Source organism: Equus quagga, chromosome 5 (assembly GCF_021613505.1).
Source record: "Equus quagga isolate Etosha38 chromosome 5, UCLA_HA_Equagga_1.0, whole genome shotgun sequence".
NCBI lineage: Eukaryota > Metazoa > Chordata > Mammalia > Perissodactyla > Equidae > Equus > Equus quagga.
The window spans coordinates 57,111,650-57,183,738 of NC_060271.1; the positions used below are offsets into that span (position 1 = coordinate 57,111,650).

Below are 72,089 nucleotides of genomic sequence, written 5' to 3' on the forward strand. Positions count from 1 at the left end.
AATTCATAGATACCCTTTATCCCAACATAAATGTATACATGTAAATCCCAACCACTTTCTGACTCACTTTATGTTAAACACACAGCCAGAACACTACAGAAAGCTGCTAAATTTCATAGCCGCTAATGTAATTAACATGTCTGAAAACATTCCAACATAATATTTCTTACAATCCTCAATTTTATTTCTAGCTCAACCTGAGATAACACTCTTTTATTAGATGCATTGGATTGATATTTCAGTCTTATTGGCCCACGTGAAATCACAAACCAAGACATCATTTTTTCATTTACAGTAATGAAGTCATTACCCCCTATAAAAATGACTGTCATACACGAGGACATTATCTGAATGCTGTCAAAGGTGAATGGGTTACTTTTGTAGATAATCATAGGGTCAGCTCAAGACACCCATATAATGAAAGCACTTGTGAAAATATTTTCATAGGAGGTACATTTCAGGCCAAAAGTTGAATGGAGGAAGGTCAGAGTCCAGGAGCATTCCAACAACGGGTTACCACACCCCTCTCCTACAAATGGGGCTGCAAAGGGCCGAGTCCGGGAAGATAAGGCAGTGGGGCACAGGGTGGGGATTAAGAGCAGAGAACACTGGAACCAGCCTGCCTGGAGTCACATCTCTGCACTGGCCTTTCCTGGGCCAAGACTCTCTCTGCCTCAGTTTCCTCATTTTCATTTTTCCCATAAAATAAGAGGAGTGAGGGGCAAGTTGGGGTGTTACTGACTTTGATTAGTGGGGAGCAGCAGGCATGTGCTCTTGATCTTTTCCTTCCACTAGGATGTGAAGCAGCGGAGACCCAGTCCATGTGCAGGCCTGCGCCTAACCATTCCCCGTTTGGGATAAGAGCTTTGGGATTGGTCAGGAAGCCAACACAGAGGCTGCCGTACCCCATCTGCTCAGTGCAGCATCTGGACATTCCTCTCTGCGGTCCCAGCTGCGGGGCTGGCTCGCCCTGGCCTTTGGTGCACAGTCGCTTGTAGAGCTGGTGTGCTGATGTGCTGGCCACACAGCCTGCTGGGATCACCAACCTGAGCTGGCATGTAGACTCTTGAGTCTGGCTCCCCAGGCATCTAGTACCCCTCTTGACAACTGTCAAGGGAAGGAGAACCATGTTTCTTGGTTGGTGTGATGGAAGAGGCTTCCATCTCCTCCAGCTCCCTTGGTGCATGAGCATGGTGGAGGTGAGGCTCCAGATGGTTTGTTTATGATGTTAAACACACCAGATAATTGAAAGCTGTTGTCTGGATCGCTAAACGTAATGCACCTGGATAACACATCAATTTCCTTGCTGCCCTACAAGTTTTCGAAGTCAAATGCACAGCACATTACGGTGTGTGTGTGTGCGCATGCGTGTGTGAGTAAGGAGTGTCAGGGGACAGGTTGATAAAGAAAACTCCGAGTGTGGCCACTCTTCACGGGCGGGCATCGGAGTCACAGCCACTGGCTCCAGTGTTCTACCAAGTGGAATCCGCCACAGGGCTCCAGGGTCACACAAGCTTTGTGGGTTTAAAAGAGGTGAGACGTTCATTCTACAGAGGTTTCCTGGGCACAAACTAAGGGCAGCCCCCATGCCGGGAGCTGTTGGGGAGATACGTCACCGCCTTATACAAGCTCACAGTTTTGTGAAGGAGTCAGACACACGTGGCCCACGGAGAGGGATAATGATGTGATCTGAGCTGTCCTCCGACTCATCTGTACCTGCGCAGATGGCTCCTGGTTCATCTCGTTTAGGTTTCTGAACTATTTAAGCAGTTTGAGGATATTGTTCAAAATTCATCCCCTTTCGGGAAGCTGGGGCAGGCTTCCACGTGTGGGCTGTTCAGCCTCTACCGCATAGACTGATTCTAGGATTAAACTGCAGAACTTGTGTTGTGTCAGTTGAGCTTTGCTTGTAAATGTGAGGATGAGGCAGGACTGGGTGTGAGTGGTGGCTCCAAAGTTTGTGTATATTACTCTCTGGTGAAATAAGTAAACAGGGTGGGCTGTAGAAACATGGTGACAAATGAGTTTCTAAATACTGGAGCTGCATGCATTCATTTGGGTTAACTAGTTTTATTTTAAAATATGAATAAGATCCTAGAGGATTACGCCTTATTTATAAGCTGAAGTCGTTGCAAGTAAGTAATTATCTAGCACCTCTCGGAGAGTGGATATAAATACTTTAAAATTTGGAGATTTGAAGAAGAGGCATTTGGAGAGGAGGTGGCCAGCAGTTCAGCAGTGAAATATTTTGAACAAACAGAGGAAGTCATAAAAGCAGGGAGTAAAGATTTGCCAAATAATTCACCCAAAGTGCTGGCTCTGTTCTTTCTTCTCTCACAGAGGCCAAATTCAGGGGCTTAACCAATCCTATCCCTCCCTTGACACTCCCTAAAATCACATCAATTAGAGATTCAGTGAATGAGCAATCAAATATCCCAGGGAGAGCTGGAAAGGAAAGGGAGGGGGTGAGCATCAATCTTTTCAATCCGATTAATCTGCATAAAGAGAATGGAAGTTTTGATTGGGCGATAAAAGGTAAGAATTTCCACAAGGAAGTGTTTCTCAAGCTATTTTTAATTTCCAATCCATTGCAGATACTTTTGTAAAATACAATAAAACAAATTACTAGGAAAATGAAGGGAATTATTGAAGATACACACAATACAAGCCTAGGTTTTTAAGACTCAACTTATTAATAAATTCAACATAAAATCATTTCAATAAAAGTAATCAGTACAAACATAACATTGGAAAAAAGGAAAAAATTACAAAAACTGTACACATTCATTGAAAGTATACATTTGTGTAGGTAATTAACCTATACACTTTTAACTTTTGGTGGTTCTACAATTGCAACTAAATAAAAGTTGAAACTAAATAAAATAATTCTTGAGTGAAATGATGATTCCCCATGAAATGTGTATATGAACCCTTTGAATAAATACTATGAATATTAACATATACTTTTTTTTTCTTTGGTGAGGAAGATGTGCCCTGAGCTAACATCTGTGCCAGTCTTCCTCTGTTTTGTATGTGGGATGCCTCCACAGCATGGCTGATGAGTGGAATACGTCTGTGCCTGGGATCCGAACCCACGAACCCAGGCCGCCAAAGCAGAGCACACAGAACTTTCAATCAATCAGGCACAGGGCCAGCCCATAATATACAAAGTTTTTAGGGTGACAAATGAGCTTGCTTCTTGCTTGTTAGTTAATCTAATCTAAATTAAATTGCCAACCATGCCGTTTGCAGGAGACAGTGTTTCTGTCTTGCTCTTTATTTTGTTTTAATAACACTAAGAGTAGAGAAAACATCTCACGGAGGAACGTTGACAATAACTTGAAGGCTTTTGCCCTCAGTCTTACTTGAAATTGAGAAACATTGCATTTCTTCCTTGAACGGAAGTTAAGATCATTAAAGATACAAAGATGTCAAACAAAAAAGCATGTCTGATTATCCAATTTACATATTTTAAAATTGGGATCAACCTGGTTTCTGATATAGCAGAAGCTCTAAGCATTCATTCTGTAGCTCAGACATTCCCAGAAGAACTTTCCCCCTTGGCAACAGACAATAACTCAACAGCCAATAAGAGTTCTTTGTGGGGCTGGCCCCGTGGCGCAGTGGTTAAGTTCGCACATTCGCTTCAGCGGCCAAGGGTTCGCCAGTCCGGATCCCAGGTGTGGACATGGCACCGCTTGGCAAGCCACGCTGTGGTAGGCGTCCCATGTATAAAGTAGAGGAAGATGGGCATGGATATTAGCTCAGGGCCAGTCTGCCTTAGCAAAAAGAGGAGGATTGGCAGCAGATGTTAGCTCAGGGCTAATCTTCCTCAAAAAAAAAAAGAGTTCTTTGTGATTCGTGGTTTACAGTTTCATATAATAAAGAGAATAATCTTGAATTCCGCTTTACACATTTCGCAATTTTTATGATGTCACTAAGGACACTTTGGTTTAACTGACTTTGTTTTCATAGGAAGAGTTTCTTGATGAAAGGTGCTGCGCATTATTTTACGTCCTGGTACACGCTCCTTAATCTGGGTGACAACCCCAGGACCTTTTCCTGTCGTGGTAGCTTCTCCTTCAGATCAGACTTTTCTTTGCAGTCTTTCCTAAGTAGTCCTTCCGAATGTCACACTGCAGAGCTAGCTGTGTCTGTTGGCAATGATGCTGTAACGAGATTCTTCATAGCACCATCATGTTCAAATTACACTAAAGGAATTGCCTCATTAGTAATATCTGTGCATGCATCAGGTTGCAATAAACAATGCTTTGCTAGTTTTATTTGTTCTCTGACTTGGTTTGTTACCAGCTCTTGGTTAATATCACCCTTGAAATGGGTTCCCCTGCAGTGAACCTGGCTGTGTGGGGTCAAAGCTAAACCCTGCATTCCTAGTTCCCGGGGTCTGTAGTTACAGTCAGATGTAAATGTTTGTTTCTTCAGCCTCTGACTCCTTGAGCTTTACAAGGAAATAGAAGTTACAAGTTACAAATCGTTAAAGCCCAGATGGCCACAAATTGGGCTCCCGCTAGAGTTGTAGCTAATCCCAGGACCTTGAAGCTCTTTTACAGAGAAACTAATGTCCAGAGAATATCAAGAAACCGAAGCTTCCCAGGCCCAACTCCTCAGCTTCCTGACGCGAGAGTCCTCCTCCACCATGGAGATGAACAGCCAAGCACACTCATCTGAAAATCCTTAGTCTCCTCCAGTGGAAGCAGCCCCAGACACAGGGCGATGGGAAAACGCTGACCAAGAAATCCACGGTCCCCTCCCCTACCTAAAACCCCAAATAAAAACACCTACCCATTTCTTAACCGGGAGCAAGCAACTTTTGGGGCACTGGCCCTTGCTTTGCTCCCTCTGCCTGGCAAAGTAAAGCTTTCCTTTTTCTCCCACGACTCTGTTCCCATTATTTGGTTTGGCATGGGGATCAGAGACCGAACTTTTGGGAACAGGTTTTCTATATCATTATCTAGGGGAGGGGACAACTGGGAAATAAGATAGGCCATAAATTGTTGAAGATGGAAGATGGATACATGGGGTTTCATTATTATTATCCTCTCTACTTTTTGCATATGCTTGAAATCTTCTATAATAAAGGACTTTATAAAAACAAAAAAATTATTTAAAAAAGTAAAATTTCACTCTCTCTCTCATCACCTCTCGTCTACTTAAGTAGCTCCATCAGTTTTTTCTTTATGTATTTTGAGGCTCTTTTATTAGTTGCACACCTGCTTACGTGACCAGGGAAGCGGGCAAAGAAAGGGTTACTGAGGATTTACTTAACAACCAACTTGGTCTGTCAAGTGTTTTTCAAGACAAAGAGAAACTATGTGTTCTGTTTTGCAGAAACTGACGTCTTGGTTTTGCAGATGTTGCTGTTTTGCAGAGAAATCACACCTCTGCAGAAAGATTCCCGCCCCCCAAAATGTTCCCGCACCAGACATCCTAAAGTTACCTTAACTCATTAGCATCTTAAATTCTCCTCTGGGAAGGTCAAAACAGCCATTTTTAGATTATGTGATGTATGTAATAACATGTTTACCTGCTAAGTTTGTGCCTTAAAAGAACACAGTTGTTACAGTTGTTATGCAAATAAACCCTGATCTTCTGCCCTCTTTTGTATAAAGTCTCTACTGGCCCTGAAGTCGGGGAGACACTGCTTTGGGAGTTGTGCCCAGTGTTCTCCATTGCTTGTGAAAGTGATGAACCTCTCTTCATCTACTTCCAGCTTGGTTGTGTTTTCCATCTCTGCACTCACCAAGAGACGAACCCATTACCCATTGTGTTCGGTTACATTTAGAATTCAACATCTTCATGGTGAGTGAGCCTTTTTATCACTGTGTGCAACTCTATTAGTAATGATGCTTTTGCCTTAAAATCTATTTTATCTGCTATTAATATGGCCACCCAGCTTTCATTTTACTAGTATTTACCTTAATATCTTTTTATTTTTAACTTATATTTGACTTTATAATTTAGGTGTGTCTCTATGAAATAACATATAGTTGGGATGAATTTTGGCTCAATCTGACATATTTAATCATTAATTGGTGAATGTAGTCCTTTTATGTTTATTATAATTATTGATATATTTAGAGATTTCTGTCATCTTAATCATAGTGTTTCATTTTATTGTCCCATTTCTCATTTTTTTTCCTTAACTTTTGAGTTGATATCTTTTTCTTAACAAAATAAGAACCATTCACTAGTTTCTTCTCTGGTTTCTTACTACTTTTTGGGTTTATTCTGTTGCTTTTCTTTCTCAACTTTTTGAGTTGGATGTTAGCATATTGCTTTTTAGTTTTTATTCTTTTTTAATGTAAGCATTTAAGGCTATAATTTCTTGCAAAATATAGCTTTAGATACATCACATATTTTTTAAAATTTAATGTTTAAATCTCTCTTTTTAAATCTATACAGATTTAAAACAGCTCTGTTGAAGTGTAATTGAAATTATAATAACATGCATATATTTAAAATGTATAATTTGATGTTTTGACACGTCAGTACACCCCTGAGGGCATCAACACAATCGAGATGATGAACATTTGCATCATTCTGAAAGTTTCCTCATTCACCTTTGTAATCCCTTCTCCCATCCCCACATGACCATTGATCTACTTTCTATTACTGTAGGTTTGTTTGCATTTTCAAGATTTTTATATAAGTAGAATCATTTATATGTATATACTCTCTCTTGTCTGGATTCTTTCACTCAGCCTACTTCCTCTGGATTTCATCCATGTTGGTCCCTGTATCAATAGTTCATTCTTTTTTACTTCTGAGTAGTATTTCATTGTGCAGACCACAATATGTTTATCCATTCACCTGTTGATGGGCATTTGGATTATTTTCAATTTTTAACTATTACAGATAAAGTCAATATGAACATTCACATACAAGTCTTTGAATGGACACATGCTTTCATTTTTCTTGGATAAATACCTGGGAGTGGAAAGGCTGGTACTATGGTAAGTATACATTTAACGTTTCAAGAAGTTGCCAAACTGTTTTCCAATGTGGCTGCACCATTTTACTTCTCACCACCAGTATCTGAGAGTTCTAGTTGCTCCATGTACTTGCCAACACTTGGTATGGTCATTCTTTTAAATTGTAGACATTCTAGTAGGTGTGTGGTGGTAGCTCATTTGGGTTTGATTTGGATTTTCCTAATGAGTAATGATGCTAAGCATCTTTTCATATACCCGTTTGCCATCAATATAGCTTCTGTAGTCAAGTGTCTGTTCAAATCTTTGGCCCACTTTTTAATTCAGTTATGTGCTTTCTTGAGTTCCCAAAGTTCTTTGTATATATTTGATACAAGTTCTTGACCAGATACATGATTTACAAATATTTTTTCAAGTGTGCAGCATATCTTAGTGTCTTTTGAAGAGCAGAAGTTCTCAATTTTGATACATCCAATTTATCAATTTGTCAATGCCCTAGTGCCCCAAATCACCAGGAACACTGTATTTTCTATTTTGGTTTATTACTCATTGTGGCGCAGGAGAACACTCACCATGGGGAGTCTTGGTAAGAGGGTGTTAGAAAGAACCTATTATGGGGTTTGGGGTTTGGGCTTTGGTTGGATAATTTTGGGAAAGATCTAAGGAAGAAGGATCTGATTGGGTGCTGTGAGAAAGCAGGTACAGTTCCACGATTGGCTATCTCACTAAATCTTATTTATTAGGAGGACAAACCAGAACGAGAATGAAGCTGTAACTGGTAAAGAAGTAGTAGTCATTCATTTTAGCTGAGAAGAGGGGATGGTTGGCATTTTGTGGGTTGCACAGTGCCCTTGTTTTTGTCTCACTTGATCATGGTCTCAGGGTAACTTTGTCTGATGTTCATGTTCTGAGATTGTTTATGTCCAATAGGAGAGCAAAATTAACTAGCTGTCAGCATCAGGCCAGCTATGTAATAATACTGGGGCCACACTGTGTGTCAGCCCAGATCCCTGATGTAAGGGGCTCCTTTTTTCTTTTTTTCTCTTTTGGATCATGATTTTCGTGTTATATCTCAGACCCAGACACAAAAATTCTCTCCTATGTGTTTTTCCCCCCAGAAGTTCTATGGGTTTACTTTTAGGTCAATAATCCTTTTTGAATTAATTTTTGTGTATGATGCTAGGTATAGATAAAAGTTCTCCTTCCTTTTCTTCTCCTCCTCCACCTCCTCTTACTTCTTTTTGCATATGGATATCCAATTATTCCCACATCGTTTGTTGAAAAGACTATTTTCTTCTCCACTCGATAGCCTTTGTTGAGAATCAACTGCCCATATCTATGTGTGGGTCTACTTTTGGAATCTCTATTCTATTCCATTGATCGGTTTGTTTATTTTGACACCAAAACCACACTCTCTTGATTATTGTAGCTTTATAATGAGTCTGGAAGACTTTGTTCTTCTTCTTCAAAGTTGTCTTGGATATTTCAGGTACTGTGCATTTTCATATGACTTTTAGAATTAGCCTGTCAATTTCTACAAGGAGTCATGCTGAGATTTTGATTGAGATCAAGTTGAATCCACAGATCAATTTAGAGAGAACTGACATCTTAAACAACACGGAGTCTTGTGATCCTTCACTACGTTATGTCTCTCCATTTGTTCAGGTCTCCTTTAATTCCTCTCAGTGACCTTTTGTATTTTTTAGTGTACAGATCTTAGACATGGTTTTTCATTTTTATGCTTAAGTTTTTCACAGTTTGTATGATATTGTGAATGGTATTGTTTTTAAATTTCAATTTCCACTCAGTGCTAGTATATAAAAATCCAATTATTCATTCCATGGGCTATTTAGAGGTGTGTTACTTAGTTTCCAAATATTTGAGGATTTTCTAGATATTTTTCTATTATTGACTCCTATTTTCAGTTCACTGTGGTGAGGAACGTACTTTGTATGACTTGACTGCTTGAATTCTTTTAAATTTATTGAGACTTGTTTTATGGCTCAAATATGTACTATGTTGGTAAATGTCCCATGTGCACTTGAAAAGAGTATGTATTCTGTTGTTGTGGGTGGAAAGTTCTATAAATGTCAATCAAGTAAAGCTAGTTGGTAGTACTATTCAGGTCTTCTGTATCCTTACTGACTTTCAGTATACATGTTCTATTGATTGTTGGGACAGGGGTACTGAAATCTCTAACAATAATTCTGAATTTATCTGTTTCACCTTACAGTTCTATCAGTTTTTGCTTCACATATTTTGAAGTTCTATTATTAGGTGCATACTTGTTTAGGATTATTACGTCCTCTTGACCAATTGACCCCCTTATCATTATGAAATGGCCATCTTTTCTCCTAGTAATATTCTTGGCTATGAAATCTACTTTGTCAGATAGCAATATAGTCACTCTAGCTTTATTTTGATAAGGGTTAAAATGGAACATCTTTTTCCATTCTTTTACCTTTAACTTATTTGTATTTGCTTATTTAAAATGGTAGGCAGTCTATATTTGGGTCTTCCTTTGAATACAATTTGACAATCTTTGCCTTTTAATTAGACATTTAGACCACTGATATTTAATTAACTTTGATTGATATGGTCAAGTTCAAATCTACCATCTTATTGTTTTCTTTGTCCCATCTGTTTTCTGTTGCCTTTCTCCTTTTTATCTTCTTTCTTTTGGATTAATAGAATTTTTAAAAAAATGATTTCATTTTGTGTCCTTGTTGGCTTTTTACCTATAGCTAATTGTGTGATTTAGGTGGATGTTTTAGGCTTTAGAGTCTACGTCTTTAGCTTATTATAATTTTCCTTCAAGTAAAATTATATCATTTAACATATAGTATTAGAATCTTACAACACTGTTTTTCCATTTCTCCTCTCCTGACCTTTGTGCTATTTTTAGCATAATTTTATTTCTATATATGTTATAAACCTCACAGTACATTAATATTTTTGTTTTAAACACTTCTTGCTCTCAGCAGGCATACCTCCAACAAGCTTCTGCTTTATGTTCTCTTGCTAGAAATTTGTCTAAAATAAGAGCAGATCGGATCTGAGATGATAAGGTTTCATAATCCTTAGTGTGTAGTCTTTGAGGCACCAATTTAAATACTCAGAAGCTTTTTCCTCCTAGCTTCCTGGTTGTTGGCTGTGAATTTGTTGGATAAACAACCTTCATATATAAGTGAATTTCTACTGTATAAAGAAAGTAGATAAAAACAAAAAGTGATTAAAAAGAGAGTTTGGAATAATTCGCTAAGGAGAAACAGATCAAAATCTCGTTTGACTACAACTGTTACAGTCAAAATGGACGGCTAGGGGGAAAATCTTTCATGGAAAGAGCGGGGGTTGGGGTGCGTGGAGCGATGCGCTCTGTATTTGTATATTACAGGACTAGAGGGCTGCCGAACGTTGTCTCCTTTTCCCTTTTACGAACTGCTCTAAAATTTTCTCTCCTCATTTAATAAGGCATTTCCCTTTTCCCAAAGCTAGATTTGATCAAGGTATTTTATATTTTTTTAGTCAGCTGTTTTAGATGTAAAAAAACCCTCACAAACTTAGAATAAAATTTCGACTTGAAAACATGAACAGTATGGATTCTGGAATATTCTAATGCATTGTATTGCATTCAAATACATAGAATAAAATAGATGGTGGAACAATACAGAGAGAAGAGCAGGCTATGTATAATGAGAATTCTGAAACCTGATTAATGAACACAGAAAGAACAATTTTAGTCCTTGCATAAACACCAGCGTAGCTTTTAACTCCCTTCTTCCAGCAACTTCTGTATGCAGTACTCCATTAAGACACATTTTTAAAAATTCTATTTCTGCTTCCTAATCAAGGGCACAATTGTCCATTTCTCAACTCCCTGCTCCTCCCAGCACCTAGTTTGGTATTTCTTCACATTTTGTATTAAAATTATTCTAAATTAGAGTTATCAAGTGTTTCTGTCTAAAACTTAGAATTCCCTTAAGAGAAGCTTGCTGATGAGACCCGTTCCGCGCCCACTTCAGGCTTCCCAGCCATTTAAGACAATTTCCCAAATCAAAGCTAGGGATACGTGATGTGCTTGGGAACTTTTCCTAGGTTCTCACTGTAGCCACAGCCACAGGTTGTCTGGCGGCCAGGCCCCTGGGAAAGGCTGCGGCCGCGGTGCGCCGACAGCTGGGCGACCCCGGCCCCGGACACCCGTTGCCGGCGCGGCCGCGGAGGCTCGGCGGAGAAGTGGCTGGGGCCGCGGGGAGACAAGGCGCGGGGAAGGGCGTGTGGAGACGAAGGCGCACGCACACGGGCGGGGACGCCCGGGATCAGCGGCCGCAGAGCTGGCAGGAGACGCGTCCCTACGGAGGGGGTCGCCCCGTCCCTAGAGCTGACCCGAGATACAAAAGCCAGAGTAGCGAGCGGGGTGCCGCGCGTGGGCAGGGCCTGACCCCGCCCCCTGCACCTGCCCCGCCCCTCCGGGGGGTGCGGCCCCGGGGGGCCCGCCCACCCACGCGGCGCGGGGACGCGGTCCAGCTTTGCGCCCGCCCGCCCAGGCGCTGGTGGCCGCGGCTTAGAGCGCGCCGCCCCAGACGCGCGTGGCACTCGCGAAGGCGGCGGCCGAGCGCCTTCCCTTCTCCGCGTCTTCGCTCCGGGCCTCCGCCGCCGCCTCCCCGCGGTATGAGCCCCGAGCCGGCGCCGCCGCCGCCCCAGTGTCCCGGCTGTGACCGCGGGGAGCCCTTCGCCTAGCGGCTGGAGAAGGGCGACGAGGCTTTCCGCGCGGGCGAGTACGAGGTGGCAGCCGACCTCTTCCGCTCCACGCTGGCCGGGCTGGCGCAGCCCGACCGCGGCCTGTGCTTGCGGCTGGGGGACGCGCTGGCCTGCGCGGGCCGGCTCCCCGAGGAGCTGGGGGAGCTGGCGGGCGGCCTGGCGCGCGCTCTGGGCCGGCGCGACGGGCGGCTGCCGGCCGAGGCGCCGAGCGGGGGGCCGTCGGTCAGGGCGCCCGCCGCCGCCCGGGAGCTGCTTGGCTGCCCGCGCTGCCAGCGGCTGCTGCACAGGCGGGTGACGCTGCCGTGCGGGCGCACGGTGTGCAGGCGCTGCGTGGAGTCGGGGCCCGCGCGGCCGACCGCGCGCCGTGTCAACGTGGTGCTGAGCGGCCTGCTGGAGAAGTGCTTCCCGGCCGAGTGCCGGCTCTGCAGGCTGGCCGGCCAGGCGCGGAGTCTGCAGCGCCAGCAGCAGCCCGAGGCCGCGCTACTCCGGTGCGACCAGGCCCTGGAGCTGGGTAAGTGGCCGCGGGCGCTGGGCCGCCGCCCGCACACCTGTCAGGCTGCAGCGGGCTTGGGGGTGGAGAGCTTTGTTCTCCACGGGCCCCGGGGTTATTTTGCTTTCTGAAGGTGGTGAGGTGAGGATGAAAGGTGGTGACGGCCACACCCTCCAGCCGGGGTGGCTGGTGTCAGAGGCCGGGTGCGCCTCCATGGTTGTGCCTTTTCCAGGACCTCCGCAGCCCTCCTGAGCAGCCCCGTAAGGCCGACACTGCCTTTCTAGCTCCTCTCAGCTGTTCAGCAGTGGGAGGATGACCAAGGGTTTATTTGTCCTGCAGGAAAATGTAGAAGACTAACAGTCTCGAGGCGAAACAGAGTGCTTTGTGCTGGGGCCGGATTTGCTTTAGGGGTTTCAGCCAGTGAATCCAGTAAAGAGCCCCTTCCACTCTGCTTTTATTACTTCGTAGTGTCTGCTTCTGGCCTTCCTCTCTCAAAAGCCGTTGGATGTTGTTATGGTGTAATTAGCTTATAGATAGTTATACTAACAAGTGCTTTTTTTTTTTTTTAACGAAAGTCTGTGACCAGCACCACCCGCTCTGTTCGCTTCCCCCCCACCCCCGCCCCCCACCCCGTTAAGAATAAAGAATTTGAAGGCAGGTCAAACTTCGGTCGTTGTGTTTGACTCTGAATGAGAATGCTCTATCGACCGTCATTTTGGGTGGAGAAGTGCGTGTGTGGAGGGTGATTTCTCAATTCACTGGTTTTGAAGCAGGGTGTATATGATTTAAATCACTAGTCAAGAAGACTTGGTCTAACCTTTTGTTACTAAAGGAATCTTGTGTGCTGTGGTCAGTATGCATTTTATGTTTTAAACTTAGGGTTAGGGTTTTCCGTTTTAGAAGGCACACCTATATCTAAATTGGAGGAATCTCTGCTAGGATAGATCAGTTAAATTGCTTTATTTAACAAATATTCTGCACCGTTTTTCTAACCAACATATTCATACTTTAACAGGTTGTATATTTTGTTTTCACCTATCTTGTGTGTGCATATGGTGCAGAGCAACGCTGTCCAGTAGAAATATTGCTTAAGCCACATAGGTTACTTAAGATTTTCTGGTAGCCACGTTAAAAAAAGTGAAGAGAGGCAGGTGAAATTTACTTTAACAATAGTTTTAATCCTATAGGGGTTAAAATATTATTTCAACATATCTTCAATGTAGAAAAAAAATCCAGATTTTACTTTTTTAAAAAATTGTCTTTGAAATCTCATTATGTGTTTTACATTTACTGCCCATGCCAATTAGGACACTTAATTTTCCTCAGAAATGCTTCCGCTATATTTAGATTTTGTAAAATTTAGAGTTGAAAAAGTAGATTCATGTATTGAAGTTGTTCCAAATTAACTTAAAAGTTTTTCACCAAGTGAATAGAGTATCAGTTTTTAAACTTAAATCTCAGTTAGTTAAAATGAAATAAAGTTAACAACTCAGTTCCTCTGTTGCGCTAGCCCCATTTCAAGCGCGCATAGCCACATGTGGCTAGTGGCTGCTGTCTTAGACAGTACAAGAATAGAAATTAAAAAAAAAATTACTGCAAAAAACCAGAAAATTTTGTAACTGTGTATAGTGATAGACGTTACTAGACTGATTGTAGTGATCATTTTGTAATATATACAAATACTGAATCATTGTGTTATACGTCTGAAACTAATAAAATCTATGTCAGTTATATCTCAATTAAAAAAATAATTGCTGGAAATGTAAAAGGTCAAATGCCAACTATTGGAGAGGAAGTAGACAATGAGAACTATGTATGCTGCTGATGGGTCTGCAAAGTTTAACCCTGGAAAATTGGTCGGTAGTATCGGAAAATGTTAAATGTGACCTTTGGCCAAGCGTTTTTGAATAGGTACATGCGTATGTGCACCAGAAGAATGTATAGCGATGTATATCGTCATTAGCGATAACTCCAAATGTAAAGAACTCCAATGTGCAATAAGAACAGAATTAACGGGTAAATATAGTACGATGTCTTTATGGAATACTATACAGAAAGAAAATAAAGCAGCTATAGTCAGACACTGCAATGTGGATGAATCACAAACATAATGTTAACTGAAAGAAGTCAGACTCAAAAGCATCTTTACTATATGATTCTATCTGTCTGTAAGTGTAAGCATGCCAAATTACTGTAGCGTGTTAGAAGGAACGGCAGTGGTGACTTTTGGGGGAGTAAAAGAGGACAGTTCCTGTGGGTATGAGGGGGCCCTGTGGGGTAGTGGTGATGTTGTGTTTCTTGGCCTGGAGGATGGATACACAGTTGTGTACAGTTTGTGATAGTTTATTAAACTGTGTACTCATGATTTGTAGCTTTTCCATGTATGTATTAGACCTCAATTTAAAAGTGTTAAAAACGAGGACTGTTGCAGTTAATTCATCATGAGAATTTTTATTCAGTATTTTCCATTCAAAATTAGGTAAGAAAGCCAAGTTTCCCTAGTTTAAAAATTTATAGACAAATTTTAATTTTATGATAGATTATCCCCTAAAAGGTTTTAATATAGTAGAAAGGTCACAAGTGATTGGAATCAGAAATGCCTGTGTTTAGACCTAGGCTGACACTTGCTTATGTGACCCTAGCCAAGTGTAGTAATCATTAATGCTGTTCCCCAAACGTTTCTCTCTCTATACCTGCCCTCAACAAGGTAGGATTGCATTCCTGGCCTGCTTGTGGGGCCTGTCACTAATTTTGGCCAAAATAGGTTGTGAGTGGAATTCAAAATACCTAATAAATATGTTAAAACAGAAATAAATTTATGAAAAGATAAAGCATTCAATAGGTAAGGGTCTCTAAAAAATATCTGAAGTTGAGAATTAGATGGATTTAAAACCAGATTGGAAACACCAGAAGTTGAGATGAGAACACTCAGGAACAAGTCAACAGAAAATATCCACGTGGAATCACAGAGAAAAAAAGAATAAACAAAACAGAGTGTGAGACATATGTGTGACACAGACAAAAGTCCTAAACTCTATGAAGTTTGAATTCCAGAAGAGGAGAGAGAAAGAGAAATACTTGAAGCAAAAATGGCTGAGAATTTTGCAAATCTGATGAGGAACTTTAACTCACTGAGTCAGGAAGCTCAGTAAGCCGGACAGAATAAACACGAACACACAACAGACGAAACGTATCTGAGTATGTTCTAGTCAGGTTACTTATAATCAGAGATAAAGAGAAATTTAAAAGCCGTTAGAGAAGACAGGACATTTTCCTTCAGAGAAGCCATAAAAAGACTTCTAGCTGACTTTACAGCAAAATTATTTAAACTAGAAGATAATGGAATAACATCTTTAAAGTGCTTAAATGGGGGGAAAAAGCCTACCTGGAATTTTTTACCCAGCTGAAAATACCTTTGATAAATGAAGAGAAAGTCAAGATTCTTTAATCCAAATAAATAAATAAGATCAAAGAATTTGTGTTGCTATCAGAGATGCACTTCATGAAATACTAAGGGAAATTCTTTAGGCTAAAGGAAAATGATCCAGATGGAAGCATGGATCTAAAGAAAGGAATGAAGACCACCAGAAAGAGTAAATCTGTGAGTAAATTTGAGAGAATATTGATTATTTCAAAAGAAAACAGCAACGGCTTCTGGTGTTTATAACATATGTAGACGTTAAATGTGGCAGTAGCACAAAGCTAGGAGGAGTAAATAAAGTTAAATTGTTGTGTGGGCTGTGCGTTGCTTTGGGTGTGGTAAAAGTAATTAAAATACACTAATAAATCAAGTTTGCATATCTCTTGGGTAGCCACCGAAAGGATAATAAAAGAAGATAAAATTAAAAGGCTGTGATGGAATAATAAATACTTGACTAATTCAAAAGAAAGTGAAAAGGAAGAAGGTATCAGAGAGTAAATGGACAACTAGAAAAGAAATAGAAAAATGGGGTTTAATTTGCATTAAATGTAAGTGATTTAAATATTCCACTTAAAAGACAAATGTTGACAGACTAGATTAAACAAAACACAGCTACATGAGATAGATATGAGATAAACTTTAGATATTAAGACACAAAAGGGTTGAAATTAATAGGATGGGAAAAGATACTGCACAAAGACTGACCAGAGGAAACCTGATAGGGCAAATTTACTGTCGGATAAGGTGGTGTTTAAGGCAAGGAGCATCGTGAGAGATGGATATGTTTGTGATAAATAAGCCAAGTAAACAGAAAATATGTAACATTCCTAAATTTATATGCCCCTAAAATCAGATGTACACATACACGGCAAAAGCTAGCAAAACTAAAAAGAGAGATAATTGGAGATTTTGAACAAAACTCTTAGGAGCTGGTAAAATAAGGATAGAAAAATAAGGATATAGATTGGAACAACATAGGTCAGCACTTTGATTTAATATACAGTGCTAGATACAACTAGTGCAGAATATACCATCTGTTGAGGTTCACGTGATGTTAAACAGTAGGCTGGACTTGGTCTGTGGTTGGGCCATAGAACAAGTTTCCACAAATATTGAAATATTGAAATCAGGCAATATATGTTCTTTGAACACTGTAGACTTAAACTAAAATTGAGTAGTAAATAACTAGAGTATCTTCAAATATTTAGAAGTTAAGCAATACATTTTTATATATCTTATAGGTCAAATAAGAAATCACAGTGAAAATTAGAAAATATTTTAGCTGAATGATAATGAAAATATGAATATCAGAAGCTACGAGCTGCCACTGCAACAGTGCTTAGAGGGAAATTTATTGCTTTAAATGTCTGTGCTCCAAAAGAACAGTTGAACGTTGGTGGTCTCCAGGTGTCCATTTCAGGATGCTAGAAGAAAAACAAACTGCATCCAAAGGAAGTAGAAAGAAAGACAATAAAGGTCAGAGCAAAAATCAGTGACAAGAAAGGAAAAATATATAGTCCGGTATTTCTTTGAACATAGATGCAAAAACCCTAAACGAAATATTAGCGGACTGAATCCAGTGATACACTTAAAGAGCAATACATCGTGATTAAGTGGAATTTAATTACTGAAAATCAACCAATGTGGTTTACCACGTCTGCAGAATAAAGGAGAAAAATCATGTGACCTGTGTTAAAATTTCTCAGGGAACCAGAAATAAAAGAGAACTTTCTTAATGTGTTAAAAGAGTATCTACAAAAATCTGTAGCAACCATCATAATTAAATGTTGACTGTTTTCCCAGTGAAGGAAAAGGTGATGGGTGCTCACTGTAGTACTGCTGTTCAACATTGTACTGGAGGTTCTAGCTAGTGCAATAAGGAGCAGGTGAGAGGGTAGTAAGATTGGAGGAAAAAAGAAAACTTATTATTTGTAGATGACATGTTGGAGTACATACAAACTCCAGAAGAATATTCGAAATTATAAGTGAATTAGTGAATTATAAGTGAATTATCAAGATTGCTGAATATAAGGTAAAAATAGATCAATGATAATCATATACACTTGGCAAAAAAACAAATAGAAAACAAAATTTTTAAATAACCCATTCGTGCAACAAAAATGTTCCTAGGGATAAATCCTGAAATCTGGAAGATGTTCAAAACCTCCACACTGAAATTACAAAACATTTCTGGGAGAAATTAAAGTAGACTTAAATAAACGGAAAGCTATATTATTTTCACTGATTATAAAACTCAGTATTGATGAGATGTCAGTTCTCTGCAGATTGAACTGCTGATTTAAGGCAATCTCAGTCAAAATATCTCCAGTGCCTTTGGTGGAAATTGATGAATGGCTAAAGCAGTGTTGACGAAAAATAGCAAAGCCGAAGAATTTACACTGTAAGATACCAGGGCTTACTATAACACTGTAATAATTAGGACGGAGTTGCGTGGGCCTTGCCAAGGATAGACACGCAGAAACTGACTCGCACACATACCGTCGCTTGATTTACTACAAAGATGCTAATAGAATTCCATGAGGAAAAAGCCCATTCTTTTAAATAATCTGAGTGAGTTGTTTATCCATATGGAAAAAAATGAACCTGGATGATGCTTATCTTACATGATACGATGAAATTACAGTCAGATATTGAAAAGAAATTGTAGAATATTTTCAAGAACTTGGGATAGGCAGTTATTTCTAGAATGAAACATGAAAAACAACCGTAAGACAAATAAATTTGATTAAAATTAAGAATTTCTGTTCCTCACAGATCTCCTAAAAAGTGAAAAGGTGATGTGTATTTGTAATATGTATCTTACTGAGAATGCAAATCCAGAATATTGGAAGAATGCCTGCAGTTCAGGAGCAAAAACGACTGTCTCAGTAACGGCAAAGACTTGAACAGATGCTTTAAAAACTAGATCTCAAAATGGACACTGAGCCTATGAAAAGGTACCCAACATTCTAAGTGATCAAATGCAAATTCAGACTGAAAGAAGATATCACTACATATGTGCCAGAATGGTTAAAATGAAAAAGACTGACAATATCTGGTTTGGGCAAGTATTTGAAGTGATTGGAACTCATATTGCTAGTGGAAGTGTAAATTGGTACAAGTTAATAAATGTGTTTGGAACTACCTACTAAAGCTAAACATACGTAATCTCTGACACAGTATTTCCACTTCTGAGTACGTACCAAATAGAAATGAATGCTTATGTCCACCAAAAGACATATTCAAGAATGTTCATTGTGGCCTTATTTATATATGCCAAAAACATTTAGGAAACAACCCACCCCGTAGAATGAGCAAGTCATTTGGTGTAACATTCGACAGCAATTTCTTTTTTTAAAAAGACTGCTGACACATGTAACAATATGGATGAGTATCACAGAATGATATTTAGTGAAAATCAGATGTAAAAGAGTACATTCTATTTATGTGACTCCATATGTAAGAAGTTCAGAACAGGCTAAGGTAATCTGTAGGGATACATGTCGGGATGGTGCTTATCCTCAGGAGAGGTGCACCAAGTGGGGAAGTGCACAAGGGAACCCTCTAAGGTCCTGGACATGATCGGGGTGCTGATCACGTGGGTGTATACGTATGTAAAGGTTCAGGATACACAGTTAAAGATTTGTGGACTTGAGTTTGTAAGTCCTACATCACTTTGAACAAATAACCTATGATAAGTATTGCCATTCGTCCTTTCTATTCACCAGAAAAGCTACTGAGGTGTCATTGCTTTACGTGTCAGTTTGTTCACTGCTTTTTGAATAACACTTGTACAGTTCTGCATCTCTCACCACTGCACACTCATTGACAGGTTTTACAGCAGGGCCCTGGCTCCCCACCCAGCAATGGCTCTGGGTTCCAATTGGAGGCAAACAGCCTTTGATGGACCCTAAACACAGATGTAGCGAGTAGACTTTTCAGGAAGCCTGGTTCTCAGACTGTCTTTTTGACTCTCTTCTCCATACAGGGGTTAATTGGTAAATCCTCTGAAATGTTGTGTCAGTTTTTTGGAAGGTACACATGTGCGTTTTTCTCCCATATGCTTTCTCCCCACAAAGAATTTGAAGTTGCTTTCCCGCTTCCCTTTATTTTTGGGTGGTTCCTCAATAAATTCTCTTAGTTTTATTAAGCTTAAGGCTTAATGCTTAGAAAATGTGTAGAGATTTATTTTAAATATTTTGAAAGATTAAATTGTGAAGTGCTGCCTTCATAACTGGATTGCCAAAGAAGACACTTTGATGTATTCGGTGTCTGGATGAGAAGTGAGTGTAATTGCTTTTGGACCTGAGTAAAAGGCTTTAGAATGTGAGGAGTAGAAGCTTAATGCATTTGTTAGAAAAGAAGGATTAAAAATAAATGTGAATGAAATGTGTTTTTGACTCAGGAAACTTTGTCAAGATCGATTAAGCTAACAAAGTATAAGCAAAGGAATAGTGAAGAGAGAATAATGAAACAGAAAAAAATTGACTTGGTTAACAAGTCAGAAATTGGTTCATTACAAAGACCAGTAAGCGAGACAAATGTTTGGTAAGTGTGATGAAGAAAAATGCAGAGCACAAATAGTGTCAGGAATGAAGAAGCAGCGTAATTGCAGATATAAATTAGGATCACAGATTTTAAAACCTGTTAAAAAAAGGACAATTTGATGGAAACTAAAAATGACCAAAATTGATCCAGGAAGAAGTAAAAGCCTGACGTGGACCAATAACTGTAAAAGAAATTGAAGTGCTACTCAGGGATTTTCTTTTGAAAAAAGATGCTAAGGTCAAGCAAGTTCTAACAGCCTTTTGATGAGGATTAACTCCCATCTTATTTTAGATCCTAGAAAAATTTGGGAAGATTTCCATGTCGTTTTGTAAGATTATTATAAGGTTAATATAATCAGGTAAAGCTTGCACAGGAAAAAATTCATAGACTGGTCTTAATATGTACTTAGATGCCAAAGCTTTCATTAAGTGTCTTAATATTTTGAATCTAGCAGAGTAATAAGAGTTAAGGTCAAGAAGAGCTTATCAAGGAACATAAGGATAATTCAGTGTTAGACAAATCTTTCAATGTAATTCTCTGTTATAACAGGTAGAAGGAGCTATGCTCCATGGAATCTCTCAGAAGCTGACAGAGCATTCTATAAAATTCAACACCTACTTGTTAGAATGCCCTCAGAAAACCAGGAATACGAGGGAAGTTACCTAATTTGGTAAATATTCTCTCTCAGAAAATTAGAGCAAACATAGTTCATGTTAAAACGTGAGACATGTTCTTTTTAAATTCAAGAATAAGAGAAAAATGTCCGCTATCACTACTATTAATTGCAATATGAGGATAAAGGAAACAGGTATTAATATTAGAATGCAGGAGTCAAAGCTGTGTGCATCTGCTGTGGTTGTTCAGCGGTTCAAGAGCATCAACTTGAGCAAGACAGGAACGAGATGGGGGATCTCCCTTCTCACAGTAGGTCTGTCTCCCAAGCTCGGACTATAGTTCCAGCAGCCTTTTTTTATTTTGAGATTTCCAAAAATCTCCAAAGGAGATTCTGTATTTCAAAATGCATTTAACTGTGCAACTGAGGAGCTTGCACCTAATCGTCAGTTGGAAATTATTACTCTGTAGTTATATTTATTATGTAATGACGTACTAAAAAGACAAATATCAGGAGAGGGATCTAATGGAATTCTATAAATGCCTTCCAAGCAATGAAATGCTCAATTTAAATTCATATGCTTATAGATTGACAACAGTATTTCATAGTACTTATGTGCGTTTTTGAAGATGAAATAGGTAAAATCTCATTACAGATCATAATCAACAATGAACATTTTCAGTTGATTTTGATGATAGGGAACACTCACTTTGAACCTCAATTGAGGAAAATGTTAGCCCTTCCCAAACAATTCCATTTTTCTAATTAGTAGACATGCGTGAAAAAAAAGTACTAAATAATTATCATATTTTGAGTTTTGTCAAAATTTGTTTTCTTTTCTTGTTATGTAAGTACCTGCATGATATCCTCAAGTATGCCTCTTGGCCTACAGAGCCTAAAATATTTAGTATCTGGCCTTTAACAGAAAAAAGTTGCTGATCCTTGGTTTAGCTAATGTCTTTTTTTTTTTTTTTTTAAGATTGGCACCTGAGCTAACATCTGTTGCCAGTCTTTTTTTTTTTTTTTTTTAAAGACTGGCACCTGGGCTAACAACCTGCTAATCTTTTTTTTTTTTGCTTTTTTTCTCCCCCAATCTCACCAGTAGATAGCTGTATACTTTTAGTTGTGGGTCCTTCCAGTTGTGGCATGCAGGACACTGCCCCAACATGGCCTGATGAGTGGTGCCATGTCCGCGCCCAGGATCCGAACCGGCGAAACCCTGGGCCGCAGAAGCAGAGTGCACGAACTTAACCACTTGGCCATGGGGCCGGCCCCTAATGTCTTTTTTAAAAATTTAATTTTTATTGTTTGACTTTCCATTCCTACTGTTCTTTCTCTCTTCTCCCGCTTTTTTCCTCGTCATGCCTTCTCTATATTACACATGTGTAGCAATAGTGCATTTATAAGTAGCGCCGCTCACCATGTCTTGATGTAGTATCTTTTTGCATGAGTTCTTTTATACACACTTGCTCAGCCACCTGTATAAACTGAGGGAGACGTAGTGGCATTTGGAAAGGAGCAGGTGGTTAGATAGAGAAAGAGTCATGATCAAGGATTTGGAACAACCTGAAAATGTGTATTAGGTAGAAAGATGAGAACACATCCTAGGTGCTCAGAATGTTTATTGATCAACTAAAATGCACACTGTAGCTCTATTAACAAAGATCCTGCAATGAGCATAGGCAGAGTGAGCCAGGCCCAGCTGGATGAAAACTGGCTGTGATGGTTCTGTTTTTGTGAACTCTAGCTTTCTTGTCTCTTTTGCATGGTGCCCTGCCAAGTCAGCACCTTCATTTACTACACGTTGGTTGGTAGAGTCATTGTTGGCTTCTGTGGAGCTGGGCTTATGAGAATTACTCTCATGTAGTAGCAAATGCTACTAATGCTGCTACGTATGCTACAAGATCGCTTCTGTTTGAGGAATCTTGGGGAAAAGGAAGTTTTTCTTGTCCTTTTCCCACTTAAGAGAACATACTGTAGGTACAAATCTGGTGATAAATCCGCATCCATGCGGTTGTATAGAAAAACAAACTCTGTTTTACTTTTGTTAGTTTCTTAAGCTTGAATTTCCTTATGCACTTTCAATAAAGTTATTTTAAATCCTTTTTTAATATCTAGTTATAGCATAAAGGTGATTCAGCATTTACTCAGTTTATTGGAGATTATGTTGTAGCTGGTGTGTACATAGCAGTCTTTTTCTTGGTGCATTTCAAAGTCTTGTTAATCCTCTTTCTCTTTTCTTGAGAGAAGCTATGTAAAATATACTTATCGAACTACTAAATCTAAGTATGATTGAAGGGAGGAATTATTTCTTATTTTGCCTTTAGGTTTATTTTCTAATTTAATATTTTTAATGACTTAAAAGTGATTTCTTTTTAAATGCAGTCATTTTTATTTGTTCCTGTTCCTCATGTCTTTCAGCTCCTGGTGATAATTCATTCTTGCTGCTGCGAGCAGAGTTACACTTAACCATGAAGAACCATGAGCAGGCTCTGAGGGATGCCAGTGCGGTTTGTCAGAATGAGCCTCTCCTGACTAAGGTACTGGTTGGCTTGGGGATAATAAATATACGTTTATGAGATTTTTCTTAAGAATAAAGTATGTTTCTCACGATTTACAGTAGTCTAAATATAGTAAACCACTTCTTAATAAACCTGCTTGATTTAAAAGACTGAGTCTCCAACTGGATCTAGATAAGAAACACAAATTTAAATTAATCTTTTTAGATATTTAACTGAATATATGCTTTCTATACTGAGCAAGTATATAAAAATAGAATTTTATAAATTTTTGAGCAAAGAAGAAATATTTAAAATTAGTTTAAATAGGAAGATCACATCATAATTGTGATGAACAGTTAGGCCCTCATATGCATGGAGCATGTAGATGCTGTTAGTAAAAGGGTGAATGCTTCGTATGTATTTTGGAATAATTTTAATCTCTGTGTTTTGGTTGGAAAGGTCTAATATTTCTTCCTCTAATGGTGCAAAATAGCTTAAACTCCCTTAATAACGATAGCTTATGTTGTCCTTGAAGAAGAAGCCAAAGAATAAAAGTTGTAGTTTTTTTCACAGATTTTGATTATAAACCTTTATAAAATATTTTAAAGTTTTAACAAACTTGTGATGAAATTAACACCTATAGCATACGCTATTAGCTGATAATTGAAAATATTTTTTTTGTGCTATGTTACTTTTTATCATCTTTGTTTTAGAGACATAGAAGAGGCACTAACCCAGGTTAATAGACAGAGTGGATGTAGCCCGCTCTTTCTTTCTCCCTCCCTTGTGTCCATGCAGCCATCTATCCAAGCATCCATCTTTTAAAACAAAATGTCTCAGATCAGATTGAGTGTCACAGCAGATTTGGGAATTAGCTGAAGGATGGGAAGGAAATGTTTGTTGGACCAAGCCCGGAAGTCTATTTTCTTGTTTGTATGCTTCACTAAAAACGTTTTCTACTCCCTTTTCTGATGCCTTTTCTCCTCTCTCTCTATCTGTTACTCTTCTTAGGTAATTCATGTCAGTAATGATTCAGCCTTAATTCTTGTGAATTATAAATCTAGTATTTCTGGCTGACAATAGACCTACGTTGCCCTCTGAAGCTAGATTATTCTCCCTAGTATTGGTCTTTGAACTAAAAAATCTGGCAGTGTCTCTCTGATCAAAGACAGACTTAATTACTACAGAGTTACATGGCTAATTGTAACTGTAAGAAAGGCAGAAAATGAACCTTTAGCCTTTGGGATTTTGGTCATTATCTCCAGGGTTTATTGCAAATCTGTGGACCTCAATTCTTGGCAAATGTCTGGTGAAGAACAGCTTCAACAGAAATGCACACTGTCAAATCACTTTAAGATAGTAAGGGATAGAAATTTATCTCCAAGTTAATGTTTGTAACTGAAGGATTAGAGAAGAAGTGACATTGGAAGGTAAGTTGAAAGAACTGAGGGGAGGACGAAGTTGGCCAACTATGATTAAGATGAGATGGAAGCACTTGTGGAACCAACCTCAAAGTCCCAGTTGGGGCCTGATGTAGCAGTGTATTTTTCCCAAGCAAAACTGTCTTAGCAAGCAGCCAGTTGTGGCTGATAATTAGTTCAGAGCCTTTGGTCCAATGGAGACAAGCCACTGCTAGAAAATGTTTGCCCATATGCAAAAACAGAATTAGGTACATGCTAAGTTTGGTCTTAACCCAAACAGGGAGCCTGTAAGATTTAAAACTATTCAAAAGTTAGTGAATTTAATTAATAAGCATTTATTGATACACTCAAATTTTTAAATATTCTGTGTACGTGTGTGGAAAACTTCAAACTCTGAAGTGCTTTGTATATATAACACTATTATTCTCTTAGAACTTTTGATAAGCTGACAGAGAAGATTTAGAAGCTTCTGAAACTTGAGAGTCAGGGCCCCTTACTTACATAATGTCTAGGAAGGGGCCTGGTAGCCTTCTATTCTTAATTTTGTACTTTTTCTTAAAAGGATATTACAAATTGTGTAAGCTTCAGGCTGCACAAAAGCTGGGTCCACTCTTTTAAGGATAATAAGAAAATTAGTAAAACTTCAGATGTTCACCAAAATTAAGAGAGTTCCATAGACGAATTGCTGATGGCCTGAAGTGCATGTGATGCTTTTCAGGGAGCTCAAGGATGATACTGATGAGCTGTCGTCCAAAATGTTTGTCATGTCTTTTGAAATGGCTGTTCTCCCAGAGAGCTGGAAGATAAGTGATGCAATGAATAGACGGTTAGCAAATGTTAGGAGAGGTGTTGGTGCTGGAGATAGCAACTGGCCACCACCAGTACATTCATGGTGTTTAAAACTATAGAGAAAGAAGTCAGGTGAGAGAGGGCCCTGAAAATAGGCCTTTGTGTTTGATGTTTCATGGTTGCCAGTGCCTCAGAACATTTTTAATAACAGAGATAAGCACAGGAGACATGAGGGATTAAGAGATAACAACTGGAGTGCATGCGTTATTGTTTTCCCTACTAAGGGACTCAATTAAAATGAAAGCAAAATTATAAAATTATAAAGCTATATAAATTAAAAAGTTATAACAGTTATACAAACTGGAATAAAAAAACAGACACTGTAAAGCATCCAAAACAGACAGAAGCTAGAAAAGAGTACACATGAAAGGGCTAAGAATTGTGTTTGTAGCTTTTTGGCTCAAGGGTTCTGTCCAGTTGCAACTACAGAAAACAGTAGTGGGAAAAACCCTTTAGCATTACTAGGTAAAGGTATCAGAGTCCCAGCTTCAGGGACCGTAAAGCATCTGGAAATATGACGGGGAAAACTTGGCAGCACAAAAATTGCTGAGGTGACACAGATTCAAAACAAAAATTGTCTAAATCCCTGACACACAGCTGAAGTGTGCATTTGTGTGTGAGATGCACAAGGTCCGCCAAAAAAACTGGCAGAGACCAGAGAGAAATCTACCGTTAAAAGAGTGTGACAAGGGCCCATATCTCTTGAGTTTGTGCTTTTCTTGATTGAGTGCATGCATTCCACAGCAGTGCGTAGCTCAGGCAGTGGAAAGCGTGACACGTCAGAGTACAGTGCCCAAAGGCGACAGAACAACTGAAAGGGAAAATCCCTAAAAGCAAGGAAATCGAGGAATGGATAAGTGCAAGCTCCAGCCAAATCCTGGCTTATTGCCACACTTCACAGGTGTAGGGTAGAACCACAGGGCTTACAAAGCAGGAGTAGAAAGACATAAAAAGAGAGCAGAGATATAAGCAGCTCCATACCATGGGAGAGACAAGGGTTGCAATTGAATGCAGGAAAGTTAACTGCCTACTAACACAAAACCCAATAATCTTTAGAAGAATACAGTAAAATGCAGAGTTGATACAGCGTATTATGTACAGTGTCCAGTGTTAACCAAAAATACTAGACATGCAAAGAAACAGGAAATTGTTGAGCTATACTCAGGATAAAAGACAGTCAATAAAAATTGTCTCTGAGTGCGCTGAGGTTGCAGTTAGCAGAAAAAGACTTTGAAGCAGCTGGTGTAAATAAGTTCAAAGAATTAAGTGAAATTATGTCCAAAGAATTGAAGGCAAATACGGTATCTTTGAATTAACAGGCAGTCTCAACAGGGCAGTTGAACCTCAACAGGCAGTTGAAAAAGTGGAAATTCTAAAGCTGAAAACTACAAATGCTGAACTAAAAAAAAGGCGAGATAAGCTCAATAGCACATTATATGTGGCAAAAGAATCAGTGAAATTGAGGATAGATTAATAGAAATTACCCAATCCAAAGAACCAGAAACAAGAAAGAATGAGGAAAAATGGAAAGAATCTTAGAAACCTGTGGGGCAATATAAAGTGGTAGAATACATGTGTAATTGAAATCCTGAAAGGAGAAGATAGAGAAAATGGCAGAAAAGAATTGAAGGAATAATGGCTAAAAACTTTCCAAATTTAGTGGAAAATATTAATTTCATATCTAAGAAGCTTAATAAGCCCCATGCAAAATAAACACAAAGAAATATACTTAGACACAGAATAATCACACTACTGCTCTGTAAGCCAAAGATAACAGGACAGTCTTAAAGGCAGCAAGAGGAAAATGGCATGACATGAGAAAATTACATAGAGGAAAGTAAGATTTATGATTAACATATCATCAGAAACTGTGGAAGCCAGTTAACATTGGAACAACGTGTTCAAAGTGCCAAAAGAAAAAAGTCTCTCAACCAAGAAGTCTATATCCGGTGAAAATATCCGTTAAAGGTGAAGCTGGAGTAAAGACATCTTCAGGAAGCAGAATCAGAGGTTGTTGCTAGCAGATGTGTACTACAGGATCCTAAAGGCATTTTTCTAGTCTGAAGGAAAATGGCAGTAAATGGTAACTCAGATATACAGAAAGATAGGAAGAGCACCACAAATAGTATAAAAGTGGCTAACAGAAGATTACGTATTTTTTTCTTACTTTTTTTTTTTTTAAACTTATGCCTTTTGGTGAGGAAGATTGATCCTGAGCTAACATCTGTTGTCAGTCTTCATCTTTTTTTTTTTGCTTCTCCCCAAAGCCCCAGTACATAATTGTTTATCCTAGCTGTACGTCCTTCTAGTTCTTCTCTGTGGGACACCACCTCAGCATGGCTTGAAGTGCAGTGGTAGGTCCGTGCCCAGGATCTGAACTGCTGAACCCCAGGCCGGCGAAGTGGAGTATGAGAACTTAACCACTATGCCACTAGGCCAGCCCCTTTACTTACTTTTTAAAAGACCCATCAGTGGTTAAAACAAAAATTATAATACTGTGTTGATGGGTTTATAACATGTGGATATAATATGGATGACGACAATTTCAGTAAGGATGTGAAGAAGTAAATGGAAATATACTGTTGAAGAATTTTTACTATTTTACCTGAAGTGATTCAGTTTAAATCTAAGTAGAATTGGATAACTTTGAGGCATATTGTAATTCCCCAAATATTCACTAAGAATAATTTAAGATATATATCTAGAAAGCCAATAGAGGAAATATAACAGAATAATAAAAAGTATTTGATTAACACAAAAGAAGGCAGGAAAGGAGGAGTAGGGTGAAAAAACAAATGAGAGATAAAAAAAATAGCAATATAATAAAAGTAAATACAACCACATTGATAGTTAAATTAAATATAAATAAATACTCCACTGCAAAGGCAGAGAACGTCAGACTGCCTACAAAGCAAGAACCAACTATATGGTGTCTACAAGAAATCTACTCTAAATTCAAAGACACAAAGAGGCTTAAAGTAAAAGATTGTAAAAATATACCATGCAAACAAGAAGCATACAAAAGGTGAGATGGCTATATTAATACCACACAATGAGTATTGCCAGCAACTTAAAAGGAATATTTTAGAGAGAAAGAGTGAAATTTTATAATGGTAAGAGGATCAGTACATCAATTCGTCAATAATACTGTAGTCATAAAAGTATTTTAGAGACAAAGAGGGAGATTTTTAGTAAGAGGATCTATGCAACAATTATGAGTAAATAAGAAATAATGGAGCACCAAAATGTATGAAGGAAAAACTAAAACTCAAGGAAGGAGGAAGACAAATCCACAGGCGTAGGTGGTGGATTTAATAAAGCTCTCTTAGTAATTGTTAGACCAACTTGACAAAAAATTTTAATTAACCTAAATAAGATCTGAATAATACTATCAATTCCCTTAATCTAATTAAAATATATACAACACCAGACCCAACTTCAGTATGCATGTATTTTTTAATGCTCATGCAATCCTATGCTGGTAAAACAATAGATTTCAGATCATTGAAATCTTTTAAAGAGAGTGCTCTCTGACAATATAATTAAAAGAATAATCAACAAAAAAAAAAAATCTAGGAATTTCTTAAATACATGCAGCTTCATCATTTTACTTCCAAGCAATCCATAGGACAAAAAAGAAATCACAAAGGAAACTAGGAAATATTTTTAAATTATTGATAATAAAAACATCGTATCTAATCTGTGATAGGTAACTAAAGCCTCTCTTAGAGGGAAGTTTATAGCATTAATGAATTATTAAAGAAGTAAGGTTTCAAGTCAGTGTTCTAAGCTTCCACCTTAAGAAACTAGGAAAAGAAGAGCCAACTAAAACCAAGGGAAGCATAAGGGGAAATAATACAAGAGAAGTCAATAATAGAAAACAAGAAAGCAATAAAGAAATGTCAGTGAAACAAAAACCTGTTGTTTTCAAAAGATCAATAAAATCAATATACTTCAAAACCAGACTAATCAGGAAAAGAAGAGAAAAGGCACAAATCACTATTATCAGGAATGAAAGAGGGGATATCACTACAGATCCTACAGACATTAAATGGATAAAAAAGGAATATTATGAACAACAGATAAGTTCACATGTTTCACTTCAGTGGCCCAGAGTTTGCCGGTTCGGATCGTTGGTGCAGATCTATGCACCACTTGTCAATCCATGCTTTGATAGGCATCCGACATATAAAGTAGGGGAACATGGACACAGATGATAGCTCAGAGCCAGTCTTCCTCAGCACAAAAGAGGAGGATTGGCAGCAGATGTTAGCTCAGGACTAATCTTCCTCACAAAAAAAAAAAAGAGAAAAAGATGAGAGGCAAAGAGGGGCAGTATATAATAAGAAAAGGTACATTCCACCAAGAGGATATAACACTTATGAGTATATATACACCTAACACAGGAGTACCAAATATATAAAGCAATTACTAACAGACCTAAAGGGAGAAATTAAGAGCAACACAGTAGTAGTAGGGAACCTCAACACCTCACTCACATCAGTGGATAGGTCACCCACACAGAAAGTCAACAAGGAAACAGTGGCCTTAAATGAAGCACTAGACCAGATGGACTTAATAGACATGTATAGAACATCCCATCCAAATACAGCAGAATACACATTCTTCTCCAGTGGACGTGGAACATTCTCCAAGATAGACTATGTGTTGGGAAACAAGGCAAACCTCAATAAATGTAAGACTGAAATTGTATTAGTTACCTTTTCCGACCACAATGCTATGGAAGTGAAATCAACTACAAGAAAAAAGCTGGAAAATTTACAAATTTGTGGAGACTAAGCAACATGCTACTGAAGAACAATTGGATCAATGGAGAAATTAAAGGAGAAATAAAAAAGTATCTGGATACAAATGAAAATAAAACATACCAACTCTGGTGGGATGCAGCAAAAGCGGTACTAAGAGGGAAAGTTATAGCAATGCAGGCCTACCTCAACAAATAAGAAAAATCTCAAATAAATACTCTTAAATTAGACCCAACAGAACTAGAAAAAGAACACAGCCCAAAGTCAGCACAAAGAGGAAAATAATAAAACTTAGAGCAGAAATAAATGGAATAGAGACTTAAAAAACAATAGAAAGGATCAATGAAACTAACAGCTAGTTCGTTGAGAAGATAAACGAAATTGACAGACCCTTAGCTAGACTCAGCAAGACAAAGAGAGAAGGCTCAAATAAATAAAATTAGAAATGGAAGAGGACATATTACAATGGATACCCATGGAAATACAAAAGGATTATAAGAGGATACTATGAAGAAACCATATGCCAACAAATTAGATAACCTTGAAGAAATGGATAAATTCTTAGAATCATACAAGCTCCCAAAACTGAATCAAGAAGAAACAGCGGATATGAATAGACTAATCACAAAAAATGGATTGAAACAGTAGTCAAAAACCGTTCTCAAAATAAAAGTCTAGGACCAGATGGCTTCTCTGGAGAATTCTACCAAACATTCAAAGAAGATTTAATACCTACCTATCCTTCTTGAAGTATTCTGAAACATTGAAGAAGAATGTGATGCTTCCTAACTCATTCTGTGAGGCCAAGTTCACACTGATCCCAAAACCAAACAAGGACAACACAAAGAAGGAAAATTACAGGCCAGTATCACTGATGAACATAGATGCAAAAATCCTCAACAAAATATTAGCCAGTTGAATAGAGCAATACCTTAAGAGGATCATACACCATGATCAAGTGGGATTTATATCAGGGATACAGGGATGGTTCAGAATCCACAAATAAATCAATGTGATACACTGTATTAACAAAATGAGGAACAAAAATCACGTCATCATCTCAATAGATGCAGAGAAAGGATTTGACAAGATCCAACATCCATTTATGATAAAAACTCTCAATATAATGAGTATAAAAGGAAAGTACCTCAACATAATAAAGGCCTGTATATGACAAACTCACAGCCAACATCATACTTAATGGGGAAAACTGAAATCCATCCCTCTAAGAACAGGAACAAGACAAGGGTGCCCACTCTTACCACTCTTATTCAACATAGTACTGGAGGTTTTGGCCAGAGCAATTAGGCAACAAAAAGAAGTAAAAGATATCCAAATTGGCAAGGAAGAAGTAAAACTCTTGGTTTTTGCTGATGAAATGCTTTTATATAGAGAAAACTGTAAAGAATCTAGCGGAAAACTACTAGAAGTAATCAGCAGCTACAGCAAAGTCATGAGGTACAAAATCACCTTGCATTTCTGTATATTAATAATGAACTAGCAGGAAGCGAAGTCAAGAATACAATCTCATTTACAATTGCAACAAAAAGAATAAAATGCCTAGAAATAAATTTAACCAAGGAGGTGGAAGATCTATGCACTGAAAACTATAAGACATTATTGAAAGAAATTGAGGAAGATGTGAAGAAATGGAAAGATATTCTGTGCTCATGGATCAGAAGAATAAACATAGTTAAAATGTCCATACTACCTAAAGCAATCTACAGATTCAATGCAATCCCAATCAGAATCCCAATGACATTCTTCATGGAAATAGAACAAAGAATCCTAAAATTTATATGGGACAACAAAAGACCCCAAATAGCCAAAGAAATCCTGAGAAGAAAGAACAAAGCTAGAGGCATCACAATCCTTGATTCAAAAGATACTACAAAGCTGTAGTAATCAAAACAGCATGGTACTGATGAAAAATAGGCACACAGATCAATGGAATAGAATTGAAAGCCTAGAAATAAAACCACGCATGTACAGCTAATCTTCGACAGAGGAGCCAAGAACATACAATGGAGAAAGGGAAGTCTCTTCAGTAAATGGTGTTGGGAAAACTGGACAGCCATGTGGCAAACAATGAAAGTAGACCATTATCTTAGACCATTCACAAAAATTAACTCAAAATGGATTGAAGATTTGAATGTAATAGCTGAAACATAAAACTCCTAGAAGGAAATATAGGCAGTACACTCGTTGACATTCATCTTAGCAGTATCTTTTCAAATACCAGTCTACTCAGGCAAGGGAAACAAAAGAAAGACTAAACAAATGGGACTTCATCAGACTAAAAAGCTTCTGCAAGGCAAAGAAAACCATGAGCAAAATGAAAAGACACCCTACCAACTGGGAGAAAATATTTGCAAGTTGTGTATCTGACAAGGGGTTAGTTTCTAAAATACATAAAGAACTCATACAACTTAACAACAAAAGAATGATGTGATCAAAAAATGGGCAGAGGATATGAACAGACATTTTTCCAAAGAAGATTTACAAATTTACAACAGGCACATAAAAAGAAGTTCAGCATCACTAATCGTTATGGAACTGCAAATCAAAGCTACAATGAGAACCTTACATCTGTCAGAATGGGTGTAGTTAACAAGACAAACGGCAATAAATGTTGGAGAGGATGTGGAGGAAAGGGAACCCTCATACACTGCTGGTGGGAATGCAAACTGGTGCAACCATTATGGAAAACAGCATGGAGATTTCTCAAAAACTTAAAAAGAGAAATATCATACCCCCCAGCTGTTCCACTACTGGATCTTTACCAAAAGAACTTGAAATCAACAATTCAAAGAGACTTATACACCCCTATGTTCATTGCAGCATTATTCACAGTGGCCAAGACCTGGAAGCAGTGCAAGTGCCCATCAGCTGATGAATGTATAAGGAAGATGTGATACACACACACACACACACACACACACACACACACACACACACACACACACACACACACACAGAATGGAATACTACTCAGCCATGAAAAAGACAAAGTCATCCCATTTGCCACAACATGGATGGACCTAGAGGGCATTATGTTAAGTGAAATAAGCAAGACAGAAAGATAAACCCCATGTGATTTCATTCACATGTGGAAGATAAAACAAACATATGGATGAGGAGAACAGATTAATGGTTATCGGAGGGGAGGGTGAAGGGGCACATATGTACAGTGATGGGTAAAAACTAGACTCTTGGTGGTAAGCATGATGCAGTCTGTACAGAAACTGATACATAATAATGTACAACTGAAATTTTACAATGGCATAAACCAATATGACCTCAATAAAATAATTGGAAAAAATAAGGAAATCCTGCTATTTATGCAGCAACAACGTGGATGAACCTGGAGGGCATCATGCTAATGAAATAAGCCAGATAGAGAAGAAAAATATTGTATGGTATCACTGTATGCAGAATCTTAAAAAAAAAAAAAAAGAGCTGATTTTATAGAAACAGAATAGAATGTTGGCTACCAGGGGCTGGGGTGAGGGGGGCATGGGGAGATGTAAGTCAAACAGTACAAATTTTCAGTTGTAAGAAGAAGGAGTTCTGAGGATCTAATGTATGTATTGCAAGTTGACTATGGTTAATAATATGGTGTTGCATACTTGAAATTTGGTAACGGTAGATCTTAAGCATTCTCATCAAAAACACAGAAAAAGAGTTAACTACGTGAGGTAGTGGGTGTGTTAATTATCTTGATCATGGTAATCGTTATACAGTGTATATGCGTATCAAATCATGTTGGACACTTTATATACAATTATATTTGTCAGTTATTCTTCAGTAAATCTCGATGAAGAAAGGAATTCAACTATCTAACATCTGGAGGAGATTAAATTCTTCATCTTGGGCTCTGTGACAGCCGTTTTTTCTCTGTTCACTTTAACTACCAAAACCTGTCATTCCTGAGACATTTCAAGGAGATGGACTGGGTGACCTGCAATGCATGTGACCCGTTGTAGCTGCTGATTTGAGCAAGGTCGGGTAACTGAAAACTTTCTGGTGTGTCACATGTTACTTGCCTGAACAAAGGGCTATGAAACTAATAAAATTTCTTTTTAAAAATTTTAAAAAACGTGTAAATAAATAAATTGTAGTATATTCCTACAATGGAACCCTACTTGTTGGTAGGAAAGAATGAAGTGTTGATCTGTGCGTCAACGTGGATGGATCTCAGAAGCATCACAGTAAGTGAAGGAAGGCACACACAATATGCGTGTGTGATTTCTTTTACATGAAGTTCTCAAAAAGGCAAAACTGTAGTGACAGAGCAGTGGTTTCTGGACTTGGAGTGGGGAGGAGATTGACGTCAAAGGGCACCAGAGAACTTTTTGGGGTGATGGAAATGTGCTGTACTGTGATGGTGGTTGTAGTTACACAACTGTATACATTGTCAAAACCCATCACATTATACATTTAAGAAATTGGTGTACATTTAAAATTAGTGAACTCTATTATATATAAATTATACTTAACTAAAAATGTGACAGTAAGAAATTATAAACAAGAATTAAGTCCATAACTGAAGAGAATGGGGAATATTTATGGGATTGGAAAGTTCAACAAACTTTTGGAATGTGGACGAAAGACCAGCAGATGTTAGAGTTCGCGTGGGAGCTGAGCTATGTCATATTACAGACTCCAGGATGGGAGTAAGAAATGGGGTAGGCTCTACAGTGCCAGTTCACTCTGCTATGGAGAGCAGTAGTGGGAAAAAGTCCTAGGGCCCCCCTTCCGAAGAATTTGAACAAACTGCCTGGGGAAAATTAAGGTTACCAGTGAATGTGGCAGGTTTCCCTGAGTAAATCCCTCTAAATCCCAGCTTACGGGGCTCCCAGGCCTGGCTTCCCTGCCACACACCTAAAATAAAACCTCCCAAATGGGTCTCACCCATGGACAGAGGACCCCGTAAGTCTTCCCTTTAACAATGAGGTCTGTGAGGACGGAGGTGTAGCTGACTCCGTATCAGAGAAAGCCCCCTGGAAGCAGTCCATTTTTCTTAAGTATGAACAAAGAACCAGGGATCAACAAGAAAAAAGTGAATAGTATAGAAGAGAAAGACTAAAATAAATAATCAGAACAGTTGACCCAATGGATATATAATGCGTGAACTAGTAAAATGAAGAAACCACAATATTTATGTTGATTTGAGAAAATATTGCATCCATGAAACGAAAACAGAAAGGTATTGGAAAATACTGACCCATGTTGCGTTTTGTTTGTTTCTGCTGTGGTACTTGGGTATCATGCTTTGTGTTATAGTTGTTTCTGGTCCTGTCTATCTTCTCTCACAAGACTATGCTCCTTGAAGACGGGAACATGGTCGTGACCTGTGGTTCCTGCGTGAATTTAAAGTTGATAGACAGCCAGTTCTCTCTCAGCGTGTCCCTTGGAGCTGCTCTGGGCTCAGATTCCAGGTCTGGTGACTCCCTTGTTCTGACTGTACATTGTGTTCATGAGACATTCAGGTTCGCTCAGTTTCCGAGGTGGTACAACTAGCGCCAACCTCTGGGTTTTTGTTTATTCTTAATGTGAAAATAAAACATAGTTCTAATGGTTTATTTAAGGGCTGTGTGTATGCAAGTATATAATCACACTGTTTTCCTGTCTGTCTTGTCTTTTGCTGAATCCAGGGACATCATGTGAAAGCTCGGGCCCTGTCTGGGCTGGGAAGAAGTAAGGAGGTATTGACAGAGTTTCTCTACTGCCTCGCTTTGAATCCCGAGTGTAGCGCAGTGAAGAAAGCAGCACAGGAGGTATGGTTTCCTTTAAGTGATTTTAAAGTTGTTCTTTACGTCTTATTTACAGCCTTCGTGTCCCTGCGGAGTAGCTCCTGCATGTAAAATGCACAAGAAGTAGAATTCCGAGTATTCGTGGCAGTGAGATTAAAAAAGCAGTAGTAATGATAAGGGCCATGCATTTGACACCTTTCATCCGTGGACAAAGCGGAATGTTCCGTGAGACGGCACACACACCTCAGTTCTGCTGAGAGAACACCTACTAGTGAGGCAGGGTGTTTGAGGCCGGGGAGGCAAAGTGGTTTTTCCTAGAGTTTGTAATTTCACGTGTTAAAGTTTGTATAGGAATTTATGAAAGGCAGTGATGTATACAAAATAGATCAATTTAGCTACACAGGTTGACTTGAAATTTTCAGCAAAGCTTCACCAGCACGATGCAGAAATAGCTGCTCTTTTATGCTAATCTTTCACCCAGTGTTATTGGAAGTCATCAAGTCACACTTAATGTAGGAATCCACCCTGTAAAAAAGGCTATACCATTGTTACACAGCCTCAATGCTTCCCGTGCCCAGGAGTTCTTGTTTTTCTGTCTGCGTTTCCCTCGTCTAATGCTATTTATTGCCAACTTCTACTGCACAGTTACCCTGTAATTTCCACTTTACAGTCTAGTTTTGTTTTCTGGATCAAAAGAAAATGAGGTCAGTTCTTCCAGCTTCATTTTAAGCCACCTGAGATATTTGAGAACACCTGTTATCTTTGCCTTCAGTCATTCTTTGGACCAAACATCCTTTTCTCGTAGAACAGGGTTGTAAAGTTTGCTCCCCTGGATGCATTCCAGTGTCCCCCAAGTTTCAGCACCCACATCTGACAGCAGTAGGTGGTGAACTCTTACCTGCCCTTGTGTTTATGTCATGAGGTGTGTGTGTTTATTTTTAGCCTGATACCGTCACACTCTTGGCTCCGCTTAGAACTTTAGTTAGCCAGACACCTAGGTAATTTTTTTAAATGAGAACTTTGTGGTATATTTAAAAATTTTTTTTGGTGGGGAAGATTTGCTCTGAGCTAACATTTGTGCCAGTCTTCCTCTGTTTTTTATGTGGGTCACCAGTGCAACATGGCTTGATGAGTGATGTAGGTCCTTGCCTGACGTCCAAACCACTGAAGCTGGACCACCAAAGTTGAGTCACAGGACTTAACTGCTAAGCCATGGGGCCGGCCCCTCTAGCATATTTTTATCCCTTTTTTTTTTTTTTCCAGTTAATTGGTCTTTGTTAATCCTGTTGAGTTGTAGCTCATTGGTTTTGGCTATTATTTCAACTTGTCAAAATAATATTCAGTCTGGAGTTGGCTATTTGAACTATCCCTGCCTGCTTTGTCCCACTCAAAAATCTTACAAGAATCTTAAGACGTATCTTATCTCAGGTGACGCTTAGAACAGCCTAAAATTCCGCCTGAGCTCAGTGAGATTAGGCAGATTCACGAAAGTCCCAGGACCAGAATTTAGGTCTTGTGCATTCTTGTCTGTCTGGGGCTTTTTCAGACATGGTGTTTTCCCCTCCAGCATTCTATGGGTGATAGGTATCTCGTATCACAGACAGTGCCAAAACACTGCCAGCCTGTTGATGCCCATGAAACATGGTACCCTCCCTGGCAGCCTCCCGCAGCTCCACTGAAGCTCGTCAGACCCAGTGCTGAGGACACCGATGTCCCTGCTGAGATGCTGTTCCTCATTGCTACAGAGGTCAGGGTTCTGGTGCACTCACCTGTCACGTGAAGAACAGCAGGGGGACTCGTTGAGGTGTCAGTCACTCCTTTTTGCCTCTCTCATGCCCTTGGATTCAGCTGAGTCCATTGGGTTTGGCAGGACCATCGACTGACTGGCAGTCACTTCCCACCACCACTGAAAGCCGGTTCATGGTTCTTCAACTAGAATTATGGCGTTTCACCTTCTCTTCCTTTCAGATTCTTACTAGGTGACTCTTCTGTTTCTCTTGTAAATTGAGCCGTCCTCTAGAAATAATCTCACTCCTGTGGGCGATCACAGTTTAGATTTAATCTGAGACCCCTGCAACCTCTACACCCTACTTTTCTCTCTTATTAATGAGACTTTTAGGGGAGATTTTCTGGAGATGTGTGAGGACCATACAGAAGGAAAGTGTAAGGCTCATATTTCGTAATTGTTAAGACTAAGATGGAAAGGGACTGAGAGCTAAAGTGCTTAAAACGTTGACTGTGGTTTCAGAAATGTTTGAATTTTAAATATTGTCAATTGGAATATGGTAGTTATTCTTTTCGATGTTTTAGGCCTATTTGGCCTCATAGTTTCCTCTGAATGTATACGCGTATTATATATTTTTCAAAAGTGTTGTAAAATACTTTTGTTCTTTGTGACAATTTTTTTTTTTTAAAGATTTTTTTATTTTTTCCTTTTTCTCCCCAAAGCCCCCCAGTACATAGTTGTGTATTCTTCGTTGTGGGTTCTTCTAGTTGTGGCATGTGGGATGCTGCCTCAGCGTGGTTTGACGAGCACTGCCATGTCTGCGCCCAGGATTCGAACTAACGAAACACTGGGCCGCCTGCTGCGGAGTGCGTGAACTTAACCACTCGGCCACGGGGCCAGCCCCTCTTTGTGACAATTTTGTAGGTAATGTGTGAGGCGTTTTTTCCAGCTTCAGAAAACGTGTGTCCAAATATAACGTCTTCCGTCCAAGGTGGCATCTTGAACCCCAGACTAAAGGCTCACTGTCGCAGCCGTGTCAACACCCAGCCTCCCCAGGAAGAAGCTGATAATGCAGGGCGCTCTAAGGTATGACGTGGTTGTTTGTCAATATTGTCTTGATTAAGCTTTATGTAATTCCTTGATTTTGAACGTTTACAAGTTATTCAGACTGTGGCATGATGTTAGAAGTACTTCTCAAGACCAGTTCTAGCTCCTCAACTTGAGAGTTGAAAGTTTTAAAGGAAGTTGGTGGAAGTAAGGAAAATGATTGAAGATAAAAGAAACTTTTAGACATCTCCAAACAACCCAAAACATCAGGAGGCTTGAAATTATTTTGGCCTGGAGAAAAGAAAGCAGTGGATGATTTGAAGATATGAAGATTGATGTTCAATTGATCTGTCCCAGGAAGAAATGATCCTATATTTTACCATGAAAAATGGAAAGTTCATCTTAGAAGTTAATAGATGAAACCAATTATGAAGGAAGAGTATAAGCCCTCTTCTTTCCGAAATTTCTAGGAAAGGCTACTGCATGAGTTTTTTTTGTCTTATGTTGTGGTTTCTTTAATATTCAGGATTCTTTTTTCCTACTTAACCAGAATGCATCTCAGAAATCTGATGTGTTTAAAAAATGCCAATTCTTCAGTTTTATGTTTTGTGCTGGGTCTACACTTTGAAGAGGATAAAGAAGTGTTAGAAAGTCTCCTTGCAGTAGTGCCCAGCGCTGGTTTAAAGAGAGAGTTTCCGAGTGATTTGGAGGATGCACGTGACCTGAAGGCCCCTGGAAAAATTCCCAAGAAAGGTCAGTAAACTGTGTTCTCCTAGAGTTGTGTGACTCCAAAGGGATAGAATGTTAGCTAATATTCAGTATAGTTAAAAAAAAAAAAAAAACTTTACACAGGTAGTTTAAATTTAATGAGGAAATGAATATATCAGCCTTAAGATTATAGAACAGTTTAAATGGTTAATCCTTCAAGGACTTGATTGTCAAAAATAGCAGAGAAAATTTAGGTGTACCAACTTTTATTCATGCTTACTGTCTAGATCAGTTATTGCTGTATACTGGTAACTCGACAGGAGCTCTTCCTGCCTGGCGTGGCTTGTTACATTGGTGTAACTATCCAGAGGACATGCAGTTACTGCATGCTGTTAGCCACATGTGCAGGTGTTAGTTACAGCATTTTAAATGTTTTCAGAGGCAGATTCCTCACCTCAAAGAAACATGAACTCTAACATAGGAGAAAGTCCAGAGCTTTCGATAGATGTAACCAACTTTGAGTGTGCCCTTTGCATGAGGTAGGATCACGTAGAGTGAATGCAACTCTTTGAAGAATTCAGCCTTCCTGAATTTTATATCCTAAACATAATGATGTTTTTATTATCAGAAAAATTACATATATCTCAGTAATAATTGATTTATTTTTTAAAAATTTGATAAAAATACAAATGGAAATGGATATAAGTGATTTCCAGAAAGTAAAGGAATCGCCTAAGGAATTCTTACTATAAAATAAACAGATTATTTGAAAGTCTACCTGGACATTTTTTGCTGAAAACTCAGATGTGTTTTCCAGGTTGCTCTTTGAGCCTGTCACTACACCGTGTGGACACACCTTTTGCCTAAAATGCCTTGAGCGCTGCCTCGACCATGCACCACATTGTCCACTGTGCAAAGAAAAACTTTCGGAAGTAAGTATTTCTTGTGAAACGACAAGACGGTTTTGCCCTCTTCTCATCCCTCGGTACCTGCTCGTTTCATGGGTTGGCTTTGCTTCTGCTACCCATTTATTAAAGTCAGATTTCTCCAATCAAAGATAGGTCTCTTTCTCATCTCTCTGATTTCTTGAAGAATACACAGAGGAATTTTAGATACAGAAACAACTAAATTTCAAGGAAATTTCCAGGCACGAATTATGGTTGATATGTTGAAAATAGGTGACATTATTGGAGCTCTCACTATGTGTTGATTATAAAGAGTTGAGATAACATTACTGAGTCCTTACCATACGTTAATCATGAAAGACTGAGATAACATTATGGTGCACTTAACGTGTCAAGGATTCTCTCCTTTACCTCATCTCAAGGCAGAGTCACATTATCGTGCTCAGTTTGTGTAGGATTGAGGACTTGATCGTTTCTGACTACTGGGAAGCCCCTTTGGTGTGCTGTCAGTTATAGGTATCTTTTCTCTGAAATCAAAACCAGTAAAACCTAAGTTCCATGGAGAAGCTATTTAATTATGTCCAACCCAAATATGCCAACCCTGGGGTCTAGTGGATAAGATTTGGTGCTCTCACTGCTGTGGCCTGGGTACATTTCCCGCTCAGGGAACCACACCATCCGTCAGTTGTCATACTGTGGCAGCTGCATGTTGCTGTGATGCTGAAAGCTCTGCCACCAGGGTTTCAAATACCAGCAGGGTCACCCATGGTGGACAGGTTTCAGCAGAGCTTCAGCAGACTTGGAAGAAGGACCTGGCCACCCACTTCCGAAAAAATTGGCCATGAAAACCCTGTGAATAGCAGCAGAGTACTGTCTGACTCCACGGCACTTACAGCAAACCCAAATATAAACAGTTAAATCCATATGTTAGGTATGATAAATACAGTAAACAACACTTAAAAGCTGAAGGCTTTCTGATCAGTTTTTCAATAATGAATCTGTATCACCTGTATTGGGCTCTGGTCCAGTTGGTACACTAACTTTCCATGAAGGAAGTTCTTTGTCGGGGAGGGGATTTATTTTTTCATCCATAAAATGGTACTAATTATGTTTGCCTTAATTACCTCCTGGAGATTAAACTCACTCACTGCATCTTTTTTTTTTTTTTTTTGAGGAAGATTAGCCCTGAGCTGACTACTGCCAGTCCTCCTCTTTTTTGCTGAGGAAGACTGGCCCTGAGCTAACATCTGTGCCCATCTTCCTTTACTTTATATGTGGGACGCCTACCACAGCATGGCGTGCCAAGCAGTGGTGCCATCTCCGCACCTGGGATTCGAACCAGTGAACCCTGGGCCACCAAGAAGCAGAATGTGTGAACTTAACCACTGTGCCACTGAGCCGGCCCCTCACTGCATCTTAAATAGGATAAAGTGGTTTTTGTAAATGAGTGTACTGTATAATTGATTTTTAAATCTGACATGATGAAGGAGATGATAGACTTAAGTGAATTGTTAAATAATTGTAACTAATAATTTTAAAATAATTTTTAATTTACTGCTAAAACTTAAATGTTACTATAATGGAACCCTTTCTAAAGCATTGTATGCATGTACTTGCTGTGTTAAATTACATTCATACTGATTTCTGAGTTATTCTGGGTTCTCATGAATATTAGCCATCGTGCTATGCACTGTGTCATGACGGTTGAGGCTTTTTGAGTCTACATAGCGGTTTCCTTTGGTGGCTCCTATGTGGATCTACTCCAGGGCGTTTGCTGTCTGTTCTTGATAACGATGACATTGCATCTTGCCTGCTACTTTGTCACCCATACTTGCCTGGGCCAGTAGGTACAACCCTGGTGGAGATGCTTGCCTGTTCTCACAGAGTGAAATGTGTGTCTGGGACCACGGTTTGTACCACAGACCCTTCATTCCCCTCTTTGTTCAGTGCTGCCTTGCAGGGGGCTGTGTGGTGAAGCAGTGTCTGCAGGTGGCACTTGAATATGAGCTCCTTAGGGACAGAGATGACTTCTGTCTGATTTTCACTCTGTCTCCAGGGACCAGAACACATACTAGAGGTTCCAGAAATCTTTGTTGAAGGAATGATTACATGTGAGCTATACGAAGATTGCCAATGTTCCAGAAATTAGCATATAACAACACTAGCTAAAATCCAGAATCGTAATTCGATCCTTTTTCAATCCAGAAATCACTTCATGAGTTTAGACTTCCTCACATGCATTACTATAAATATGAATTATCGATTATCTGTGTATGGACAGAAGTCTTGGTTAACATAATGTCAAGTAAAGCAGATTTTATTGCCCTGCTCTTCAGTAAAAGGATACCATAAACTGACAGTTTATAAAATGCCTATGTGATTAATAATGAAAATTACGAAGTAGTATCGTGAACTAAGTGAAACTTGTTTCTGCTGGTTATGCTGTGACTGAGGTTCCCACACACAGTTGTTTCCAGTGCTTGAACTCCTGGTTCTCATCAGTTACAGCAGTACAGGTAGCTTGTTCACGCAGGCTGAAGGGAAACCCGGCAGCGTGTCAGGATTCACGCAGACCTAAGTGTGTGAGACGTACGTAGAGCCAGCAGTGCAGCCAGTTACCAAAGCAGCAGGAGCACACGGAAGCCCACCAGGCCTGGGGTCCTGGCTGTGCCCCGGGGGCTCTGCGCTGGTCCCTTAACCTTCCTGTGACCCCCCTTCTCTGTTAGTGCAGTGTAGAGATGACCTGTAGTGAGTGCTGTTTTAAGGCCTAACTTAGTTTCCATGAAGCATCCGCAGTCGCTACCTTAAGTTTTAAGTGTCCGTGAAAAAGAGCTATTGTTTGCAAATTCATATGCCTGAGAGAAAAACAGTGCACACACCCAGGGTAATAGTTCTTGAGCCACATGTGAACCTTCCGCCCATTGATCCTAGCACTTTGTAATTCAACTTCCACCTACTTTCCCTTCATATCCAGCTTTATTTAATTCCTTGGTCTCTTACTCCCTTTCTCAACCCGAATAAAGTCAGCCATGCTTTTTACATGTCTGTATAAGTAACATGGCAAAGTAAGAGAAAAACCACAAAATTGGGAAGATTGGTTTCAATTTAAATTTATAATCTGAAATCTTGGACTGAAAACATTAGTAGTCATTCTTACTATTCTTTCTAGTAACTTCAGTTTTTCACTCTGCAAGATGATTATTTCATTTTTCTCTTCTCTCCCAACGTATCCCAACTCACTGCTGCACCCCTCCCTGACATTATGATACTTGATTGAAAATCTAGAAGCCATCAGGATTGAGATTGCCTCATCCTTCCTCCAGGTGAACACCTTCTCCTGCCCTTTTCCCATGGGAAGGAACTGCCCTGTCCCCCATCCCTGCCACAGGCTGACCTCCATGCTCCCATCTCCCCATGCCCTTTGTCTTCTCGAAGACCACAACGCTCTACCTTTGTTGACCTCTGTCAACAGGGAAGAGGGTGCTTTGCTCTTTAGAATTAATTACCATGAGGTGTTATTTAACATCTTCTTTTGTTACAGTTGTTGGCAAGCAGAAATTTTAATATAACTGTTCTGGCTGAAGAATTAACATTTCGGTATTTGTCGGATGAACTGTCTGATAGGAAGAGAATTTATGATGAAGAAATGACAGAACTTTCAAAGTCAGTCCTCATGCTCTGTCCTTGCTCTTGAGTTCAGATTAAAGAAGAAAATGTGTGTTGACCTTGTAGCTTTATCTCAGTTTTACTCCCCCTTGACCGAGAAATTAGGAAGCCTCAAAATACAAAAAAATTAATTCCAAAACTTCATGGAAATTTAATTGAAAGAGGTTATAAGAAATATTCTTAAAGTGTATTTTAACGAAATTATGTAGTTTCTCTTTGTATGTAAGTGATACTGAATTTTTCATAATTGAGAAGGCAAGGTATATAGAAACAGAACATAAAACAGTATTACCAAAGTAGCCTTGCCAGTTTTTTTAATCTTTTAAAGTGATTGAAGTTTTGTGTTGTGGTAACCTTTAACTATTGAGATCTTATAATTCTTCAACTCTTTTTTATTTAGAATGCATTACTTTTGACTACTATGTAGTTTTTGCTTTCATCAGAATTTTTTTATTTATTGAGGTATAATTGACATATTATATTAGTTTCAGCTGTACAACATAATGATTCCATATTTGTGATATTGTAAAATGGTCACAACAGTAAGTCTAGTTAACATCCGTTACCATACATAGTTACAAAATTTTTGTGCGTGCTATGAGAACTTCTAAGATGTACTCTGTTAGCATCTTTCAAATATGCAATACAAATAAGCATTATTAACTGTGGTTACCATTCTGTATATTACATCCCATGACTTAATTTATTTTGTGACTGGAAGTTTGTACCTTTTGATCCCTTCACCCATTTCTCCCATCCCCCGCCTCTGGCAACCAGCAGTCTTTTATCTGTATCTGTGAGCTTGGTTTTTTGTTTTTTGTTTTTTTGCTGAGGAAGATTCACCCTGAGCTAACATTTGTGTCAATCTTCCTCTATTTTTTGTATGTGGGACACCACCACATCATGGTCGATGAGTGGAGCAGGTCTGTGCCCGGGATCTGAACTCACGAACCTGGGCTGCCGAGGTGGAGTGCGCAGAACTTTAACCACTCAGCCGTGTGGCTGGGCACTTTTTTTTTTCCTTTTTTTTAAGATTCCACATATGAGTGAGATCATAGGGTATTTGTCTCTCTGTCTGACTTACTTCACTTAGCATAACGCCCTCAAGGTCATCAGAATTTTTTTATAGTGGTCATAAGCTATAACTTTCTCTAAGTAAACTAATATAATTCAGCATATTCTCTCATCGTATTAAATAAGACAGTCTTGGCAGCAAACTTAGGTGAGTTGGAACTTGTTCATGCTGTGGTCCTTCGCTTTTTTCCCCCACTTAAAACTTGCAGGCCTCAGGGTTTTATTTTGTAAACGAGAGAATTGAGGTTAGCTTTTGCTCCTTTACAGTGACTGGTACTCCCTCCTGTTTCTAACAGCTCCTGCGTCTAAGTTAACATTTTCCTTTACCTACAGTCTGACCAGAGACGTCCCCATCTTTGTGTGTGCCATGGCCTTCCCCACTGTCCCGTGTCCTCTCCACGTCTTCGAGCCCCGCTATCGGCTTATGATAAGAAGATGCATGGAAACTGGCACCAAATGGTTTAGCATGTATTTATCTTCTGAGCATGCAGGGTGAGAATTATCAGCATTCATGGGGTCCTAATTAAGTGCATAATTTGTCGTTTTTCTTGAAGAATGGTTTAGGATGATGGTGAAAATCTCTAGTAGCCCCCATTGCGTAACGAGGTATAAATTCCAGGCCATCCATGACGTGATCTCGGCCTTGTTTCTATCCGTCTCCTAGTCCTTCCTTTCAAACGTCATTCCTGCTAGTCCACTGCCATATCATTTGCCCTTCTCCGAATACAGTTCATGTTTTCATACCCCCATGTTTCCCTCTGCCTGCAGTTCTCTTCTAGCTCAGCAATATACAAACCAATCTGGTCCAACTTTTAAGGTCTAAAATAATTTACTACATCCTCCAAGAAACCTTCCTTTATACACACAAAATTTTCAGTCTTATGAAAACCCACAGCACTTGGTTTTTACCTTTCCTTGTTTTACATCATTTTTCTAGGGAAGATGTTCCAGATCAGCAGACAGCTCCCCTTATGAGCTTCTTTGCGGGTCTCTGGGTCCTTCCCACCTCTTCGCTTCCTGATCCCCTAGGGCTTTGTCAGCACTGCATCATCATGCTGAGGTCACTACATCCAAGTTCTAGCTGTGGAAGAGGCACACGTGCTCTTAAAGAATTGTGGAGAAAAGGGGCACACGTCCCTGCTGCTCACACTCACTGCAGAGGAGGCTGGGAAGTGCCGTCTACCCGTGTGCTCACGAGGGAGAGGAGACTGGATATTTAGGGCCACCCACTAGTTTCCACCATAAATACCCAGGAACAGATCTTTCTACAGATATGTGTTAGGACCTCAATGGAGAAAATTCTACAACTTTATTGAAAGACATTCAGGAAGATTTACATAAATGCAGAGAAATACCATGCTCATGGATGCATAGACTCAGTGTCATAGAGATGCCAGTTTTACCCGAATTGGTCTATAAATCCAGAGTAGTTGCAGTCAACACCCCAAGAGTGTGTTTTCATGGAATTCTTCAAGCTGATTTTAGAATCTGTATGGAAAAGTGAAAGACAGACCAAGACCACGACAGTTTTGAAGAAACCGTTGAGCAAGATGGGAGAATATTCCTACAATGTCAGACTTAGAAATTATAGTAAGACCATTGAAATAGAGAATAGAGATAAGAAACAGATCCACTCATGTATGGACTCCAAATTGATATGGAATTTTGTGAAAAGAAAGGCAAACTACTCAATAAAACGTGCTCAGAAAAGTAGTGGGTAATCCACATGGGGAAACAAATCTCTACTCTGCCGTACGCCATAAACACAAAATAACACATTTACATTCCCAGTGTGAAATGTGAAGAAGAAAATATAAAAAAATTTAAGAGCAAATATTGGGGACTATTTTTATAATTAGGAATAAGGAAAGAAGGTTTTTTTCTTTTTTTGTTTTTTACAGAGGATGCTGAGAGCACATAGCATAGATGGAGAGATAAATAAATTTGAGTATATTAAAATTTGACTCATCAAAATGAGCAAAAGCAAAGTGAAAAAGCAAGTTCCAGAAGTTCCACTTCTAACCAAGGATGTAGAACACTGAGAAAAGTGTTACTCCAGATAAACTACAGAACCTAAATTTCTTGCACCTGTCAGAGTGGAGCTTGCTCAGGGTAACAGAGGAAAGACAGGTCCCTCCAGGAAGAGAGGAGACAAGAGCCCTGGCTCACCTGTGGCAGAGCCTGGAGGAGGAGCTATGCAAGCGTGTAGGAAGAATTCAGCTAATTTTTTTTGACAATTTCTAATGGCCTTACGTGGACAAGCATGAGAGTCTAGATCCCCTTAGAGCTGCAGATGGCAAGAGGAGTTTGTACCCACTCACAGGTTTATGTCTACAGACGAGAGAGACAGGTTCTGCAGCTGAGGCTGTCTGCTGATAGCTGGGGCAACAAGTCCTCCCTTGAAGGCATCTTCAGGGTGCTTCCATGCACACCACAGCTATAGATAAAGTAGTCCTGTTACATAACCAGGAAGAGAGAGTTTTATTAGAGATCCCGGTAGAAGTGTCCAGCAGGCAGCTGGCCATGCAGGCATGCAGCTTGGGAATCATCACTCATCATTAAGTGAAGGTGTATGGTGAAGTTGTTCACTCACTTTAGAATCAGGCAGCCTTGGGTTCAAATCTTGGCTGTAAATCTTATTTGACCTTAGATAAGTGGCTTAATTTTTCTAAGCTTGCGTGTTTTTGTGAAGCTTGAATGAGTACGTGTTGTGAACTGCTGCGTGTAGAGCTTGGTACGTCATAGGCAAGACCAGTGTCATCACGATACAGATGGTTACAGATGACGGTTGAAATCACGAGAGTGGGTGAGATTGCTGGGAGAGCTTGGGGCGAGGACACAAGTAGCCAAGTATGCCTTCCTGGGTAGCCCCAGTGTGTAAGGGGCGTGTGAAGGAAGCAAGCTGTCAAGGGCTGGACTGGTCAGGGAGGGCAGAAGGAGAGCAGCAGATGGTGTTGGGTCAGTGACAGGTCAGCAGGGTCATGCCCAAGTCATTTGTGACTTCTGCTGGGGTCGTTGCAATAGAACTTGGGGGCATTGAGAAGTGAAATGGAGACAGGGAGATGAAGGCAGTGACCGTAGACGACTTTCCATAGCAGTTTGCTGGGGAGGGCAGAGTTGACCAGCGTCAGTGCAAGTGGGAGTGGAGGGAGCAGAGACTGTGACTGGCCCGGGGGCCTGGGCAGGCTACGTGTTCTCTGGAGCTCTTGAGGTTGCTCCCTGGCCAAGGGGGCTGAGGGTTTAAGATTCCATCTCTTGGGTCCTTCTCAAAGCACGAGCTTGTTTGAACAGCTGAGATACAAGTGCTCTCTCACCTCCAGCCCTTTCTCTGCAGCCATCGCACACCAGCATGTTTCACATTTAGCAGAAGGAGTCATCTGCATCTGTCTGTTAGAGAAAATTACCTTGGTGGTTCAGTGTGGAGACACCATTTGTTTTGTTTGGTTTTTTATTCCTTTAAGACCCAGACTTTCATGTAGGGAAAAATAAGACCTCCTGCATTTTTTAAGTCGGGGTCGTGTCTCCTGACTGACCTTTCAGGATTTCAGAGTATGGCTGCATGCTGGAGATTAAGGACCTGAGAACCTTCCCTGATGAGAGTTCGGTTGTGGATGCAGTTGGTATTAGTCGGTTCAGAGTTTTAAGCCACCAGCACAGAGATGGGTATAACACGGCAGACATTGAATATCTCGAAGATGAAAAGGTGAGGTTTATTTTACTGATGTGTGTTAAAGAGGTCAGTCACTTTATTTCCTTCAGCACTGGGGAAAAACTTGGTCAAATTTCTAATGACAGTATTACTTATTTCCTCCTCAAGTCAGCACTTGTTATTTTTATCTCAGTGGATTTTTACCTGAGTTGGAGCTGGTAGAAAAATCTCCTCCTCCTGAAAAAATTTCCTTGTTGCTGAACATTGCAAAATGGATTTGGGATTCCTTGTTTTAATGTTCTAGTCCAAACTGTTCTGGAAAAGGCCACACAATAAATACTCCAGACTTTCCAGGCCACGTGGTTTCTGTTGCCACTGCCTCACTCTGCTCTTGTAGCAGAGAAGCAGCCATAGACGATACGTAAACTAATCAGCATGACTGGTTTCCAGTAAAATGTTGATGAACAGGAGTTGATTTGCAAGCAGTAGTCAGTCCTTGTTTAGATACTGGTATCAGTTCAGAATGAGACGTACAGCAATAGTGCTGAAAAATACCTTCTAAAGCTAAGTATAAAAGGCTTAGGTCTCTTATCCCTTAAGAATTAAATTGTAGCTAATAGAAATACCAGAATCCATAATTTGGCAGAGCAACAAAATATTTTGAAGGGATTCTCAAAAAGACTTGTACAAGGATGTCCATAGCAGTCTTATTCGTTAATTGCAAAAAACTAGAAACAGCTCAGATGCTCATCAACAGGTAAGTACAGTATAGTATGTTCATACTTGGCAATAAAAAGGAATGAATCTCACTGACATTGTGCTAAGACGGTGGAGCCAGATGTGAAAAATGCCTACTGTGTGACTCCGTTTATACACTTCCAAGAACAGGTGTAACTGCTGATGGAGGTCAGAGGGTGGTTGTGGGGTGGGAGTTGGAAGTGACTGGAAGGGGGATGCAGGAATCCTTCTAGGTGACTGAAATGTTCTCTGTCCTGTTCACAGTGATAGTTACACTGGAATGTACAGTTGACAAAACTCTTCGAGCTAAACAATTAAGATCTGTGCATTTTTTGTATGTGAATTATGCTGCAACAAAAACGTTAAAAGTATTTAGAAGGGCGAAATCCTTGGAATTATTGTATCCCTCTCTTGAATTCTTTGGTTCATGTTGAGAAATGAGGAAAGTGAGTCTTTAGCCATCTCGCCTCACACTGGAAGTCACTCTGGGGACAGCAGTGTACATTCTCGACACCTGTGCATAGAATCGCACCACGGTGCCAGCTGCCCCCTTCCAGCTGCTGCTGCAGGTCGTCTGTGAGCACAGGGCTTTGCAGCACAGGGGAGCAGAGCACAGCGAGTCCAGCTCCCAGGTGTTGGGACCAGGAGCTGGTTTTAATGGCTGTGACTGGAGGTGATAGTTCTCTGGGTCCCCCTGCTGCCCTGATGACAAATCTGATGGAGGGTTTTTCCACTATTGTGGATGACGGCTTTGAATGGTGTATGTATTTATTTTAAAATGGGAGCCTAAACAGCTACAACATGAAATGATTTTAGTTCTTTTTTTAAATAAAACCATACACTACATATGAATAGTTGATTTGTATAGATCAAATTGAGAATGGTTATGTGTATTATAATCTAATTCCTCAGTTTACTATAGTTTTCATAGATACTGAAATTTTATCGCTAGAGAGGATCTTAATGGTTTATTCCCAGTTTACAGATGAGAAAACTCTATCCTAAGGAGGCTGTGCAACTGGCTGAAACTCACAGATGAGTCAGTGATGAAGCCGGAACACATCCGGGTCCCCTGATCCCCGGTCCTTGCGCTTCCCACTCAGGTGTTCCTAAATTGGACGGAGACATGCTTGAAATGAGTGACTTGACAGCGAGATAGGTACCCAGAAGCAAAGCCTGATACATCTGAAGTGTCAGGCCCACCACTCACATGAGGCTAATGCAGTGAATGCATTGTCGCTGAAATATCTTTTGGATAATATGGAATACAATTTTTAAAATGTCTAATTCTTTGACTTGGTAATTCTCCTTCTAGGAAACTGTCCTGAGGGAATGACAGCCCGTTCTTTCACCACAAAAAACATTTTTGCATAAATGTTTATATTACTGTGTTATTTTTAAAAATGAAAAATTGGAAATAACCTTAATATAGCTTATGTGAATGGTAGAGGAAATGATGGTATAACTCAAATATGATTGCATGTAGCCATGAAAATTATTCGTAATAACATGGGATATGTGCCTACAGTTGTTGAGAGAAAAATCAGGATGTGATAGAGAACAGAGAGATCTGCACTATGTAAAAAGAAGTGCAGTTTCTATGTTGAGCATGTGTCTTGTTTATAAAACACTAATGAGTTATCAAAGTAACAGATACCTCGAATCCGCTTAGCAGAGGCAGCAGAGGTCGCTAAGTGTATTTCATGTGTAATAACGAGTTGTGAAAATGGTTGTCTCCTTTCCTTGATCAGGTGGAAGGTGCAGAGTATGAAGAACTAGCCAGTCTTCAGGATTCAGTTGATCAACAGTCTGTTTCCTGGTTTACTTCACTTCAGGATCACGTGAAAGAACAAATTTTAAGTCATTTTGGGTTAATGCCAGCCAGGAACCTGAGCCTCAGGTACATTCTCCTTTTTTCTTATATAATGCTGTTATTTCCTGTTGTGGTGTGTGGTGTGTGGCACTGTTGTGTGATATACTTCATTGTGATTGCTTATGAATCAGTTCATTTATTAGCAGCCCCAGGAAGTGCCTAATAGAGTAGCATGTGCCTCTTGGAGCAAAACAATAAATGTTTTCTGATTGCTACTACATAAAGATAATTTCTTTTCTATCACAAATCAGTTTATTCTGATCGGCCCTCAGCTTTTGTGCTTTTACTTCTCTCACCAACATCATAAGATTTAAATAGTAATTTTAGTTTATTGGCATCAACACTCCACGTTTGGCACATCACATTGCCTGGCCCCTAATAAACAGGTGTTGACTAAATGAAGAGCAGATGCCCTAAGTCGTGTTAAATTAGGAGCTTCCCTGCCCTTGTGGTCCCTTCCATTCAGTCGTCACTGGCTTCTGCTTGTGCCCCCAGCAGGGCTTTTGGTGAAGCTGGTTTTTTAAGCAACGAATTGGCTTCAGGTGTGTGAAGCATTTCCAAGTGCAGGTAACTCCTCTCCTTGGCGTCTGGGTGACAGAACCAGGCAGGGATGGTTTAGGGTTGTGGCTGAGAGCACACAGTTTCCGTTGTACACACACCCCTCTTGGGGAAAGTGGGGAAGCAGGACCAGCTCTCTCTCAGTGGGTTCAGGGTCACATGAAATGTCTTTTGTGTCTTTTCCATCCATTTTTGTCTTTTCCTCTCTTTTGAGGGCTTCTGTCTTTTACCCCCACCGGAGTTCTGTCTTTTCCAAACTCAAGACAGTGCTTTAAGCCAGAAGTTGCCTCTGAGTCCCTCCTCACCCTCCACTCTCTTATCACCCCCTCTTCCTACTCTGTATTGTAGCTCAGATTCAGAAAGAAAGGTGCTTAGACTAACTCCAATTAAGGTATGAATCATTCTTTTTGTAGGGATTTTTGCTTATTAATCCAACTTAATCTCTAATTGGGGGAGGTATTAACTTTTTATTATAGCTGTAACAAATTACACAAATACAGTGGCTTAAACAACAGAAATTTAGGGACTGGCCTGGTTGCGTAGTGGTTAAGGTCGGTACACTGTGCTGCACTTCAGTGGCCTGAGGTTCGCAGGTTTGGGTCCCAGGCGTGGACCGACACACTGCTCATCAAGCCATGCCGTGGCAGCGACCCACATATAAACTAGAGCAAGATGGGCTCAGATGTTAGCTCAGGGCCAGTCTTCCTCACCAAACAAACAAAACAAATAAGTTTATTATCTTGCAGTTCTGGAGGTCAGAAATCAGACACAGGTCTCATTGGGCTATGAGCAAGGTGATGGCAGCACTTTGTCCTTTCTGGAGATTCTAAAGGAGAATCCATTTCCTTAGCTTTTTTACCTTCTAAAGGCTGCTGGCATTGCTTGGTTCGTGCCCCTTCTTCCATCTTCCAAGCCAGCAACGTTGCCCTCTCTGACCATTCTTCCATAGCGCACATCTCCCTCTGACCACGGCCCAGAAGAGCTCTTGCTTGAAGGAGAACCCACCAGGATCATCTAGCATGACCTCTCCATCTCAAGGTCCTTGACTTACTCACATCTGCAGAGCCCCTTGTGCCGTGGAAGCCTCCATGTGCACAGGCTTCAGGGATTAGGGGGTGGGCACTTCTGGGAGACCATTTTTCTTCCTACCACAGAAGATTGTAGGTGGTATGTGGGAGATATTTTTATGCCGAGCCCTTCCCATTAAGCATGCTACTCAGTTTTTCCTGCTCTGTTAGATGAGGAGGGAAAAGGAGAGTTGTGAATCATACAGAAGGTCTTTTTCTCTAACAGTTGGGAGGGAGGCCGGTTCCTTCCTCATAGTGGCTTGGCTGTCCCTGTGCACTTTGTCCTCAGTGTGACTCCTAATCTTTCAGTAGAATCTACCTCACTCTGAACCATGGTGACTCCAGAGTGCCCCCTCCCTGGTTCTCAGCTGGGGTTCTGCATTGGAAGATACTTCTCTTTGCAGTCCTTTTGTGAGTTCCCCCCCACTTAGATGTGTAGCATAGGAGTAAACTGTGTGTTTCGAGGGCTGAATGAGTTGTGAAGTAAACCTAACTTAGGAGGTGGCACTCAATTCTTGCTCATATGTCTGTTGGTGAAACAAAAGACAATGTTGGAGGGGTAGGCTTGTATTTTAGGCGATAATTTTGTGGTTTCTTTTCCTTTCTTTTGCAGAGTAATCCTAGTGGTCCTGCTTGGTCCTGGTGGATCCTGGCAGTGTTGCCGTTGGAACTCAAGGCTCAGCTGGCTATACTTGGCGTGACCTCGCTTAAAGAGCGTCTGCTTGCCGTTCGGAGAATATTAGTCATCATCACACGTAAGATAAATAGTCGGCAAGAGCTGAGTAATAGCAGGGAGAGAAATAATTGATTTTCTCTCTCTGTCAAGGTTTCCAGAACCCCTTGTACTTTCATGAGGATGCGAGGCATGGACGAGCAGCATCCCATTCATTGCGCTTTGTGAAATGCTTGTTGATAGAGTTACAAAATGGAACATTTAGCAAATATTGACTCCTACTCAAAAGTTAAAAGTCTATGCCTGGTGGAATCTCACTCTGTACAAGGTTAGCCTAAAGTTTGAATGGAGCCCATGGTTGGAAAGCAACGTAAGAAAACCAGATGCTTCTGGTGTGCTGACACAGCATGGACATCACAGATGGTTTGCAAATGGTTTGGGTTTTGCAAGAAAGGAGGACTCCTTTTTTGTAAAGTACTTTGCTACACCAGATGGGAACAGCATGCTTCAGTGGCCAGACAGTAAGGGGGAAACCACGTTTTTATCTGGATTCAGATTTCTCAGAGCACAGGCTAACCGAAAATGTGCTTAGGTGTTGTGTGTCACTGTGAAGTTGTCTGTGAAATTGAGGCATCAAACCATTGTCCAGTGCAGGAGCTGAACTTAGGTCTTACCTGAGAAGTAGTTGCTACTCGATAGAACTGTGTTTTGTGTCCTGCAGTAGTTCAGATGTTGTAAATTTCATGTTGTAATCAAGTGAATGTCAAAATGCAAGAAAGTGTACCTTGGACATAGAAAAATCTGAGAACAGTGTAGTTTATTTGAGGATGTATATTTATACACACTCAATCAAGAGTGAGCAAAAGTGAGTTAAAACTACATGCATTGGGTTGTCAAACATATGACCAAACTAGTGCAAAGAGCCCATTGAAAGCATAACCCTGTGGCATTGATTCAATGGATACTAAGCATTTAGGAATCTTTTCATCTTTCTGCTAGGATTCACATTAGAAATTAGGCCCATCGGTAAATTTGAGTTCCCCACCCATCCACTAATACATGATGACATTAAAAAGCTGCTATGAAATGGGAATCTGTCTATTCCAGGGAAACATACCAGGAGAATATTCAAGGAGAGCGAGGCTGGTAGGGGATGTAAACATTCAAGTTTTTCTCCAACACGAACCGAGAAGTTATCTTTGTTTTTTTGCAGTGTTACAGTGATAGAGCAGGTGTCATCTATTAAATAACAGTACCTTTCACTGCCAACCTAATGCGCATTGGTGACATTGATTGGAATAACCATTTGACCCTGAGATACTGAACCGTTCTCACTGGCCTAAGCAGCCGGCGCTTTCAGTTGGCTTCTTGGCCTGTGACGTGGATGTTCTTAAATGAAAGATGGTAAGGACCAGACTAGAGAGCAAATCGCAGCTGTAAGTTTTGCTTTCTTCATTCAAGGTGTATGATTTTGAGTTTTAAAAGATGTATTTCAGATACTAAACGTTAGTGGTTTCTTGACCCATCAAGCATTTTATTGAAAAGACTTTCTAATAGTGTTTGTTTTTAATTGTAGGAGTTTTCAGTAGCTAAAACTCAGTTTCGTCATGGGAGTTAGAAAACACTACTAGTGGAACTTAGTCATAAAGAGAAAATGTGAAAGAATTTTCCAGTCAAATGTTCCCAGTGCTTCACTTACTGTGAATCTCACATCTCATCTTGTACATGGTTTAAAGGCAATTTGGCCAAGTGGTTTCTAAAAGATTTTATTAATCCATGCATTAACAATAGTGTTCAACTTTCTTAGGCACTTTAATCTAACCTGATCATTTAAAAGAAAACAAAACTGTATCTAGTATGCCAGGAGGCCTTTTTAGAAATGGTCATGAAAATGGGTGTGAATTGACCATGCTCTTTCTCTTTTGGAAAATCTTTTTCTACTTTAAAACTGTATCATTGTATTTCTATTTGGGGGTGTCTGATAACCAGAATGTGATCAAATTTCTGCAAGATCCTTCCTCAAGTTAGGTTTCTGTGCTCACAGTATTTGGGCTTTCCCCATAACAATCAATGCTGTTGCTCTCTCACCCTCACTCCTTAAATGTCATAACTCACACGGTTCTTTAACCAGAACCCTGAAGTTATCTCTTCCTGATTCTTTCTGCCTCTGTCTGAGTTGTCTTCTCATTCTGAGTGTTCGTACGTAAAGCCTGTTGAATAGTATTGATGTGGACTAGAGCAACAGAAGTTTTTGTTGTTTTTATTTATTGACACCAAAGGGAACTGACTGTGATCGCTTCGTGCTCGGTCCAGCGCCACCCTCCACAGAGTACAAAGCTGGAGTGGATCGGTACTTCCTGAGCACTTAGGTTACATTATTCATCAGGAAGTCCCACCAAGGAAATAATATCCTGAGACATATTATGAAAGAAGCTTCCTTTTACAAACTTAAAAAAAGAAAGAAACCCCAACTCCAGTTTGCTACAAATTGAGCTAAAGAAGAACAATCCCCTTTCTCCTCTCCTACACCTATTTTCTATCATGGAGATCTCATTTCTAAGGATTTCTCAGAAAATAATGTAATCTCTGGGTCAAAGTCAGATCATTGCAGTTTGATTTTACTGAAAATGTTCCAACATGAATGCTTTAGTTACATGAGAATAAAAACAGAATCTACAACGCAGGGAGTGATTTTTCTTGAATACAGTACACTGTTCGGTATTTTTCCACTTACTCTCCTGAGAGGCTTCACTCGTCATTCCATCCCTGCCTGTGTCTTTGAAATGCAGCAGATGTCCTGACAGGCAGGATTCTGAAAGCCCATGAGATTTTAGGGTATCACATCCCCTATGAGTCCCCGTCTTCAGAATTGAAAGAATATTTATTAAAGTTGCAAATGAAAATAAATGTAAAATTTTAAGGTTTATTCATGCAACCACAATAATTTTTAATCTATTCATGTACCATATTTCAAGTATTATCCCGTTTTGATGACCACAAAGATGTCCTTTCTTCTACTTAACCCCCTTGCCCAAACCAGAAAACACCAAGACTATTTGCTAAGTTGTGTCTCTGTTCTTGCTATACCTCACGTCTTACCACAGGGCTTTTGACTCATCAAGGAGCAAAGTTAGAGATGGTAGAATTACCATGAACTGTGGTATTATCATTTGTTTTTGGTACAGTTCTAAATGGGATTGTTTACTTAATTTCTCTTTCTGATAGTTTGTTGTTAGTGCATAGAAATGCAACAGATTTTTAATTATTGATTTGTATCCTGCAACTTTACTGAATTCATTTATTAGTTTTAACAATTTTTTAGTGAAGTCTTATGGGTTTTCTATATCTAAGATCGTAAAATCTATGAACAGATAATTTTACTTATTTCTTTCCATTTGTGTGCCTTTTATTTCTTTGTCTTGCCTAATTGCTGTGGCTAGGACTTCCACTACTGTCTTTAATAAAAGTGGCAAGAGTGGGCATTCTTATCTTATTCCTAATCTTAGAGGAGAGGCTTTAACTTTTGACCGTTGAGTATGATGTTACCTGGTAGCTGTGGGCTTGTCATATATAGCCTTTATTATGTTGAGGAACATTCCTTGTACACCTAATTTGTTGTGAGTTTTTGTCATGAAAGGATGTTGAATTTTCTCAGTTGCTTTTTCTGCATCTATTGAAGTGTTCATATGGTTTTTATCCTTCATTCTGTTAATATGGTGTAGCACATTGATTTGCGTGTGTTGGTACATCCTTGCATCCCGGGGTAAATCCCTCTTGATCATGGTGTATGATTGCTTTAGTGTGCTCTTGAATTTGGTTTGCTAGGCTTTTGTTGAGGATTTTGAGGTAACTATACGGTACACTGAAATAAGACACTGATGAAAGAAACTGAAGACACAAATAAATGAAAAGATATCTCGTGTTCTTGAATTGGAAGAACTGATATTATTAAAACATCCTTACTACTCAAAGAGATCTACAGATTAAATGCAATTCCTATCAACATTTCGATGAAATTTTCTACACAAATAGAAAAGACTATCCTAAAATTCATACAGAATCAGCATAAATTTTAAGGTCCCTAGGATTTCCAGAATGGTAAATGAGCTTGGCTTCAACTTAAAGTCACATGCTGTTATTAGCCCCTTACAGGAGAGTCAGCCTGTCCTTTGAATGGCTGTGAAAGGCTTGGATGGCATCTTCTCACGTAAGGCTGTTTAGTCTACACTGAAAATCTGCTGTTTAGTGTGGCCACCTTCAATGATTCTCTTCGCCAGATCTTCTGGATAACTTGCTGCAGCTTCTCCATCAGCACTTGCTGCTTCGCCTGCACTTTTATGTTATGGAGACGGCTTCTTTCCGTAAGCTTCGTGAACCAGCCTCTGCTAGCTTTAGACTTTTCTTCTGCAGCTTCCTCACCTCTCTCAGCCTTCACAGAATTGAAGAGAGTTATGGCCTTGCTCTGGATTAGGCTCTGGCTTAAGGGAATGTGGTGACTGGTTTGATCTTCTATCCAGACCACTAGAACTGTCTCCATATCAGCAATAAGGCTGTTTTATTTTCTTGTCATTTGTGTGTTCATCGAAGTAGCACTTTTAAATTCTTTGAAGAACTTTTTCTTTGGATTTACGACTTAGCTAACCATTTGACGCAAAAGGCCTAGCATTTGGCCTATCTCAGCTTTCAACATACCTCCCTCACTAAACGTAATCATTTCTTGCTTTTGATTTAAAGTGAGACACATGTTAGTCTTCCTTTCAGTTGAACACTTAGAGGCTATTTTAGGGTTATTAATTGGCCTAATTTCAGTATTGTTGTGTCTTGGGGAATAGGAAGGCCTGAGGAGAGGGAGAGAGATGGAGGAATGACTGGTCAGTGGAGCAGTCAGAGCACACACAATATTTATCAATTAAGTTCACTGTATTACATGAGCACGGTCTGTGGCGCCCCTAAACAATTACAATAGTAACATCAAAAATCACTGATCAAAGGTCACCATAACAAATATAATAGTAATGATGAAAAAGTTTGAAATGTTGCATGAATTACCAAAATGTGACACAGAGACACGAAGTGAGCAAATGATGTTGGAAAAATGCTCCATAGACACACTTGCTCCATACAGGGTTGCCACAAACCTTCACTTTGTGAAAAAATGCAACACCTGTGAAGTGCAGTAAAGCAGAGCGCAATAAAACGAAGTATGCCTGTATGTTTTGCTGCTGTTGGATGGCATGTTCTGTACATGTTGTTAGATCAATTTGGTATAAAGTGTAGTTCAAGTCCATTATTTTCTTAGTGATTTTATCTCTGGATGATATCTGTTGTTGAAAGTAGGGTATTGAACTCTGCTACTATTATTGTATTGCTGTTTCTGACTTCCCATGTGTTAATGATTATTTAATATATTTAGGTACTCTGATATGGGGTATGTATATATGTATATATTTGTAATTGTTGTATCCTCTTGATGAATTGATTCCTTTGTCTTTATATAATGACCTTCCTTTGTCTCTTGTTACAACTTTTGACTTAAATTCTATTTTGCCTTATATTAAGTATACATAAGTATATTACGTATAGCTACCCCTGCTCTCTTTTGGTTTCCATTTGCATGGAATGTCTTTGCCATGTCTCCAGTTTTAGCCTATGACTGTCTTACAGCTTAAGTTAGTCCCTGTAGGCAGCATATAGTTGGGTCTTATTTTTTTTTTATCCTCAGCCACTTTTGTGTCTTTTAATTAGAGAATTTAAACCATTTACCTTTATGGTAATTATTGATAGATAAAGACTATCACCATTTTGTTACTTGTTCTCTGATTGTTTCTTTCTTCTTCTGTTGTTGTCTTTCTTTTTGAATTGATGATTTTTTATAGTGGTATGCTTGGATTCTTTCTCTTTATCGTTAGTGTATCTGTTGTAAGTTTTTGCTTTATGATTTCCATGAGGCTTTCGTAGTACAATTTACGATAGTCTCTTTTAAGCTGATAACTAGTTAACTTTAATTGCATAAGAGATTCTACACATTGACTTGCCCCCCACCACATTTTATATTGTTGATGTCATAATTTACATCTTTTTATATTATGTGTCCATTAACAAACTATTGTAGCCATAAGTTATTTTCAGTATTTATGTCTTTTAACCTATATGCTAGAGTTGAAAGTGGTTGACACACCACCATTGCAGTATTGGAGTATTTTGAATTTGACTACGGTAGTCCCCCCTTATCCATGGGGGATACATTCTGAGACCCCCAGTGGATGCCTGAAACTGTGAATAGAACCAAACCCTATATGTACTGGTTTTTTTTTTTATTGAGGTCATAATAGTTTATAACATTGTGAAATTTCAGGTGTATATTATTTGTCAGTCACATGTGTATGTACCCCTTTACCCCTTATGCCCATTCCCCAACCTCCTTTCCCTCTGGTAACCACTAATCTGTTGTCTTCATCCATGTGTTTGTCTTCCACATATGAGTGAAATGATATGGTATTTCTCTTTCTCTGTCTGGCTTATTTCACTTAACATAACACCCTCAAGTTCCATCTATGCTGTTGCAAATGGGACAATTTTGTCTTTTTTTTTTTTTTTAAAGATTTTATTTTTTTTCCTTTTTCTCCCCAAAGACCCCCAGTACATAGTTGTATATTCTTAGTTGTGGGTCCTTTTAGTTGTGGCATGTGGGATGCCACCTCAGCATGGCTCGATGAGTGGTGCCATGTCTGTGCCCAGGGTTTGAACCGACAAAACACTGGGCCACCTGCAGTGGAGCGTGCGAACTTAACCACTAGGCCAGGAGGCCGGCTCCCAATTTTGTCTTTTTTATGGCTGAGTAGTATTCCGTTGTGTACATATATCTATTCTTTACAGATCTTCTTTATCCATTCATCAGTGGATGGGCAGTTAGGTTTCTTCCACATCTTGGCTATTGTGAATAATGCTGCTGTGAACATAGGGGTGCGTAAGTCTCTGAATTGTTGATTTCATGTTCTTTGGATAAAGACCCAGTAGTGGAATAGCTGAGTCATTTTGTATTTCTGTTTTTAATTTTTTGAGCAATCTCCATACTGTTTCCCATAGTGGCTGCACCAGTTTGCACTCCCACCAGCAGTGTATGAAGGTTCCCTTTTTCCACGTCCTTTCAAATATTTGTTGTTTTTGTCTTGCTAATTATAGTCATTCTAACAGGTATAAGGTGATATCTCACTGTAGTTTTGATTTGCATTTCCCTGATAATTAGTGATGTTGAACATCTTTTCACGTGCCTGTTGGCCACCTGTAAATCTTCTTTGGAAAAATGTCTGTTCATATCCTCTGCGCATTTTTTGAGCATGTTTGCTTTTTTGTTGTTGAGTTGTATGGGTTCTTTATTTTGGAGATTAACCCCTTGTCGGATATATGATTTGCAAATACTTTCTCCCAGTTGTTGGGTTGTCTTTCCGTTTTATTCATGGTTTCCTTTGCCTTGCACAAGCCCTTTAGTCTAATGAAGTCCCATCTGTTTATTTTTCTTTTGTTTCCCTTGCCCAAATAGACATGGTATTGGAAAAGACTTTTTTAAGACTGATGTCAAAGAGTGTACTGCCTGTATTTTTTTCCAGGAGTTCTGTGGTTTCACGTCTTACCTTTAAATCTTTGATCCGTTTTGAGTTAATTTTTGTGTGTGGTGAAACATAAGGGTCTGGTTTCATTCCTTTGTGTGTGGCTTTCCAGTTTTCCCAACATGATTTATTGAAGAGACTTTCCTTTCTCCAGTGTATGTTCTTGGCTCCTTTGTTGAAGATTACCTGTCCGTAGATGTGTGGTTTTATTTCTGGGCTTTCAATTCTGTTCCATTGATATGTGTGTGTGTTTTCCTATTAGTACCATGCTGTTTTGATTACTATATCTTTGTGGTATGTTTTAAAGTCAGGGATTGTGATGCCTCCAGATTTGATCTTTTTTCTCAGAATTGCTTTAGCTATTTGAGGTCTTTTGTTGCCCCCTATGAATTTCAGGATTCGTTTTTCTATTTCCGTGATGAATGTCACTGGGATTCTGATTGGGATTGCATTGAATCTGTTGATTGCTTTAGATAGTATGGACATTTTAACCGTGTTTATTCTTCCAATCCGTGTGCATAGAATATATTTCCATTTCTTTGTCATCCTTGATTTCTTTCAATAACATTTTAGAGTTTTCAGTGTATCAGTCTTTCATCTCCTTGGTTAAATTTATTCCTAGACGTTTTAGTCTTTTCGTTGCGATTATAAATGGGATTGTATTCTGAAGTTCTCTCTCTGTTAGTTCGTTATTAGAGTATAGAAATGCAACCGATTTTTAAAAGTTGATTTTGTACCCAGCAACTTTGCTGTAGTTGATTATTTCTAATAGCTTTCCAGTGGATTCTTTAGCATTTTCTATCTATAAGATCATGTCGTATACAGAGTTTCACTTCTTCCTTACCAGTTTGGACTCCTTTTATTTCTTTCTTTTGCCAAATTGCTCTGGCCAAAACCTCCAGTACTATGTTGAGTAAGAGTGGCAAGTGTGGGCACCCTTGTCTTGTTCCTGCTCTCACAGGGATGGCTTTCAGTTTTCCCCATTGAGCATAATGTTGGCTGTAGGCTTGTCATATATGGACTTTATTATGTTGAGGTACTTTCTTTTTTTTTTTTTTTGAGGAAGTTTAGCCCTGAGCTAACTACTGCCAGTCTTGCTCTTTTTTCTGAGGAAGACTGGCCCTGACTTAACATCCACGCCCGTCTTCGTCTACTTTATACATGGGACGCCTACCACAGCATGGCTTTTGCCAAGCGGTGCCATGTCCGCACCTGGAATCTGAACTGGTGAACCCCGGGCCACCGAGAAGTGGAACGTATGAACTTAACCGCTGCACCACTGGGCTGGCCCCCTCTGTTGAGGTACTTTCCTTCCATACCTACTTTGTTGAGACTTTTTATCATAAATGTATGTTGGATCTTGTCAAATGCTTCCTCAGCATCTATTGAGATGATCGTGTGGTTTGTATTCCTCATTTTGTTGATGTGGTGTATCACATTGATTGATTTGTGGAAGCTGAACCATCCCTGGGTCTCTGGTATAAATCCCACTTGATCATGTATGTATGTATGTATGTGTGTATGTTTGGATGATCCTTTTGATATATTCCTGTAGTCAGTTTCCTAATATTTTGTTGAGGATTTTTGCATCTATGGTCATCGGTGATATTGGCCTGTAATTTTCCTTCTTTGTGTTGTCCTTGTCTGGCTTTGGGATCGGGGTGATGTTGGCCTCATAAAATGTGTTAGGAAGTGTTCTGTCTTCTTCAAGTTTTTGGAATAGTTTGAGAAAGATAGGTACTAAATCTTCTTTGAATGTTTGGTAGAATTCTCCAGAGAAGCTGTCTGGTCCTGGACTTTTATTTTTTGGGAGTTTTTGATTACTGTTTCAGTCTCTTTACTTGTTACTGGTCTATTCAGATTCTCCATTTCTTCTTGGTTCAGTTTTGGGAGGTTGTATAAATGTAAGAATTTATCCATTTCTTCTAGATTGTCCCATTTGTTGGCATTTAGTTTTTCATTTTGTTCTCTTATAATCCTTTGTATTTCTGTGTTATCCATTGTAATTTCTCCTTTTTCATTTCTAATTTCATTTATTTGAACCTTCTCTGTTTTTTTCTTAGTAAGTGTGGCTAAGGGCTTGTCAGTTTTGTTTATCTTCTCAAAGAACCAGCTCTTAGTTTCATTGGTCCTTTGTACTGTTTTTGTGGTTTCAATTTCATTTATTTCTGCTGTAATTTTTATTATTTCCCTCTTTCTACTGACTTTGGGCTTTGATTGTTCTTCTTTTTCTAATTCTGTTACGTGTACCTTGAGATTGCTTATTTGAGATTTTTCTTGTTTGTTAAGTTGGTCCTGTATTGCTGTGAATTTCCCTCTTAGTCACGTTTTTGCTGCATCCCATATGTGTTGGTCTGGTGTATTTTAATTGTCATTTGTCTCTAGATGTTTTTTTATTTATCCTTTAATTTCATCAATGATTCATTGGCTGTTCAGTAACCTGTTGGTCAGTCTCTACATATTTGTCATGTCCCAGCGTTTTTCTTGTAGTTGATTTCTAGTTTCATAGCATTATGGTCTGAAAAGATGCTTCATATGATTTCAATCTCCTTAAATTTATTGAAGCTTGCCCTGTTTCCCAACATAATGGTCTCTCTTTGAGAATGTTCCGTACCCATTTAAGAAGAAGGTATATTCTGCTGATTTTGGATGGAGTGTTCTCTGTATACCTAAGTCCATCTGGTGTAGTTTTTCGTTTAGTTCCACTATTTCCTTGTTGACTTTCTGTTTGGATGATCTATCCATTGATGAAAGTGCAGTGTTAAGGTTCCCTACTATTATTGTGTTGCTGTTAATATCTCCTTTTAGGTCAGTTAATAGTTGCTTTATGTACTTTGGTGCTCCTATGTTAGGGCATATATATTTATAAGTGTTATGTCCTCTTGGTGGAGTGTCCCTTTTATATTTGTATACTGCCCCTTTTGTCTCTCATTGTCTTTTTTTTATCTTGAAGTCTGCTTTGTCTGATATAGGTGTAGCAACACCTCCTTTCTTCCGTTTGCCAGTAGCTTGGAGTGTGGTCTTCTATCCCTTCACTCTAAGCCTTCAGAGTGTCTTTAGAGTTGAGATGTGTTTCCTGGAGGCAGCATATTTTGGGGTCTTGTTTTTTAATCCATCGAGTCACTCTGTCTTTTGATTGGGGAATTCAGTCCGTTTAACTTTAGAGTGATTGTTGATACATGAGAGCTCAATGCTGCCATTTACTCACCTGTTTTCCAGTTGTTCTGTATGTCCCTTGTTTTTGTCCTGTGTATTTTGAAATGAGAGTTGAGTTTGGTGGTGCTCTATGATGGTTTTCTCTTTATTTATGATTTGTGTCTCTGTTCTGCTTTTCTGTTTAGTCATTACTGTGAGGTTGGTATAAAAGATCTTGTTGATGAGATAGTCTCTTTTCTGATAGCTTCTCGTTCCCTTAGTGTAAGCAGTTTCCATCTCTTTCCTCTTCCCCTTCTAAGTTGTTGTTGTCATAACTTATTCCGTTTTGTGTTGTGAGTTTGTGGTTAAAATGAAGTGATTATATTCTTGATATTTTCCTTCCCTTTATCTTTAATGACATAATTACGTGTTTGCCAACCTGTTCTGAAAGAGAGTTAGAATTTTCTGATTTTGTCTGTGTGTCTATCTCCTTGCTTTAGGCTTTGTAAACCCTTTCTTTTTTTTCAGTTGTGAGTGCCTTCTTGATCGTTTCCTTGAAGGGGGGATCTTGTGGTGATGAGCTCCCTCAGGTTTTGTTTATCTGGGGAAGTTTTTATTTCTCCATCATATCTGAAGGATATTTTTGCTGGATAGAGTATTCATGGCTGAAGGTTTTGTCTTTCAGAATTTTGAATATATCCTTCCACCCTCTCCTAGACTCTTAAGTTTTCTGCTGAGAAATCCTCTGAAAGCCTGACAGGAGTAACTTTTTAGGTTATTTTCTTCTGCTTTCCTGCCCTTAATATTTTTTCTTTGTCATTTGCTTTTGCCGGTTTTCCTAATGTATGCCTTGGAGAAGGACTTTATACATTGATGTAATTAGGAGTTCTGTTAGCTTCGTTTATATGTAATTCCAGCTCCTTCCCCAGGTTTGGGAAGTGCTCAGCTATTTTTTCTTTGACCAAGCTCTCTGCTCCTTTCGCCCCCTCTTCTCCCTCTAGAATACCTTCAATCATTATGTTGCATCTCCTAATTTGTCAGATATTGCTCAGAGATTTTATTCGTATCTTTTTAGTCTCAGTTCTCTCTCCTCCATGTGAAGCATTTCTATATTCCTGTCTTCAAAATTGTTAATTCTGTCCTCCATAATATCAGCACTGTTATTTATGGACTCCAGGCTTTTCTTTATCTCATTGATTGTGTTTTTCATCAACAACATTTCTGATTGGTTTTTCCTTATAGTTTCAAGCCGTTTTGTGAAGAATTCCCTCTCTTCATGAATTTTGTTCCTGATTTCATTGTGCTGTCTTTCTGAGTTCTCTTGTTACTCATTGAGTTTTTTTATGACAGCTATTTTAAATTTTCTGTCATTTAGATTGTAGTTTTCTGTGCCTTCAGGATTGATTTCTGGGCATTTGTCTTTTTTTTCTTATCATCTGTAGTATTAATATACCTCTTCATACTATTTGATGATGGGGATTTGTGCCTTAGCATAGATTCCACCTGTTGCCACTGGAAGGGGAGGCAGGAGTTGTGTGTTCCGAGCCTGCGACGATCCCTCTCCACTGTGGTGTCCGAGCCTGGTCCACTCATGGGGACTGCAGTGGCACTGTGGGCTCTCCCACCAAATGGGAAAGTGATCATGTGGGGGCTCAAGGCTGCCACCTCTGTCCCGCCAAAATGCCGTTCCCCCCTTCAGGGCTGCAGTGGTACCCTGGGCATTCACAGCAGCTGAGAACTTGTTCACCTGGGCCTGCAGATCTGCCACCATCTCCTAGGGTCACACCAGCCATTGTGCTTGGTGGGCATGGCCTGGCCTCCCCACTGGGTCCAAGGTTGAGCCCCTCCCTGGGACCATGGCAGCACTGTGGGCTCTCCCACTGGACAAGAAAGCCATCACTTGGGGGCTCAGGCCTGCGGCCACCTGCTCCCACAGTCCTGCTGAGACGTGCTCCTCCCTTCGGGGCCGCAGCAGTACTATGGGTATTCACTGCAGCTGGGAGCTCATTCCTCTGGGCCTTCAGATCTACTGCCATTTCCTAGGTTGCACCAGCCATTGTGCTTGGTGGGCGTGACCTCCCCACTCTGTCCAAGCCTGGGCCACTCCCTGGGAGTGCGAAAGTACTCTGGGCCCTCCCACCAGACAGGAAAGTGATCACACGGTTGCTCAGGGCTGCTGTCACTTGTTCATGCAGTTGTGTGAAGGCATGCTGCCACCCCTGGGGCCACAGTGGTGTTATGGGCACTTCAGTGCCAGAAGAGCAGTTGCAAGCGTGTACAGGGCTTATCAGTGAATGTCCATTTAGTTGTAGTTTGAAGGGGAAGAGACAATGGGAACAGCTCACTCCACCATGTTGCTGACATCTCTCCTACTGTGTTTCTCTATGCATACATACCTGTGATAAAGTTTAATTTATAAATGAGGCACAGTAAGAGATTACTAACAATAATCATAATAGTTGATAAAAGTTATGTGACTATGGTCTCTCTGTCAAAGTGTCTTATTGTACTGTACTCACCCTTGTTCTTGGGATGATGTGAGATGATACAGTGCCTCTGTGATGAGGTGACGTGAGGTGAAAGATGTAGGCAATGTGATGTAGTGTTAGGCTGGTATTAGCCTTCTGACAATACCTCAGAACGAGGTTCGTCAGGCCCTGATGATGACTATGGTTGGATGTCAGGAGCAGACAGTGTAGGTGGTTGGGGATCATTGATAGTTGCAAGTTTGTTTTGCAAAATCTTTTGGAAGAACATTGTAATTGGAAACTGTCATCTCTTTCTTTTTGACTCATCGAAGTGTTGCTGCAGAGGTGGTAATCCTTCGGTGATCATGTGGGTGACTTTAATGCTGCATTACATCTGAGAATCATATTCCATAATTTTATCCTTTAATGTCTGTACAATTGGAAAACTTCCGCAATTTCGGTAACGTCCCTGTTGCTGGTTCTGCTTCAGTTTCTTCTTCATTCTTCTCTTCCTTTGCAGATGACTCAACAAATTCTTCCCATTCCTCATTTGTTAATAATTCTCGATGGCCTTCAATGTGTTCTTCCACTTCTTCATCAAGCATGTCAGCAATTCCCTCTCCACTAACTTCTTGCTGCATGAATGATTTTCCTAACTTCCCTGTTGATGCCTGGGAAGCTTTGCAAATAATTGATGACTTCACTCCATATGTTTTTCCAGGAGGCATTTACAGTTTCTGATTTTAATTCATCCGTTACAGCTTTCATGAATGTCACTGAATCAGCAGTAATGAATGATTTCCAGCACTGCACTATATCCAGATTATGGTCTACATCAATTGCTGATTGAATGCGATCAAATACTAGGCAAGTTATGTGGCCTTGACAAACCAAATGGTGCCCTGGTCAAGGGGCTAAAACAATGAGGTTGTGTTTGGAGGTAAAAATAAAACCTCAACGTTTTAATTTTCGTAGCAAACAGATTTGGGATGGCTAGGTGCATTGTCTATTATTAATAGAACTTTAAATTCCAACCCTCTTCTTCCAAGTGTTTTCACTGCTGGGATGAAGCGTTGGTGGAACAATTTCATAAATGAGATGGCTGTCACCCGCATTTTCTGATTATATTGCCAGAACACAGGCAGAAAATTTTGCTTTTTAGAGTGCACAAGTTCTCCACTGTGTACGCTACACCTGGCTTTGTCATATGCCCCACAGTGTTGCCACATAGTGCTAGAGTTAATATGTCAGTCCCTGTTTTATGCCGTTGATGCCTCCTTTATATTTTTATGAATGTAGATTCTACTGGGCATCTTCTTCCAGAGGAGCCTAGTTTTATCACAATTGAAGACTTGCTTTCAATGGTATTCTTTCTCCTTAATTAATTTCTTCAACTCTGCTGGAAATGTGGCAGCAGCTTCTTCATTGACAGAAGCAGCCTCTCTAATAATTTTTATGTTTTTCACTCTAAACCTTTTCCTGAATCTGCGTAACCATCCCTTACTTGTGGTAAGTGGCTAGGTGTCACTTGTTTCAGGGGACTTGTTGCTGAAGCCTTCGTATGGGCTCAGTGCTTTCTGGTGCAACACTTTGTTGTCAGTCGGCACACATTTTATGTTCATGTCTTCCACCCATAAATTTAATGTCTTTTCCATCTTAACTAAGCATTTATCATTCAGTGTCGCTGTACCTTTTGTAGTTTGAGGCACAACAGCAAAACTAGTATGAATTTCTTTTTCCTCCTTCTGAATTTCAGGTGGGACAGAGTTCGACGGCACAAGAATTTGTCTCACTACTCAGAACAGTTTGCAATTTAAACCTTACAAATTGTTTATTTCTGGAATTTTTTTGGTGGGGGGTGAAGATTGGCCCTGAGCTAACAACTCTGCCCATCCTCCTCTATTTTGTATGTGGGATGCCAGCCACAGCATGGCTTGGTAAGCAGTGCGTAGGTCCGTTGCCTGGGATCCAAAGTGGCAAACCCTGGGCCACCAGAGCAGAGTGCGCAGATTTCACTGCTGGAATTTTTCCATCCCTGGCCCCTGGAATTTTTCATTTAATCTTCAGGCCATGGGTAACTGAAACTGCAGAAAGCAAAACCACACATGAGGAGGGACTACGGTATGTATTTAGCTTTACCAGTGAGTTTTATACTTTCATAAGTTTGCATGTTACTACTTAGTGTCCTTTCATTTCAGTTTGAAGAACTCCCTTTACCATTTCTTGTAAGGGTGGTCTATTGATGATGAATCCCTCAGCTTTTGTTTGTCTGGGAAAGTCTTCATCTCTCCCTGTCTTCTGAAGGACAGCTTTGCAGGGTGGAGTATTCTTGGGTGGCAGTTTTTCTTTGAGCACTTGGACTGTGTCATTCCACTCTCTCCCGGTCTGCAAGCTTTCTGCTAAGAAGTCTACTGATTGCCTTGTTGGGTTCCATTATGTGTGTTGAGTCTTTTTTCTCTTTTGCTGCTCTCAAAATTCTGTCTTTGTCTTTGGATTTTGAGAGTTTCATTATAATGTGTCTCAGTGAAGATCTTCTTGAGTTAAATCTGTTTGGGGACCTTTGGGTTTCATATACCTGGATGATCCATATGTCTCCCCAGATTTTCGCAAGTTTTCATCCATATTATTACTTTAAATGATTTTCTGTCCCTTTCTTCTCCTTTGACACTCATAATGTGAATATTTTTTCGCTTGATGGTGCACCGTAGTTCACATAGGTTTTCTTCACTCTTTTTCATTCATAATTCTTTTTGCCTCTTATTGTATGGTGTTAACAATCTGTCTTGGACTGGCCCCATGGCTAAGTGGTTAAGTTCATGCACTCCATTTTGGTGTCCCGGGGTTTCGCCAGTTTATATCCTGGGCACAGACATGGCATTGCTCATCCGGCCATGCTGAGGTGGTGTCCCACATAGCACAACTGGAGACACTGGCAACTAGAATATACAGTTATTTACTGAGGGTACATGGGGGAGAAGAAGGAGGGAAAAATGAAGATTGGTGACAGATGTTAGCTCAAGTGCCAATCTTTAAACAAACAAACAAACAAAGATGCTGTCGTTAAATTCACGAATTCTTTCTTCTGCTCATGTAGCCTGTTGTTGAAGCTCTCTCTTGCACTTTTCATTTCATTCATTGTATTCTTCACCTCCAGAGTTTCTGTTTGGTTCTTTTTTATGATTCTAAGACTTTGTTGAACTTCGTGTTTTGTGCATGTGTTGTTTTCCTGAGTTGATAGAGTTGACTCACTGTGTTCTCTTGAATTTCATGGAACTTCTTTAAAATAGTTATTTTGAGTTCTTTTTCGGGTAACTTGCAGAGTTCCACTTCTTTGGGATCAGTTGCTGGAAAATGATTGCGTCCCTTTTGTGATGTCATTTTGTCTTGCTTTTTGGGTTTCTAGTGACTCTGTGTCAATGTCTGAACAGATGAGAGAGACATCACCTCTTGCAGCCTTTACAGACTGGCCTTGGTGTAAGACTATCACTTGAAGGTAGCTGTCTGGGTGCCAGATGAGTGGGGTCCATCTCTGGTTCCAGGGAGGGCACAGCAGCATAGTCCCCATACAGCTCTGTTAGCTGAGGTCAATGTCAGCGAAGGCTGTGGGAATCTTTGGTGGTCAAGAATGTGGAGGACCTGTTGTTGGCAGTGGAGACTATGGCCATTTGAGGACTTGCTGGTGAAGGTGGCTGGAGTCCTCCTGCTCTCCTTTGTTGCCCATGGGAGGAAGTTCTAGTTGAGGGGATCTCACTTGGCACCAGGTTGTTGTGCTGATACTCAGCTTGGCAGTGGAGCACTTGTCCAGTAGAACTACCATGGCACCAGGGGCCTGGGGCATAGGTACGCTTGCCATGATTGTGGCGTCAGTGCTTGATGTGCTGGCATTGGAAATGTGCTGTGGAAACAGGGTCTGGGTCTAGGGCTCAGTACAGTGACTTGGGCCCCAAGGGCAAGGGGATGCAGCAGCAACACAGACCCCAGGATGAGGGTGCTGCGGTGCCATGGAGGCAGGGGGCAGCATCATCATGCCCTGGGGATGATGTATCAAGGTTCTGACTCTGAACCCAGGGTGCAGATGCAGAGCACCAACAGCTTGGCCTCAGTTATGCTGGATCAAAGCCTCAAGTGAGGAACCAGCAGGGGAACACAGAGCTGCGGGAACACAGAGCTGCAGCAGCACAGCCTGGGGATGGCAGGTCAGTGCCTGGACTTATGACCCAGGGGGTGGGGCACAGAGAAGTAGCGGCAGCAGCACAGCCCCTATGATGGAAGATGAAAGCCCTGACTTAGGACTCAGGAGGCAGATCAGGGCAATAGTAGCATTCCCTGGTGATGGCTTGTGAGTGTTGCAACTTGGTACCCAGTGGGTAGATGCAGAAGAGCAGCATCATGGCCCCAGTGATGGCCATGAAAGCCACACGTCAGGACGCAGAGGCAAGGGTGCAGAGCAGCAGCAGTGCAGCCTTGGTAATGGTAGGTCAAAGTCATGACTTTGGCCCCAAGGGTGGGACACAGAGCAGGGGCAGCTCCAGTTCCACAGGTCAGAAGGCACTCTAATGCCAATCATGGAGAGCAGAGTCCTGCAGCACCTAGGGCCCTTGGGGGCAGACCTCACTGCCATGGCAGCTCCAGTGCTGGGGAGGAGACACTGCAGTGGGGACCTTGAGTAGCTGTGTCAGCTGGTCCAGCGTTGGTGAAGACTGTCTGTGCTCCTCGTAGCAAAGGCTGCAAATGTCCATGGCAGGGACAAGGATTGCTGGGTCCTCTTGTTCCCCTTTTCCCATGGGATGAAATCCCTCTGAGGGGACCCCTCTTGTCCTTTATTTGCTCTGGACAGGGGGATGGGGTGATACAGGTAAAATGCTCCCTAAACTTTCCTGTGTGGCCATCGTTAGTTTTTGAGCTCTGCAGGGTTTCTGCTGCTGCTTTGTTGTAGTCTAGAGCTTTCCAACAGCTATTTTCATTGGCTTGTAGTTTCTTGTTTCTGGTTTTTGTGGGGAAGATGAATGCTGACACCGCTTAGCCTGTCATCTTGCCAGATATTTTTCAGAAAAATTTTTTACATTGATGTACTTAGGAGTTCTATCTTCTTCTTTCACTTGTAATTCCATCTTGTTCCCAA

General features: G+C 40.0%; 1 protein-coding gene across 1 annotated transcript; it reads left to right on the forward strand.

Annotated features, from left to right (window-relative positions):
* The first annotated feature begins 11,618 nt into the window (after positions 1-11,618).
* LONRF2 (LON peptidase N-terminal domain and ring finger 2) lies at positions 11,619-54,015 on the forward strand. Its single transcript, XM_046663510.1, is given in 14 exon segments — positions 11,619-12,219; positions 23,202-23,320; positions 35,975-36,097; positions 38,724-38,885; positions 39,397-39,420; positions 39,422-39,599; positions 40,000-40,093; positions 40,372-40,486; positions 44,001-44,122; positions 45,533-45,691; positions 48,740-48,902; positions 51,338-51,464; positions 51,467-51,486; positions 53,698-54,015. Coding segments are annotated over 14 exon segments (2,202 nt in total). The 3' UTR covers positions 53,893-54,015.
* The last annotated feature ends 18,074 nt before the right edge of the window (positions 54,016-72,089 follow it).